The sequence below is a fragment of the Trichosurus vulpecula genome, chromosome 9, assembly GCF_011100635.1.
Source record: "Trichosurus vulpecula isolate mTriVul1 chromosome 9, mTriVul1.pri, whole genome shotgun sequence".
NCBI lineage: Eukaryota > Metazoa > Chordata > Mammalia > Diprotodontia > Phalangeridae > Trichosurus > Trichosurus vulpecula.
This window is the reverse complement of record NC_050581.1, coordinates 166,683,474-166,755,562: the sequence shown is the minus strand read 5'-3', so window position 1 is coordinate 166,755,562 and position 72,089 is coordinate 166,683,474.

Below are 72,089 nucleotides of genomic sequence, written 5' to 3'. Positions count from 1 at the left end.
TCATGTGACCCACAGCAACCAACCATTGTCAGTCTGTCTCTAGTCTAACCTATCTGTGGCTGGAAAAAATTCAATTTTGGCCCCTATCTGCTGCCAAGTGGTGCAGGTCTGATTTATTTTGAGCTGCATGTCCTTTGCTTCCTTAGTTTAAATCAAACGAGTTCTAACCACAAAGGAAAGAAACACTATGTAACGTAAGTAACATAAAGTAACACAACACAACTGTAAGTTAGATAAGCTAAAAACAAGACCACTTTTGGCTACTGATGCCTATTTTCTATCTAGAACGGAGATGAACAAGTCTTGCCAACACAGCAAACACTAGCTATGCTGCCTACAGTGATAAAGGCATGATATTTACTCCTTTCTAAGGAAGCTATTTATGTTGGTAAATGTTACTATAAACAGTGTTTATTTGAGAAGAGCATGAGAAAACCAACTGCCATGATTTGTTCATGCCACCTACAAAAAGGCAGTTATCTGGTGACGCTTTGTAACCTTTCTGTGCTCAATTTCTTTTTAGAGTAGATTATGTATGTGAGGTTTGTGTGTGTAGTCTTTTAAAATATATGTACATTATAGATGTAAACATTTATGCATATGTGTGCATGTGCACATTTGTATGTATGTATGTATATACATGTGTGTATACACACACACACATATATGTATATACATATGTGTGTATGTTGAGCTGGCTTGGGTGTCAGGAAAACTTGAGTAGAAGTCCCATGCTAATTGACTGACTGTAGACAAGTCCCATCCTCTAGGTGCACAGGGTAACCTCCTAAGAGGAGAAGATCTTCAGGAGGCAGATCTGTATCAGTACAAATGTTTTCCCATTGGTAGTTCCGTATGCCATCGAAATCCCCGGTTAGGTTATAGGTGTGTATAGGCATATATACAGGGCGTCCCAAAAGTTTTAGTGTGGTTTTAAGCTTTAGTAGCTTAAAACCATCTAAAGACTTTTGAGACATGCTGTATATGTATATAAACATAACGCATATATACAGTATATACATGTAATATGTACATGTGCTGATAAGTACATACCCATGCAGCAGTAGATAACATGCTGACCTTGGAATCAGGAGGACCTACCTGCTTTATAAATCTTCTCTCTCATACTTCCTAGTTGTTTGATCTTGGGTAAATCACTCAGTTGATCTATCTGAGTATCAGTCATGTGCCTTGGGGAAAGGAGTTCCCACACCTTGAGTTCCCTGTTGTGATTAAATCTATATCCACATGTGATGATGTGGATTTAAATATGCCTGTATTGAACAGCTTCCAAAGGGGTACATTTGACAATGCATCAGCCCGAATTCTTTTGAGTAGACAGCTTTAAAGCATTCTAGGGCTTTATGCAATCAGCATAACACTATCTGCAGACAAGAGGCCCAGGAGGATATATCACCATATATATACCCATAGTGGCTGCTATGAATATGCCAATGTATTCCCAGATTTGAATAACAGACTCTATTCATTGAAGATGAAACCAAGACATTCAAACACCAGAAAGCCAAATCCATCATAGTGATAAAGAAGTCTATACACATTACCAATGCAGGAGGCACCACCACCCTCAAGCCTTCTGTTCAACCAGGCCTCCCTACAAACAAGCTCCCCCAGGCAAATTCCTGCCTCTGCACACTCACGCTAGTTGGTCACTCTCAGCTCTGCCTCATTCTCACTTCCTGTTCTTTTTCCCTTTGGGCAAGCTCCTCCCCAGTGGGCTCCATGTGACTCAGGCTCCAAGTGACTCAGGCTGCACTACAGCTAAGAGCCAGGCCAGAGCTCAAAGTAGGTCCTATTCCACTAACATTCCATTAAGTACTTAATGTGTTACAGAAACTTAACTCCAAAAGAAAAAAAAACACCAAAAAAATCCCACTTTGCTTGCCGTTACAGAAGACTTGTCTATGGGAGTGCTGGACTTTTAGTCAGAAAGTGTGGGTTTTATTCTTGCTTTTCCTCAGCTGTGTGGACTTGGGAAAATCTCTTAACCATTCACTGCCTTATATTCCAAATTTATAAAATGAATGTTATAATACTTGCAAGGTTTACCTAACAGGGTTATTGTAAAGATTAAATAAAATTATCTATGTAAGAGATTTGGTAGCACAGAAGCTTTGCAGTGTCAACCATTATAATTAGTTATGATAACAACTATTATATGGTATTAAGTAGATGAAAACAAGAATATTAATTAGTAAACCTATTTCTGCCTTATAGTAGTAAGTAAAGCATGATTGTTTAAAAAATTTTTGAGAAGAATAGAGGATGATCGAAACACAAATTTTAGGAAGTTATTTCAAATAAAGTTCAAGTCAATATGAAATATAGACAAAGTCCATGCTACTTTTTTATTTTGCAAAATTCAGGCATAATTTATATCACCCCAAACAGATAAGACATGTTCTTTCCATACTATTTAACACAGGTAAGTGTATAACATAAAAGACCATCTGTCGGTCGGTCCCTCCTGGAAGATGGTAAGGGCAAAATCTTGCTTCTTTCAGAATTAATTTTATAATGAGATGTCTCTCAGAAACCTCAGGTGATTCAGTACAAAATAGGAAATTGTAGAGGGAATTCCCTATACAAATTAATAGGTTGATGTTAATAAGGAGATGTTCCAATTCCACCTTTACTGATTGCTAATACAATCATAACACAATAAAACAACATGAGAATATACGAAAGTAAACAATGGAAAAGGACAGAACTATTTATCTATCATTTGTCATATTAATGAGGAGGCAACAGGTAATAGGAAGATAGGGAAAACATTTGTTGTTATTTTGTAATGCTCATTCTCTTATAGAAATAATTGTACCTCTGAAAATTGATTCATAAAAAAAAAATTCACGTCACCTAGATTGTAAAACCAAGTTCAGTTATCCTCTTAGTGTTTGGAACTTACCCTAAAGTGAGAGAAGCCTCAGTTAAACTTCTTTGGTTTCAGGTAATGAGATTTACCAACTTTGGATATTTCTGGTGAATTACGTTCTTCACTTGTGGGAGGAGATATCTAATTCATGATACTCATCTCAGGGACTATATTAATAATTGATTCTCTCCATGGCAGATGTCAAACTGGAATTTGAATCAACAACACCTGTATTTGAATACTGCCTCAGACACTTGCTGGCTGTAGGATCCTGGCCAAGATATTTAAATTTGCTGGGCTCAAGTTTCCTCATCTGTTACATTAAGGACTTGATGGACCCTTGAGATCTTTTTCAGGTCTAAAACTATGTCTATGTCTATGAAGTTTTATGTGCTAATTGGAAGAAGAAATCCAAAAACAAATTCTTAGTTATGAAATACACATCAGATTACATGAAATGGACTAAAAAGAATAATGACTTTTATGTCCTAGACTGCAAAATTTGAAGCTATCTCTTACATGTGTTCATACATTTATAATAGTTACATCCTTCAAAACTTCAAAATACTTATGGTTCAGTGAATGTAGGTTTGTTTTCCACCAATACATATTACAACTTTACATCTTAGTAGACAGACTCGAGCAATTATTGTGACCTATAAACTTCTTCAACCCTCTGGCATTGGGCTTTTTGTCGGTGAGTGATATCAACCCTTAGAAGCCAGAGAATAAATTGGGATCATACTCAACACATTTGTAGCTTGTTATACCCTTCTAGAGCTTGTGCCCAGCATCACCTTCACTCTTCAGTTAAGCATCAGGATAGGATTTGAAAGAATATATCAATTAATTAGCATTTCTTAATCACCTACTGTATGTAGGGCGTTGTGCTGTGTTGTGAGAGAAATAAAAGGTTTGGATAAGAAATTGTCCCATTACTAATGGAGCTTACATAATGATAATTGCTAATTTTTCTATATTACTTTAAGGTATGCAAAGTCTTCCACATACGTTTTCTCATTTGGCCTTCACAACATTCTTGTGAAGGAAGTGTCATTAATATCTTCCATTTTACAGATGATGAAGACGAGACTGAGAAGGGTTAAGTTATTCATTGATGGTCATACGTTGAGAAAGCACCTGTCAGGATTTGTAATCCAGATCTTCTTGGGGGGTGCAGTCGATAGAATACCAGGCTTGGAGTCAGGAAGATCTGGATTCAAATTCAGCCTCAGGAACTTACTAACTCTGTGACCTTGGGCTGTTACCTAACTCCTATTTGCCTCAATTTTTTATCTGTAAAATGAGGACACAGTGGAAAAGGAAATGGCAAATAAATCTCGTATCTTTGCTAAGAAAACTTTATGGACAAAAGTCCATGGGATCAAGTAGAGTGGGGCATGACTGAACAACTGAACAACAACCATTTCCTGATTGCAAATGCAAGGATCTATCCACTATTTCACCTTAGTCTAAGAGAAGGATATGACATCAATGCATGCAGCTATGACACAAAATATTAGATGAGAATGATAGGAGAGTTAGAAAGCATGTTCTCGGATCCTTAAGGGAAGATTGTCATCAGCCATGGAGATTAGAAAGGATCATTGGAAGAACTGGCCTTTTAGTTGGGCTTTAAAAGAATGGAGATGAGAAGAGCAAACAGAGATGGAGAGGTGCACTCCAGGCATGGGCAACTTCTTGAGCAAAGATACATGCACAGGAAAATACCCAAATTTGGAAGCTACAAAGCAGATAATGGTTCAGCAAGGGTTGGAGATGAGTAGCAGTTGCAGGCATAGGAGCTGGTCTAAGAAAGTTTCTGAACTTGTGGTTTCTGAAATCATGAGAATTTCTAGTAGTACTCCATGTAACTAATTGTTCATCAAGTCCTTTTGATTGTATATCCATTATATTTCTTTCATTTGTCTCACATTATGACCACTCTAGTTCAAACCTGTATCACATCTTATCTGGACTATTGTAAAACCTTTGCAGTTTGTCTCTTTTCCTCAAGTTCCTTCCATGTGCAGTCCATTTTCCTCATAGCAGCCTATGAGATTTTATGAGAGCACAGATCTGAACATGTCAGTCCTCCAGTGAATAAATCTCAGCGGCTACCTATAACTCAAGCTGTCCTCTATAAAGTTCAACTCTCTATCAGTTACACTGTCACTTCCTTGAATTTTTAAAACTTGTTATCATATATATATATGCATATATATATACATACATACATATATACATATATATATATAAAGTATGCATTCATTCATGCCTGTATGTGTGCATGTATGAATGTTGATTAATATCTCACTCTTCCTAGGTTCTCATGGTAGCCCCATACCTATCCTTTCCACCTGAGTTAAGTACCACATACTTCATCAAAAAAGAGAGGCCTTTCACCATGAGCTATCTTTTTTTTTTTACTTTTTTCTTCATCTCATATCACTTAGAAGTCTTCTATAACCATCTATACTCCTTTGTGTTGGGTTCGATAACATGGCCGTTTTCCTTTCCAAGGCCAGCCCCTCTAGATGCATCCTTCATTCCAACTTTTTCCATCTTCTTCAGAAGATTACTCTCTTATCTTTAGTCTCTGTGTATCAGTTGTTCCTTTCATGATTCTCATGTCTCCCTACTTTTTAAAAACAAAAATTCTCACTTGATCCTTTTACCAAATTGCTACCTCCTGGTATCAATTATGCCCTTCTTGGCTGAATTCCTACATGCGTCTAGTCCTCCTTCCCTTTTTCAAACTTTTTTTTGTTATTGTCTACTTAAACCAGTTAAACCTTGGTTATCTTCCTTTCTTCCTTACTTTTACTTGCTTTTGTTGCCACTTGTCACTTCTAACTTCACAATCTTGTATCCCTTTTTTCTGCTCACACAACAACACACTCCCTCCTCACCTCTGCTCTTCACTTCCCCTGGATTCCTTCAAGACTAAGCTCAAATCCCAGTGTCAGCATGGGGCCTTTTTGTGTCTCTCTACTATTGGCTAATGCTTTTGTTCTGTGATTATTTTCTATGTACCTAGTTATTTACATTTTCCCCCATTAGAATGTGAGTTCCATGAGAACTTTGCATCACACAGTACCTGGCATATATAACTAATTCATAAATACATGTTGACTAACTGACTACCACCTATGCTTTTTGACATTCTTTTCACCTACATGAAGCTATTTCCCTCCCCTCCATGTTCATTTTTTTTTAATTCATGTGCCATTCTTTTGTGGAGTGTTTTTCAAAAAATCATTTACATTGATATCCTTATTTCCATTTCCATTTAGACTATTTTGAATTTGATTCTCCCATTTGTTGGCTATAAAATATATGTTCCATCTTTATGCTCTCTGTTTCTCGTGAAAGTCAGGGCTTCTCTCCCATCCTTGCAGAGATGGGGACTATGGATGTGGAACATTGAATATACTGTCAGATTTGATTGATATTTCAGTTTTGCTGAAATGCTGGTTTTCTCTTTTTTAAAAATCTATTCTTTTTGAATAAGGAGTGGCTTTCTGTATTGTATATAGGGAGGTATATGCTAGGGGATTAATCTGATATAACAACAAAATTCAGCAATACATTTAAAAAATAAAAGGTAGCACTTCTACAATGTAAAAGTTGTGATCTCTCCTCTCTCATCTCTAAATAGATGCATTTATAATTTTTCCATCTTCCTATTCCTTTACTTTTCTTAATTTATGTTTTATTTATCTGTATTTTTGTTGTACTATCTGTTTCGATGTTGAACTTCTGGAAACATCAATTCATAAAGTAGGTATGGTCTAGGAGCCTTGGGATCTTGGGGTCCATATCTGGGAAGGAATTAAGTTCAGGGAATCACAGTTCTTAATCTTAGAAGGTGATAAGTCCTCTGTTTTCCTCTTTATCTCAATTGGAATATCTTTTATTGGCATCCATTCCTTTCCTCTTCTAAGGTGAGACCAGCCTCCAATTCACCCCTTCTCCCCATTGAAATGCCTCCTTTCTATGGTCCATAACTTACTTTCCCAGAGACTCACATGCTTGTTAAAAAATTGAAGACATTTCTATTCACTTTCTCTCTGCTCATATCTGAGCTTCATGTGATTGCATTTCTAACTCTCCTCTCTTGCCTTCCTTTGATCCAGTCAAGTTACTTTCCATTCTATTATGCCCCACCCAAAAAAAAACCCACAATATTTTGGAGGTATAATAGAGAAAATATTCAAGACTTTCCCCTAACTGCTTGGCTTTTCCCCTTTTCACTGCTGTGGCAGGTGTACAAACACACACATACAATTGAACCCATTGTTATTGTGGGGTTGGGCAGGATGAATGTTTTCTATGTGCCCAACCACACAAAAGCAAAGAGTTCAAATGAATATGTGCATGGGCAGGGAGGTTGTGGAGGGTATTGGCAGAAAGTTGCCTAGAGAGAAAGGAGCCTAAAAATCTTGCTATTGTGAATCCTCTCCTAATAGAGTTTGCCCTTGGCAGTGATCTTAATGAAGTTCTTATTGAGTCAATTCTGTAAGGGACCCGTGGAGAGGAACAGCAGCTGTCACTTGAAATACCAGGCTACTAGAAATTGGCATTGAATATGACCAGTACACAGGAGAGAGGGGTGTGGTTAGTGAAAGTGTAAACTATAGCAAGTTTGGTCTTCTACTTACTGTTTTTCCATTGCAATTTCTTCTTTTCCTGTAGATAAAATTTTGCCAACTGGAAGTTTGGTCACCAGTGGCAGCTCCTTTTCTACTTGAAGGGGTTGCTGTCTGTTTTTTGTTCTCAAAGAGGATCTTGACATCAGGGAGGTGATGCCATGACGTGCAAGTGGAACTGGATTTGAGTGGGAGAGGGTTGTGCAAAGTCACCAATCTCACTGTCTCCTCCAGAACCTTGTGGGATTCAGTAGCCAGATATGGATCAAGAAACTGGAGATGACCCAAGATGCAGTGGGGGATATTGGCCTTTTAAAGCTAAGGTCTTTAATAGGTCTCAGTTTGACTGAGGCAGTGCCCATTTAGTGATTAAGGTTTCATAAGAAATGAGGCAAAGAATGGCCTTTAAAAGAAATACATCTGGGAGAGGAAGACCCTCAGGGTTTCCAGACAATTCATTCTGAGCCAATCAGTGCCCAAACAATGATCTTCCTTCCTCCTTTCCTCCCTCCCTCCCTCCCTTCCTTCCTTCCTTCCTTCCTTCCTTCCTTCCTTCCTTCCTTCCTTCCTCTCTCTCTATATAAGGTATCACACCTGACCTGCAGGTCCTCTGCCCAAAGAGAATGTAAATTTTAATCTCTGAAACTTTTGTTTTGTTTTTTTCTCTTAAAGACCAGACTTAACATCAAATCACTCTAGCTCTTACTGATTGGCCAAAAATAGGTCCCAATCCAAACTCTACTTGGTGATTGTTTGGGACCTAATTGGCTCAAAATGCATGTAAATAATAATTGTTTTTGAATTGGCCAGAAACCTTGAGGGTTTTCCCCTCCCAGGTCTATTTTTTTAAGAGGCCATTCTTTGCCTCGTTTCTTATTAAGCGTTAATCACTGAATGGGTACTGCCTCAGTCAGATTGAGATCTGTTAAAGACATTTGCTTGAAAAGGCCAAGGTCCACCACTGCATCCTGGGCCATCTCCAGTCGCCCTGATCCATATATGGCCACAGGACCCAGATGGCTCCAGAGAAGAAAGTGAGGCTGGTGACTTTGCATATCCAATTCACTTGTATGTCATGGCACCACCTCCCTGATCTGATGTCATGGTCCTCTTTGAGAACGAAGGACAAATAGCAGCAGCAGCAATAGCAGCAGACAAAACTTTAGTTATTAGAAAGTTAGCACATTTTTTCTTGGTTTGAGATTGTACGGGAGTTATATTTCAAATAACAGCTTCACTATTGGCACTACCAAGCATCAAATTTTAAAACCCATTTATATGTTGGAAATGTTCTGTGTTATGTATGGAATTTTTTTTCAGACTCAAAAGTTTCTTTTGCTCAAGGTTTTTTTTTTTTTTTGTTTTTTACCCAGTGGAGCGATATAGTGGAGAATGGTTGGAGTTTATCAAATTAGTTCTTAGAAAATACATATTTGCCTAGAGAAGATATTCTCAACCTTTTTCTGTGTCATGGACCTCAATGGCAATTTGATGAAGCCTACAGAGCCCTTTTCAGAATCATGTTTTAAAATCAAATATACAAAATTTTAAAGGAAACTAAAGGTTGGTGGAAATAAAGCTGTATTTTTTTCCCATCAGAGTTCACAGACAACCTGAATTCTTTCTATGAAGCTGAGGAACTCTGACCTACAATCTTGTGAATTTGACCACAAGGACTTTAACTTGAAAATGTAAGGGGAGTGAGAAAGTATCAAGCTAGAAAATAGAAATAACATAGAAAAAAATTTTCAGTAAGGAGGATGAATATTCATAGGAGAAAATGCCATAGAAGAGGGCCAACAGAAAGACTCTTGACTTCAGGTATTCCAACACACCTGTACCAAACAAGGGTGATAAGCTACGTGAACTGGAGAGCCTGGGGCAAGGAAGCGAATATAACCTGACAGCTATTACTTAAGACTTTGTTAGATAGGATTCCTAACTAGAATATAGCTATGAAAGTGTATACCTACAATTCGAACTGTTTCAGTAAGTAAGTTGTAAGTTATATTGTTTCATAGGAACAAATGTAAATTTCTAAACTAGGGTTCAAAAATCACCTTTACAAATATAGAATAGAGGAGATATGGTTAGCCAACTTTTCCTGCAGAAAAAGATCTGTGGTTTTTGGTGGACACTGCTGGCTGAAGGTGAGCGATATGGTATCCAAAAGAGCTAGTGCTTAGGGGCTAGAGGAAGGAAAATATCATTTTTCTCCATTATTTCCACCCCTGAAGTATTTTGTTCAATTCTGAGCAGCACCACATTTTAGGAAAGACATAGATGAGCTGGAGAGTTACATGAAGGATATGGGCAGGTTGATGAAAGGATTGGGAAACACACCAAATAACAATCAGTTGAAGGACCAGGGGTCGTTTAGTCTATAAAGGAGAAGACTTGCTGGAAGTGTCATAGGTCTCTTCAAGCATTTGGAGGGCTGTCATATGAAAGAAAGATGAGATTCATTCTGCTGGGGCCCAGAGGGAAGAATGAAAGGCAATGGGGGAAGGTGCAATAAGTCAGGTGTAGGCTTGATGTTGGGGTGTGTGCAGAAAGGAACTGTAAGTATTGGTGCTGTCCAAAAGTAAGATAGGCTGCCTCAGAAGGGATCTTGTCAGTGGAGATCTTTCAAACAGGGGCTAGGAGGTGATCATTTCTAGGGGGGTATCGTAGAAGAAATTTTTGTTCAGATTTGAATTTAAATAAATGGTCTCAGGGGTCCCTTCCTTCCCTTAGATTCTGTAAATACGTAATTCTATGTTTCTTTAATCCCTCTTACATTAAGTTTTTTATTATAGTCAGCCTGGGCCAAGGAATTTCTTAATTTATCTAAATGGGACAGTTGTCCATAAGTTTGAGGCAACAGTATTTTGGCTTAGTGGATAGAGGGCTGGACTTGGAATCAGGAAGATATGAGGCCAAATTCTGCCTCAGTCACTTCTAGTTTTATGACCCTGCACAAGTTAAGTAACTTTGTTTAGCCTTAGCTTCCATATTTGTAGAATAATAATAGTACCTACTAACTGGTTGTTTTGTGGATCATATGTGATAATATATGCATCATGCTATTATTATTATTATTAATTGAACTTATTTGTCATAGAACACTCTTAGGACATGTTAGGCCCTTGCCTGTTCAAACCTTTTATTTTGGCTATGAATTTTTACACTCAATTATCTTCATTTTTTTTTTTTTGGAATGGAAGTGGATAGTCCATAAGTACTTATTAAGCACCTACCACATGCCAGACACTGTGACAGTAGTTGGAGATATAAAGAAAATTTTAAAACATGGTCCTTGCCTTCTCTCCTCTCCTCTTCTCTCCTCACCTCACCTCTCCTCTCCTCTCCTCTTCTCTTCTTTTCTTTTTTGTAAATAGCATTTTATTTTTTCCCCAGTTACATACCAAAAACATTTTTAGCGTCAATTTCTGTAAGATTTTGAGTTCCAAATTTTTCTCCCTCACTCCTCTCCCCTCTTCTGAAAATGGTAGGCAATTTGATATAGTTTATAATGTGCCATCATGTAAAATATATTTCCATATTAGTCACAGTTGTGAAAGAAGAAAAATATCAAAAGGAAAAAAAAATACATGAGAAACAGTAATATAAATGAGAAAAAATATACTTCGATCTGCATTCAGAGTTTATCAGGTCTTTGTCTGGATATGGATAGCATTTTCCTTTGTGAGTCTTTGTACTTGTCTTGGATCATTGTGTTGCTGAGAATCGCCGAGTCATTCGTAGTTGATCATCACATAATGTTGCTGATACTTTGTACAATGTTTGGTTTTTTTTTTTTTTTTGGTTCTGATCATTTCACTTTGCATCACTTTGTACAAGTATTTCCACATTTTCCCATTACATTCACATACCACATCATGTTCAGCCATTCTCCAATTGATGGACATCCCCTCAATTTCCAATATTTTGCCACCGACACCACAGCTATAAGTATTTTTGCATATATAAATCCTTTGCCCCTTTGTATGATCTTGGTATACAGACCTAGTAGTGCTATTGATGGATCAAAGGGTATGCACAGTTTGTTTGCCCTTTGGGCATAGTTCCAAATTGCTATCCAGAACGGTTGGATCAGTTCACAACTCCATCAACAATGCATTAGTGTCCTAATTTTCACACATCCTCTCCAATATTTATCATTTTCTTTTTTTTTGTCATATTAGCCAATCTGATAGGTGTGAGGTGGTATCTCAGAGTTGTTTTAATTTGCATTTCTCTAATCAGTAGTGATTGAGAGCACTTCTTCATATACCTATAGATAGCTTTGATTTCTTTATCTGAAAACTGCTTGTTCATATCCTTAGACCACTTATCAATTGGAGAATGGCTTATATTCTTATAAATTTGAATCAGTTCTCTATGTATTTGAGAAACGAGGCTTTTATCAGTCACTTGCTGTAAAAATTGTTTCCCAGCTTTCTGCTTTTCTTCTAATCTTGGTTGCACTTGTTTTGTTTGCGCAAAAGCTTTTTAATTTAACATATTCAAAATTTTCTCTTTTATATTTCGTAATGCTCTTTCTTGTTTCGTTGTGAATTCTTCCCTTCCCCATAGGTCTGACAGGCAAATTATTCCTCTTCTAATTTGCTTATGATTTCACCCTGTATGTTTAAGTCATGCATCCATTTTAACCTTATCTTGGTACCCAGTGTGAGATGTTGGTCTATATGTAGTTGGCATCTTATTGTTTTCTAGTTTTCCCAGCAGTTTTTGTCAAATAGTGAGTTCTTATCCTGAGGTCTTTGGGTTTATCAAACACCCTCCCATCTTCCTCTTCACCGTAATAGGTCTTTTGTATCTCTTCATATGAAATGATTTAACCTAATTCTATCTCTCTCTTCCTTCTGCATACAAAGCACTCCTCTTTTTCACCCCTTAAATTTTTATGTCATTCTCTCAAATTCACCTTATATTCTGTCTATACATATTCCTTCTATCTGTACTGATAGTGATACAATTTTAAAGAATAGCAAATATCATCTTCCTGTAAACAGGTCTATTGAATCCCTTATGTTTTCTAATTCCCCCCCCCCTTTTTAACCTATTTATGCTTCTCTTGGGTCTTCTTGTTGGAGGTCAAATTTTTAGTTTAGTTCTGGTCTTCTCCTTATGAAAGTTTGAATCCTTCTATTTCATTGAATAGCCATTTTCTCTCTTGATGTACTATGCTTAATTTCACCAGGTAGGTGATTCTTGCTTATAGTCCTAGCTCCTTTTCCCTCCAGAATATCATGTTCCATGACCTCTGATCCTTTAATTTTGCAACTGCCAGGTGCTGTGTAATCATAATTGTGGCTCCCCAATTCTTGAATTGTTTTCTTCTGGCTACCTGTAGCATTTTTTCCTTCACCTGATAGTTCTGAAATTTGACTATAATGTTCCTTGGAGTTTTTATTTTGTGATCTCTTTCCTGAGGCAATCAGTGGATTCTTTCAATGCCCTCTGGTTCCAGGATAACAGGGCAGTTTCCCTTGATAATTTCTTGAAAGATGCTGTCTAGGCTCTCCTTTTTGAATATGCCTTTCAGGTAGTCCAATGATTCTGATATTGTCTCTCCTGGATCTATTTTCCAGGTCAGTTGTTTTTCCCATGAGGTATTTTACATTTTCTTCCATTTTTTCATTCTTTTGAATTTGTTTTGATTCTTGACGCCCCACAAAGTCATTAACTTCCACTTGCACAATTCTAACTTTTAATGTGTTGTTTTCTTCCATTAGCTTTTGTATTTTCTTTTCCATTTGACCAGTTTTACTCTTTAAGGAGTTGTTTTCTTTGGTGGGTCTTTGCATCTCCTTTTCCATTTGGCCAATTCTACTTTTTAAAGTAGTTTTCCAAGCTGTTGACTTTTTATTCATAATTCTCTTGAATCACTTTCATTTATTTTCTCCATTTTTCTTCTACCTCTCTATGATTTTAAGCTCCTTTTTGAGCTCTTCCTTTAGTTCATTCTGGACTTGAAATCATTTCCCATTTTTCTTTCGGGTTTTGCCTATAGGTATTTTGACATCATTGTCCTCTCTTGAGTTTGTGTCTTCCCTGTCACCATAATAACTTTCTATGGTCAGATTCTTTTTTTGTTGTTTTTTGCTCAACTTTTTTTTTGCCTTTTCCCTTTTTTAAAAATTTCAGTTCTGCTTCCAGGGTGGAAGGGGCACTGTCTCAGTTTTCTTGTTCCAATGGCTGCAGACCCTGGCTGTTTACCTGGTGCTCGACTCATATTGCCCTGAGGCCCCTCAGGGGACCCTTGTGTCTGGTGCTGTGCTGAGGGGGTGGAGTGTGGGGAGGGAGGGTGTGTCTGGTCCTGCTGGGGGCTGTAGGTGTCTGGCAGCTTACTTGGTGCTGAGCCAAGGTCCTAGTGGTAGTGTCTGGAATGTCATGAGGCCCAGTAGAGTGTCTCTGCATTTCCCTTACATATGTCCCTGGAGCACATGGTAGTCTAGCCTCTGGAAGCTGTCTGTTTGCCCAGGGCTACACTGAAACATGTGGTGGTTTGGCCACTGGAGGATGCTTGCATGCCTGAGGCTGTGCTGAAACATGTGAAGCTCTGACCTCTGGAGGATGCCTGTTTTCCTAGGGCTACCCTGAAGCACAAGGTGGTTCTCAGAGCTGGAGTTGGCTGCTTATGCTAAGGCATGTGGCGGATCCTGGTATTGGTGTGTTTCTGCCCAACCACGCTGTGGCTCAGGATCTCCCACTGGTTTGCTGAGGTGAGACTTACTGCTGGCTTGCTGGGATGCTTCATGTTCTGAACTGTGCTCCCCTTATACCTAAATAAGACAGACCTTTTTTGCCAATCTTCCAAGTTTCTTGGGCTAAAAGATTGCTTCACCCCATCTTTTTCCTGGTTCTGCCGTTCCAGGATTTGTTTGGGGGCACTAATATATGGTTATTTGGAGGTGAATATGGGAGAGATATAGTGATTTACTGCTTATTCCACCATCTTGGCTCCTGGAAGTCCCTTTATATTCCCTGCTCTCAAGGAGTTCACAATCTAATCACAATCTAATCTAATCTAACAACATTCAACCAATTATGTACAAACCAGATACAGTCAAGATAAGTTAAAGATAATCAACTGAAGGAAAGTACTACAACTAGGTGGGATCAAGAAAGGCTTCATGTAGAAGATGAGATTTTAGCTTAGACTTGAAGGAAGCCAGGAAAGCAGGGAGGCAGAGATAAGGAGGAAGAGCATTCTTGGCATGGGGGATAGCCAGTACAAAGACCCAGAGTCTGGTGATAGAGTGTCTTGTTTGAGGAACAGCAGAAGCCAGTGTCGCTGGATTACAGAGTAAAGAGCAAGGCATAAGAAGTCTGATATTTAGGGATGGGGCAGATTGTGAGTGGCTTTCAGTTCTGTTAAAGATTTTATATTTGATCCTAAAGGTAATAGGGAGTCATTGGAATTTATTCAACAAGGATATGACATGATTAGAGTTTCAATTTGGAAATATTATTTTGATAGTTGAGTGGAGGATGGCCTGCAATGGGCAGAAACTTGAAGCAGAAAGATTAACCAGCAGGTTATTGTAATAGTCCAATAATTAGGTAACAAGAGCCTGCTCTAAGGTGGTAGCGAAGTCATGAGAGAGAAGGCACATATGAAGAATGCGATGAAGGTAAAATCTACAAGATTTAGCAAGAGATTACCTATGGGGGATGAGAGAGAGTGAGGAATTGAGGATGTCATCTACATTGTGAGCCTGCTTGTGACAGGGAGGATAGTAGTGCCAGGACAGGCAACATAGGGCACTGGGAAGAACACTGGATTATTTGTGAACTTTAGTTCAAAGCCAGGAGGCAGTTAAATGGCACAGTGGATAGGGTGCTGGATTTGGAATCAGGAAGACTCATCTTCTTGAGTTCAAATCTGGCCTCAGACATTTACTAGCTTTGTGATCCTGGGCCAGTCACTTAACCCCATTCGACTCAATTTCATCATTTATAAAATGAACTAGAGAAGGAAATGGAAAGCCACTCCAGTATCTTTGTCAAAAAAATACCAGACATGACTATAATGACTGAACAACAATTCAAAGCCAAAGTCTGCTGTTTATTACCCCTACAACCTAGGAAAGTCTGCTCAGCTTCTTGTGTCTTGGCTTCCTCACATGTCATAAGAAAGGTTAAACATCCTTCTGCTTCTAAATCTGTGATCTTAGTATAGTAGATTCTGAGGTTATTCTCCAACCCCCACTTTCATTGACACATTGGAAACCAAGAAGGCGGCCATGGTTCGATAGGATCTGGAGCAGATGGTGAATTTTTTTCTTGTACTATAGCTCAAAATGCCTAACAGCATATTTTTCCCCAATGATGATCAATTGATATCTATTCCCCAGCCAAATCTAAATAGCTTTCAGCTAACTGCATTAATTAAGAGAATAAGTTCAGTTGGCACAAGATATTTCCCTCAAAAATTTATAGTGATCTTTCCCATAATTATATACACAATCTAGAGAAAGTGAGCTAAAGCTTAGGGCACATGTGGCAAAGGGTGGGTTGAGATAACTCAGAGCCCTTGGAAACTCTTCTGTTCTTGTCCATAAGCTGTAGAATCTTGGAGCTGCCTTTCCTCAATATATCAAGTTTGTCCTCAGCTCCCAGTGTAGACAGTTTCAATAGCCACTACTATTCAGATTACTCTTCCAAGATGACAATAAGAAATTCAACTCCTCTAACTCTCCAACATTCAATATAGTTCAGATGACCCTGTCCCTACATTATCATCCCATCTTCTATTCCAGCCAGATAAAAGGGTGCAATGTTTCATTGGATTGATAGCACAGCCCTCAATCACGAATATGACTTTTAAAACTTACTTTTCCCTTTGATTTAAAAGTTTTCTGGCCCTTTGTATAGAGGCCAATTTTGGGGGGTTATGGGAACTATGGAATTATGGGGACTACTGACCTTCACATTTGGCAGATTTTGTAAAACAACTAATAAGATACTGCTTTGAACTGAAAGGGGAAGGACCCTAGCATGTAATCTGATTAAAGCAGATAAATCTCCAAGGCACAAATCTTTGGATTTCACCTTTACTTACTCTTCTCACTTCATGTTGAAGGAGAATACAGAGACTTAACCTTTATTTCCTCTCACTCATTTCTTGTTGTCCACTTTGATATCGCAGGCCCTATTGGGCATAGGCCAGATATAAATTAGAAATCTTCCAAATTCTGTAAATGCTTAATCATAAGCCTTATCTATTTTGGATTACCATGAAAGGTTCTATTTTTATAACAGGACTTGTTTTTATAGATTTGCAGGACTCTCTCTTGCTAGTTCCCATTAAATACATCTGCCTTCCTCCTGCAGTAAACTTGTATCTTTATTTAGTAGGTTTCACTTTGAGCGGTGTTCTACCAATGAGTGCTCAGACTCTTCCAAGAATAGTAGCTTTTTAAAGGTTTCTGATATGATCGACTCATTAATACATGGTGAAGAATATGGGGAGAGAGAGCATTCCTAGGGAGCACTTAGATTGGTTAGCCTAAAGTGGTCTTGCTAAGGCAAGTCCCATTGACCTCAATCCTGCCTCAAGGAGAAATGGTGTTTGAATCACTAGGGCAAATTAGCAGTGTTTTTGCTTCAGGCGCTGGGGACCATTGGGGAAAATTTAATTCAGTTCTCTGTGAACCATTTTTGAAAAGCACCCTACTGTCTGCTATTTGAGTTACTGTGATTTTTTAGTATTAGTTCCTCTAGTAGTTCAAGAGTTTTATCAAAGGTTCTAATGGAAAATGTTTTCAGTGAGATTGGGAGAGCCACTTTCTCTAGTATCTGCTGATTTTTTTTTCATTTAAAAAGGCAGTATGATACAGTGGAATGAAGGCTGTATATAGAGTTGAAAAAGGGATTGGACTTGTCGTTTCTTTGGCATAGGGAATTCCCAAGCAAAGGAACTTCTTCTATCAATGCAGATTGGAACTTTTTCTGAAATTTGTTGACTTAGGTGGTTTCCTAGAATAATGAGAGGTTAAGAGACTTGCCCAAGGTCACATAGTCCATGTGATCAGAGGTAGGGATTGAAGCTAAGGGAGGCAGACTGAAAAGATGAGGGTTCAAGTCCTTTCTCTGATATTTATTAGGTCTGTGAACCTGAGTAAGTCATTTATCTTTTGCAAGCCCATTTCCTCTTCTTTATAAAAGGAATGGCATTTCTAGTAATAATGAAAGTCAGCATAGTGTAATATGCCTCAGAATTGGGATGCTTGTTGAACTAGAAAGAAGGATAAATCGTAGGACATACATTTGAATTCTGTGGCTCTGCCATTTACTATTTTCATGATTTGGGGTAAGGAGTCACTTTCCTCTGAGCCTCAGTTTCCTCATCTGTAAAATTAGAGGATTGGACTGGGTGACTTCAAAGGTTCTTTCCAGGTCTAGTTCCTCAATCATATCAATTTATGTTCTGAGCTCTAGTGTTCCTCTGACATATATCAACCATGTAACCCTGGCCAAGTCATTTAACTCCTCAGGATCCCAGACAACGCTTTAAGACTGCAAGCTGCAAAGCAGGTGCTGATCTGCATTGATAGAGGGAGTTTTCTTACTGGGAGGCCCCATAACAATGACGTCATTGGCCTGATCCGAAACAAAACAACACATAATGAAAAACAAACAAAACTGTAAAAATATGTCATAGGGCAGTTACTTGCATTAAATGAAATCAAATAATTATAGCCCTTATAGACTCTGATTTGATCAAATGAGCATTAGCAAATTGAATCTCCAGATTACACCTGGCTACTCTCCACTCCCCTCAACTCTCGGTTCTAGGTATAATTCTAAGAGTTATGGAGCTTTTGTTGTCTGCTCAAGCTCCTATTACAGTGTACGCTGTCCTCAACATCAATTGTCCTGTGACAGATATTCCTTCAATATCATCAGTATTATCTATTAGTGCCCCAGTATCGATAGAACCAATTGAGTTCTTTTTACTATAGATCGGCCAATTAACCAATATAGATTAATCAGAATTTACAAAAGGATATTTACTGAAAACATGGAGTAAGAACTAGTGGAAAAAACACTCCCCCTCCTCCAGTTTGGAACAGATTGTCCACTCTGGGTTCCAACTTGAAATTGTTGACCCAAAGCATTTGCCCCATTTGGTTCATTTTTGGACACTTTCCAGACATGATGTCCAGGCTGTTGGGTTGATCCATTACTTGTCTGGGTCAAACAGGTTGCTTCTTAGGGCTGAGGCAATTGTGGTTACTGAAAAACTGTTGGCTCGTCTGACCTTTCAAAACCCACAAGATCTTTCTGTTTCCCGGGCTCCTTCATCTAAATACAGAAGGAACAGATAAAACAAGGACTTAAGTACCATGTGTCCCATAAATGTCTCCCCACCAGGAAGTGCACAATATTTCCTGCCTTACTCACCAAGAGGGAAGAAGAAACTCATTTTGCCTCAGTTTGTACCTTTTTTATGCACTCTTAGTTCTGGCTCAGCAACCAATCAAAAGACTTTTCTTCGCCATGCATTAATTCCAAGGAAACACTAAAAGAGTTTCTGTGCAAGTTTTGAAATGGACAAAACTTCAGAAACAGGTCATCAAGCTTCCCATTTGGGTTGCTGGTGGACAGATCCTTTAGCACATACTTTTAGGGCCAGGCTGTCATCGACCAGGTCCCCTTTACAAAATAAAAAGTTTGTCAAAAACATTTTATTATCTATATCTATAGGTAAATACTTTATGCTACTACACATGCACATAAAAACACTTTATACTGTGTGTGTGTGTGTGTGTGTGTGTGTGTGTAATGGGGGCAGAAGGTGGGGTAAAATACAACTTTCAGTTATCATTATGGCTGGATCAGAGGAAAGTTTCTAAATCTTTTTTTCTCTATCATCAATGAGAGTCTGCTGTAGTTATTTTGCTTCATGAGGGCCAGAAAATGCAGGAACCTTTGACATGGTCTTTGGCATCTACTTTTCTATTTTGGGGAAAATAGCTTAAGCAATGTTAAAAAAAGACTTGTAGATGGGTCAGGATCCACAAATATCTCCTGGTTGTGAAGGTCTGTTTCCTCTCTTCGCATTTTCTCTTTAATTTAGAGCTTCTACTTCATGAAGAAAATACTATCTTTAGGTATTCTTTAGTGTGAGAGAATTTGACTTGCCTGACCACATGCACTAATCTGAATGAATAATACGGTTGATCCAGACTGTTTATTGATATAACATCCCTACCAGTGCCTCAGATATGTTAATGTCAATTTTACTTGTCTGCTTTGTAGCTGATGCAGGATAAGGGAGGAAAGGAAGATGTATGAATAAAATGCAAGGGCTTTTCAAGATGACTACTAGTATAAACTAAACTGACAATTGGAATGGAGCCAGCCAGCTGAGGCCCTCCAGCTGTTTTTCAATGGGACTATTTTAATAGGAAGGTCATGAACCCTTTTGGCATGAGTCAGATCCAGGTACAGCAAGTGAATGTAGTAAGACTGTCTGAGGATTAGGGACTGGGTATGAATCTTACTGGGAGTAGAAGTAGATTAGGGAACTGCCAAGAGTGGAGTTTCTGTAATGAGGTGAATGATTTCGAAACCTTGTAGATTATGTCTTCTATGGGTCAAGTGGGTCTCACAAGCCCTAGAGATTTTCAGACCCTCCCATCCATACCAGGGTGGTGGGCCAAATGAAGTGCACTTGGTTAAGAGACTAATTAAGAGTTGCCATTGTGTATGAGTGGATGAAGGGAAAAAGACCCTTATAAGTACTTCTGTTTTATTAGGCAAATAAAAAGTGATTGGGTCTATAAAGGTAAATTAGAATTCAAAGTAGAATATATTGAAATACATTGAAAGACCTAAGAGGACATTATGTAATAAATAGTTAAAAATAAAGAGATTTCCAACTACATAACAAATACTGATATACATATACATATATATGGTAAATATATTCATAAAGGAAAATGAACAGTATAAAGGAAAATTAATATAAGCAGAAAATTTCCAAAACTGAATTGGGAAATCCATATAATAATTAGATAAATCGTTAAAGGAATCAAGAAAGTACATATCTGCCTTATTTAATAAATTGGAAACACTAGAAATACATGGAGAGAACCAAATAGTAGAATCAAGGAATAAACATCCTTTTAAGATTATACAAGAAATACTCAAAAATGAGCACCAGCATATTAGATTATAGGGAAACTTTACATTAAGATAAGGCTTTATCTTAATTTTAGAACATAATTCAATAAAATTAATATTAAACATCAACAAAACTGAAGGTATATGGAGAAACATGGCCACGATTGTGAGGAAAGAAGATTCTAATGAGTTATGATTGGGTTAAAAACATCAGAAAACATTAAGAAAATTTAAAATGTAAATAACAATTATATTGCACATTAAAACCTATGAAATACAGACAAAGCATTTCTTTGAAGCAAAATTTTGCTCATGAAATCCTTTATCAATAGAAAGCAAAAGAACAAAATTAATTAAACCCCCATGTAATGACACTAGAGCAAGAATTAATCAATGTGCCAAAGTAGAGACAGTCACAGAGACAGAGAGAGAATTTTTAACACTAAGAGAAAAATAAAATAAGATAGAATGCAAAACAATAATTTTGTTAATAAATTTTATATATTTTGGGGGAAAATAATGCACATATACAAAATGATACATTAAGATGGAAATGCAAATGAAAAATAATTTAATTATATAAAATTATACACATTAAAGCACAAAATTTGATAACTTAAAGAAAACAGATAATTATTACATATATTTATATGTATGCACCCATACACACATATACATATATATACACATACATATACAAATATATATATACACACACGCGTATATATGCATATATAAATGATGTTTCTATATATGTATGCATGTATGTATGGTTTGTTGTTGTTCTGTCATTGCAGTCATGTCTGACTCTGTTTCCCCATCTGGGGTTTTCTTGGCAACAATACTGCACCAGTTTGTCATTTTCTTCTCTAGCTTATTTTACAGATGAGGAACTAAGGCAAACAGGGTGAAGTGACTTGCTCAGGGTCACATAGCTAGGAAGTGTCTGAGGCCAGATTTGAACTCAGAAAGATAAGTCTTCCTGACTGTAGGTATAGCACTACCATCCACTGTACCACCTAGCTGATGTATACGTATTTGTATATGTCTATTATATACACACACATACACACATACATACCCACATATGTATATGTATACATACACATATATTAATCCTATAGTAATTTTATATACATACTCATATGCGTATACATATACATACATATACACACATAAATTATACAATAGCAAATTAATGATTAAAACAGGTAAAGAGAAAGTAATAAAGCAGGTGATCAGTGAATAATCTTGCAAATAAACCACAAAACTCACTTGGTCCAGAATGTTGCAGAAGTGAATGAATTCTTTCAGAATTTCCAAACAATCCCTGGGAGCTTCGTGTGTGTGTGTGTGTGTGTGTGTGTGTGTGTGTGTGTGTGTGTGTGTATGCAGTCATAAATTTGAAAAGAGAAAGAATTTTTAAGATGATCTGGTTCAGGGGTGGGAAGCCTGTGGCCTGAGAGGGTAGCACTTGAGGACCTAGAGGGCTACATGTGGCCTTGAGGCTGCAGGTTCCCCACTCCTGATAGAGTTCAACCTCTCATTTTGCATTTGAGGAAACAAGTCCAGAGATGTTCTGCAACTTGTCCGAGATCACACAGATAGCAAGTAGCAGAATGAGGATCTGAACTCTGATCCCAAATATAGCGCTCTTAGCCCTGCATGAATATTACAACTGTCTATTAGTATCTATTTTCCTCAAAATTCTACTGAACTTCTACCTTCTCCATGAAAATTTTCTTCATCCTAGTGTCCCCTCCCTAAAGCAATTTATCTTGTATGTAATTTTTATATACTTATTTATATACCTGTTATCTTTCTAGATAAAATATGTAATTGGAAATGGGGTGGGGAGTTGTTCAGATTGTCCCTGGTCAATTGATTTTCCTTGAGCCCAGTTGATGAAATAACAGAAAGAGTAATAGGGAAAAAAAGTTGTTAGTGTCTTCACAGCATGCTAGTAAAGTTCTTAATGTTTTAAATTTTATTACCATTTTATGAGGTTTGGCATTTTTGTGATGCTCACTATTGGATACCTAGAAATTGGTTATGGTTTTGCTAGTCTTTAAAAGCTAACCTGTCTGTTGTGTACATTGCAGTCAGGAGAACATTGTGAAATATGACTCCTGGAAGAAGAGAAGAGAGCCAGCTATAAAAGGGAAGAAGAAAAAATAGCCCTTGAAAGAGGATCACTCTTTGAATTTTACCTTATACCTCTCTAACAAGTGATAACGATCGAAAAATGTATTTCTCTCTTTTCTCCTCTTCTTTCATGCCTCCCCATACCTACTTCAGCCATCAACCATGTTACATTGTAGTGGAGCCACTTACCCAGTAAAAGACAATACATTAACACTCCTTTTCCATTTTGTTAATGTATCTTTGTACAGATATGATTTTACCCTTAGGACTATTTTAGCTTCATCCCAGGAATTTTATAATGTTTTATTATTATATTTTTTCACATATTTATTTTTTCTTTGATTTTTTTTCTTTTGACCCACTCATTAATGTCAAAAAGGAGTCAAAGGGGCTCTGAGGAACATGACCCTTTGCAGCAGAGAAAAAAAGCCAGCTATGCATTCTGTAGGGTATTTGCTTGTGAAGAAGAGTGGGAAAGAAGGTAGGAAGGAAATTAACATTTATCAAGTACTTACTATGTGCCAGGCATTGTGGTAAATTCTTTGTTTTCTTGCTTGATAAATGTTGATTTCATTCCTACCTTCTTACCTGCTCTCCTCCATAGTTTGACTACTAGCTGCAGAGATGTTGTAACCAGCACAGTTGACATCATGGCTCTTGGTGTCTTCCTTTTTATTCCCATAAGCCCATTCCAATTCAAGGCAAGGAGTAAAATCCTGGACCTTGTCAAATTCTTGGTAAACTACCAGGAATAGACCCATAGTTCTATCCTCTTCCCTTCCTAAGACTTTCAAATACAATGTCTGTCTGGGGAAAGCTAAAAGAGAGGTTACTTCAAATTATTTATTTATTTATTATTTAACAAATTTACTTGGGATAAGTAGTTAGAAATATAGAAAGATGGATTTACATTCACATATCACATCTTATACCCTTTTAAGGGATAATTTAACAAAGAGAGAACAAAATTGAATAGCACACTTTTTTCAATTATACAGAGGAGATGACTTTGTTTCTATTAAGGAAATAGAAGAAATTATTAGAGACCTAATATATGTGCTTGATTACATTAAAATAGAAATCCTATGCAACAGTGCAATAAAATCAGAAGAAAAAGAAAAAAGAGATTGGGGAAATATTTATGACAAATACTAGAGAAATATAATGCTAAATTTACATTAGGAGTTGTTAAATTTTTTTTTTTGCCTATTACCTATGTTCACAACTACACATTAGAATCATCTTGCATATCCTGTCAGTTTCCAAGTCTTGTCAGTTTTTCTTCTATAATGTCTCATATATCTATCTCTTCTTTACCTATTGCCAAGATTCTGGTTCAGGCTCCCCTTTGGACTGTACATAATAATCTCTCGTCTATTCAATTTATCCTTCCTACAGCTTCCAAAATATCTTCCTAATGCATAGGTCTCACCATCACATTCCCCTGATTTAAATCTTCAATGGCTCTCTATTATGTCAAGCATAAAATAAAAATTTCTCAGTCTTACATTTAAGTCTGTCCAGAATCTAAATGAAACTTAGCTGTTCAACCTTATTTTCCATTATTCCTTTTAACAGCTGCTATCCTACAGACTTAGAATTCTGTCTTCTCATCTCATGCATTTGCACAAGATATCCACCAAGGCTGAGGTTGAGTTCTACTTATTTCCATTAAAAATATTCTTAGCCTCTTTCAAGTCTCAGTTCAGGTGACATCTCATAAGGGAGGACTTTCCTGAATTCTCCCCAGTTGTTATCACCCTTTCCCTTTTGAATTATCATGTATTACATACATGGGGTGTAGTGTATATTCAGGAAAGGCTATACCTCTGGTGCCAGGGCTGCTAAGCCATTTTCAGGGCTGCTTTTCACTTTCTGCTTCCACTTTTGGTCTTTACCTGATCCATTGAATTCTCACCAGTGGTTCTAGGGAGTTGTAGCATACATAGTAACCACACCCAGGTAAATCTTTTCAGCAGATAGGTTAAACCAGGTTGGGGTAACAGAGGGGTCTCAAGCCTTTTGGTGAATTGGAGGGGTATTTAAGCATATGAAGACTTCCTCTGTTGTAATGGGTGGATGAGGACAATTTGTTCCAGTGGCCATGAAGGCAGCTGAAGCAGGCACTGTGGAATGCTTAGAGCTTGGTTAGACATCAAAGCTGCCAAGATCATCCACTGCATCCAATGTCATCTTGACTTTGTCTTGTCACTGTACTTTGTTGACTCTCGAAGAGAAAGTGAGGCCAACGATTTCTCACAACTCTGCCCCACTAAAATCCAATTTATGTGTGAATCAAAAGACATCACCCATACCATTTTACCATTTTTACCTATCTCAAAGTTCTGTGGCAACAGGCAAGTGATGAAGCAGCAGGTTCAAATACACTGTTAGCTATAGTCACAATGCTGCACAGAGGCAACCTAGGCCATATGGGTATCTTCTCACCAGAAGCAACAGCAGAATTCAGTAGCCCCCTGGGTATCTGAGCAGCTTTTTAAGGATCACACTGTTTACTTCTTGGTGTGAGGAAGAGGCTAGGACAGGTACCCTAAAAATTTTCTTTTTTACCCAACCCTGGCCTGCTTACCAGGGTAGGCAGGGATCCCATCCTGTGATTGAAACACACATGCACACACACACACACACACACACACACACACAGAGACACGCACGTGCAAAGACCCCGGCTAAGATGATTTCACTTGCTATTGGTAAGTGGAATATGTTATGTTTATGAATAACATCACATCTAATAGGCCTGAAAGATAAAAAGCTCTTGTGAAAGAACTCATCAGGCATCCCATCCAAATACCATCCCTTAGAGAAAGAGGGTTGACAAATGAAGGCCAGCTTACCAAAGTTGAAGCTGGATATACATTTCTTTTGGAGTGGCTGTAGTGAAGGGGAGCTTTGTGAAGCTGGCATAGGTTTTGCAATCAAAACTAGCCTTGTTAACAAGCTTGTATGCTTACCAAAAAGAGTAAACAACAGGCTTGTGATAATGCCATTGCCGTTTGCAGGAAAGCACCATGCCACTGTCATCAGCGTGCATGTTCCCACTGTGATAAACCCTGATGAGGTTGAAGAAAAATTTTATGAAGACCTGGAGACCCTCATCATTAATATGCCAAAAGTGGTCAATTTTATGATTCGGGGTGATTTTATTGTAAGAATAGGCACAGATGGTTACCAGACATGGCAGGGGGTCCTTGTGAGGAATGGAGTTAGTGACAGCAACAGCAATGGTCACTTACTACTGCAGACTTGTGCATCTCATGACTTTCTTATCACCAGCACTGTCTTCTGTTTACCTAAATGCAATAAAACTTTGTGGATGCACCCTTACAGCAAACACTGGCATTTAATAGACTGTGTCATGTAAGAAGAGCCAGAAAGGATGTGAGCGTGATGAGGGCAATGTGTGGCACAGAATGCTGGACTCATCATAGCCTTAGCCTCTTCAAGCTAAATATTCACATTCAGCAAAAGCAGCAGCTCCAAGTCAAGATGACTACAAGAAGACTTAATGTCTTCTGATTAGAGCACTTCTTTCATCGCTAATTTGGAGAGAAAGCTAAGACAACACGTGGTTGGCAACAATTGTACAGAAGAGGAGTGGACAGCTTTTACAGACTATAGCACTGCGTTTATTCATCTGGGTCAGAACACTCAAACATCAAAATTGCTTTAATGAAAATGATGGGGAAATTCAGAAGAGACTAAATGAAAACTGAGAACTCCACAGGGTTTACCAGCAGGATGATTCATCCATCTCTGAGAAGATAGCTTTTAACTCTATCAAAAGTAAAGCGTGAACAAGGCTTAGAAAGACATAGGATTCTTGGCTCAGTAAGACGGCAGATGAAATTCAATTTTACCCTGATAGCAACAATCCAAAATGTTTTTATGATGCCCTGAAGGATATTTATGGGCCAGAAATTTATGCTGCATCTCAGCTACTCAGTTCCGATGATTGATTAGTGATAAGGACATGATACTAAAGAGATGAGCTAAACACTTCCATAGTATTCTCAATAGACTGTCATCAATCAATGCTCCACCCACTTTCCATATACCTCAGTTTGAATTCAATCACTCTCTAGCCAAACTTCCAACTGAAGAAGAAATTTTGAATGCCATTAGTATTTGTGTGGCAAACGCCAGGTGCTTGTTTTCTTCCTGCAGAGATTTCCAAGGCAAGGGATTCGCTGTTCACACAAAATTGTTATTCATCAGTGTCATACATCGGTTTCATGACAGCATGCTTTCCTGGCTCCTGGATAATGTAATGTTGGGGAGGCTTCTAAGGAAGATGTGGAGAAGAAGAGGTATTAGATTGCCTATACAACTGAAGGTCTACAGAGCTGTTATGCTGACTTCATTGTTTTATGCCTGTGAAACATGGACCATACCATACCAGCACCATGCCAGGAAACTTAATCACTCCCATTTGAATTATCTTAGGATGATTCTGAAGATCACCTGGCAAGATAAAGTACCAGACACTGTGGTCCTTTCTCAAGTTGAATTGTAAAGCATTCAAACTATGCAAAAGGGAGCACAACTCTGATGATGAGCTGGCCACATTGTTTGAATTCCAAAAGAAGGTATGTCTAAAAGACTATTTTATGGAGACCTCATGCAAGGAAAGCACTCATATGTTGGTCAGAAGGAGCAATACAAGGTCACTCTCAAGGTATTAGAAGAACTTTTGAATCAATTGCATGACATGGGAAATGTTGGCAAAAGGTTGCCCAGCATGGCTGCCCACATCAAAGAAGGTGCAAAACAGAATTGCAGTAACTCAAAAGAAACATGAGGTGCACAAATTTAGAGACATCTCCACTCCAAATGGTCATGTGAACTATTTGTGTCTGACTTCTAGAAGAGTGTTTTGAGCTCATCTGATCAGCCAAATTCAGAGACACTGTACCTTGTCTCCAACATTGTGATGTCATTTTGATTCTCTTCAAGAATGAAGGATGACAACCAACCATTTGCATATATGTGTATGTGATGTATCCTTCCAAAGAATGTGAGCTCCTTGAGGTTGAGGTTGGATTTTCATTTTTGTCAGTGTATTTTCAATCCTTAGCACATCTGACATCTATTAGAATCTATAGGCAATGTTTAAAATCATATAAACTATGCAGATATCCAACTTAACTGGTTGCAGAGGAATCTGTGTCCAATGGAAAGAAAAGACACCTCACTTATTCATATGAAAGTCAGATCATAGGAACATGGGTATAGAAATGGGAAATTTCTGACAGGCCATCTTTTCCAACACTCTCCCTTTACTTTATAAGTGAGGTAACTGAGGCTCAAGGAGGTTATGTGGCTTACCCTAGGTCATACAGGTAATATACAACAAGGATTTGCAATTTGAACAAAAATTCTATGGTTCCAGAGCCCAGGATTTTTCTAATGTATGAGGTTTGACATCATTCTTCAAAGTATAACCTGAGGTTTCCAGGAAAAAAATCTTTTTACTTCAAAGAAGCTTACATGAATGTTTTTAATCAAAATACTAAAGAGCTCTTAGGTATCATTTTCTCACATTAAACACATATTAGTTGGTTCAAAACGATGAATTTCCAAAACTATTACAGTTGAAACAATATCTAGGTGGGATAAAATTTAAAGTTATATTTTTTCTCTAATGTGTTTTTAGTTAATCATAGGATCACAGGATCAAATATTTAGAGGTAGAAAGGACCTTAGAGTTCATATAATGCAATTCCCTCATCTTAGAGATGAGGAATGTTACAGATTAGACTGTAGAGGTAAAGTGACTCAGACTCATATGACATTCAAGAAATACTTGCTAATAAATGATAAAAATTATGTAGAGATTGAAAAAAGATGTGTTTTTAATGAAATAGGAAAGTTTTTTATTTCTTAGTATCTTTGTATTCATCTCTCATTTGGTCAAAGAAAAGCATCTGATGGACTAATTCCTACTAAGGTGCTGATGTGTCTATGTTAATCTCCACAGGAGCATTTGTATTTTTCAAAGAATATTAATGGTAGTGAAAATGTTTTAATTCAAAAGGAAATTTCTAATGGTAGAATTTTGGAGCATGTTTCAAAATGGATGTGAAAACTGATTTTGAATAGCTGTCACTTGAAAAGCAGTTCAGCACCTTGGGGAGAGAAATGGGATCGAGTCTAAGGATCTGAATCTTAGTTCTTGCTATTTGTGTGGCACTGGGAAAGTCATTTAACTTCACTAGGTCAGAGTTCCTATTTTTTAAATGAATGATTTAGATTAAATGTTCTCTCAGGATCCTTCTAGTTCTAAACTCTGTAATCTAATGACCTCTCCTGTTAATGAAAGCAATTCTGATAGTCTCTGCCTGTTTCATTAAAGCAATACTTTTCTGAGAAGAGATTTGGGGGATATACATGAACTCCTTTTGCCTTCCCAGGACAAAATTTGAGATCTGTTAGAAATTGTCAACAGTATGCTTGGTTGGCTGATTCCTAATGCATAAACAAGAGAGAGAGAGATAAGACTAGCAAGTTCACAGACTCTGGGGATCTTAACAACTAAATCCTTCAAAAAAAATTTCTATAAATTGAGAATAATCAACCCTTAAAGATATAAACTATACAAGTTTCCTATATATAAGATATAATTAGAGTACTGTGTATTGGAAAGAGCCAGGAGATCTATGTTCAAAAACTCCCTTAGTTATTTAATGTCTATGTGACCTTAGATAACTCACTTAAGTGTCTTGGGCCTCAGTTTCCTAATATGTAAATAGAGGGAGTTAGACTAGAAGGTCTCTAAGTTTCACTCTAACCAATCAGAAATCTATTGCAACAAATGATGAAAGGGACAGGTTCAGAGAATTCTGGAAGACTATGTAAACTGATGCAAAGTGAAGAGAGTGGAATCAGGGCAAGAATTTGTGCAATACCAGCAACATTGTAATGAAAAACAGTTTTAAAAGGCTTTAGACCTATGTGTAATGCAGCAACAAATTATGATTCTAGAGGATCAGTGAAGAGCCATGCTACTCATATCTGGTCTCAGGGTGAAAAATGAGGCATACGGTTTTGGATATGGCCAATGCAGAAATTTGTTTTCTTTTACTACATGTGTGTGTGTTGTGTGGATTCTCTTATTTTGCTTTTCCTTTAAAAATATGAAGGGGGGGGAGTTGGAAAGGAGTGGGAATTAGTGAAAGGATTGCAAAAAAGAATATGAAAATGAAAAGAGGGACATCAAGGGATTTAAAGAGTAAAATATAACAGGAGATGCAATAGAATCATAATGGTTTTGAAATTTATGTGTTAAATTTACTATACAGGTAAAAGCAAAGGCAAACTATAAGAATGGTTATCTTTTTTGTCCTCATTTTGGCAAAAAACTGTGCTTTTATTGCTTTGAGGAGCTCCTGATGTACAAACCAATTCACTCCATTAGTGCAGCTAAATAGCTTATTTATAATTTACAGTTTTAAAAATATGCCCAAAGAACTAAGAGATTGAATGTCTTGTCCAATGTTAAATAGCCAGTATGTTTTAGACCAGGTCAAACCTAGTCTATATGAATGAGTAGCTGTCCTATTTAACCACTATGCCGTTCTATTGCTCCTTCTGGTATGACAACACACTTGATAAACTTACTTCTTTATAATACATCAAAATTCATAATATTATCAAATCTTTAAAATTTTAAGAACATTTTAAATGTGTCAATGAACAAATATTCATAATAACAAAGCAACCATAGAATGAAAAATTTTCAAAATATAAAGAGGTGAGAGAAGAAATAAAAATTATGTTGGGATAGGATAAAATATCTATCGTTACCATCATTTGTTTTTTGCTTCTGAAGTCTTCCCAAAGATGTTTTCAGTGAGTCCTCAGCAAAGGAGCTCATGTCCCATTACTTTTATTCAATTACAAGTGTATTTTTATATATTTGTGGAAAATTGTGCAGAATATTTATAGAAGGATAATGGTTGTTTTAAAGTATTATTTTTTTAAATATGTCACAGGAACTTTCTTCCTGAAATTTCTCCTTAATGCAAGGAGAGTGACTTGTGTCAGGACAGTTTCTGTCTGAGCTCCAAGGAAAGAGATGATTCTGAGATTAGTAATAGTGCTAATAATAAAAATAATGATAGTTGAAATTCATTTGGCATGTTATGGTTCGCGTTACTTACATTACCTCATTTAAACTTCACAAAATCATGTGAGATAGATGCAAATATTATCCCCATTTTACATAGAAAAAGAATGGGGTTGAGAGGTTATGTTACATGCCCCACAGGTCATACAGGTTCTAAAACAGAGGTCTTTAGAATTCAAAATACAGCACTCATTCTAGGGAAAGATGTACTTCCCTTGTATCAATAGCTGACCTAGGGGTTATTTCACCCTCTCTAGCTCTAATTCCTTGTGGACATTTTTGACTGCATATTTTGGTTACCAGATCTTTTGTTGATATATGGGAGTGAATGAAAATGAGGATTTTGCAGGCTGAGAACCTGGATGAGTTGGAGAATGGTGTTGCTCTCCAGAGTAATAGGGAAATTCAGAAGAGGGAAAGGTTTGGGGAGGAGTAGTAAAGGTCAAGAGTTCTGTTAGGGTTGTGTTGAGTTTGAGATACCTGATGGACATTCTTATGGAGATATCCAAAAGGCACCCAGTTAAGGGAAGGTTTTTCCTTCTAGACTAAGTGAATTCCTTAGGAATGCACTCACAGATAACTTACTGGGAAATATTTCATAGTGTTTACATTGTATTGAATTGTTCTCTGTCTGTGTAAAATACGTGGAAAACTTTGGGAAAAAATACTGTATACACAACGAAAGAGTATGGCTTTGCATATAGGAAGCCTTTGGTTCAATTATTTTCCCTGTTATATACATACTAGTGATCTGATCATGGGAAGTCATGACATCTCTAAGCCTCTGCTTCTTTTAAGTTAGAGAAAAATTTTCTCCATTCCTGGAAAGAGTTCTCATCCACCCAACCACAAATCCTTTGTTATTTATACATGTTCATATATAAATGTCTATTATTATTATTGATAATGTATTAAAACATGATAATTAATAACATAGTTTCCTAGTTGCCCCACCAAAATGTAAGCTCCTTAGGGCATCACCCACATCTTTCATTTTCACTGAGCAATTCCACCTAAGGGTAGCATAGTGTCTGTGCCAGAGACACAATAAACCCTTATTTGAGGTTATTTTGAATGAATCGTCTATAAAATATTTTGTATTACAAAACTATCTTGATTGAAATGGAAACATTCTCTAACTGGAATTGGGAAAATCTCCAACAGGCTTATGTGATTTGTTGTTCTGATTTTACCGGGCTGTGGTTAGGCCTGGAGGCTTTGGAGTTTTCTATTTTGCAACTTGGGCTCATAACATGCCTTCTTACAAGTCCTCTGCTAGTTGACACAGCATTTTCAAGTTATATATGTGAAAAATAATTCAACACCAAATGATACATGGAAATTTTCTTTACACTGGGATCCCCAAAGTGATTATTTGAATAAAACATTTAACTGCCAGTAAGTTTGCTTCCCCTTCATAACCAGAGGTTGGTTTCTTTATAACCTGAACTTTATTGATTGAATTTGCATTTTAATCTAAAAATTCATTTGGAAAAACAAGCAGTAAAGACAGACAAATACAGCAACTATAGATAAGGAAAAGGAAAAGTAATAAAGTTCAGAGGGCCCACAGAATAAATTAACTAGCACAAGCAGGACAGATAAACTTTCAAGTCAAAGTGTGTAATCACAAGGTTTTCTGTAATCTTGAACAGAAAAAGATAACCATAGCATCATAAACCAATGAAAGACTATTTCTGCTTTGTCACCATTCTCAATTCAGATTATGCTTGTATGTGAACACTGCCAACTGAAATGAAAAATGTTTAGTCAATAAACCCAACTTCTTTGTTGTATGGTTGTTTTGAAGTATTATTGGTTTTTTTTTAATATGTCACAGGAACTTTCTTCCTGAAATGCCCCTCCCAAACCATCAAACCATTCCTTGTAGAAAAAAATAAAACTGTCTTTCCAATTAACCTGACCTTGTAGGCACAGCTACATGTAGCAGGGTATGACACATTCTGTGTCTGTAGTCTTCCACCCGTATAGTGAGGGGAGAGCCATTTGTTTCCACATTAGCTCTTCTGGACAAATATTATTCTTTTTGTTTGAATTTTATTGTCATTGTGGACATTGTTCTTCAGGTCCTTCTGATTTTCCTCTGCATGAGTTCACCCAAGTATTCTCATGTTTGCTTGAATTCATGTCATTTATGGAGAAATGATTTTCCATTATATTAGTGTACCATGATTTTTTTTCAGCCAATTCCCAATGGATGATTTTGTTTCCCATTCTTTGCTGCAATAAAATGTGCTGCTATTATTATCTTGGTATATATGCCTCTTTTTAACCTTCTTCAGATATGTGCCCAGCAGTAGGGTCTCTCATCTAAAGAGTATTAATAATTAGTGAATTTTCCCACATATGTTAGTAAGCACACAATTCTACTTTGTTTTCTGGAGCGGTTGAAATTAATTCACAGCACCATCAAAAGTGTATCTTGTTGATTGTCTTCCCAGTGCCATTGAAACATGAATTATTTCCATCTTCAATCATCTTTGCCACTCTCAGGGTTATGAGGTAAAATGTTAGATTTATATTATTTTGTATGTCTCTCATTCTTGGAGAGTGGGAACAATTTTTCAAATAGTTGTTTATAGCTTCCTTATATGTGTATCAATTTCTTGTATGATTTGGTTATCAGACTTTTTTCAGGGACATATGCTGCAAATATTTGTGTTTTCTATTCTTTCTCTTACTAATATAGGGATATTGATTTTTGAGGGCCATTTTAAATGTATTGTTTAACTGAATCTTTGTATTTTACCTTTTATAAACACTTGTATTCCTTGTTGGGCTGTGAATAGTCCCCTTAACCATGATTATAACAGGTGCCTCAATATATTTTCTTCTAATTTTTGTTTTAATTTCCCAAATGACATGACCACTTGAAGCTCATGCCCTGCCTCTGATAAAGCCTGGCTATATGATCACAGGCAAGTAACTTAACTGTACATTACAAACCAGTTGCTGATTTGCATTGGTGGAGATGGTTTTCACTGAGAGTTTCCAGTGCTAAACAGATTATAGTTTAGTTTTCCATCCCCCACCACTCTGTGACTCCCAGTTCAAAATTACTTGCCTTAAGAAATGACCTCTCAGAGTCCCTCACTTTCAGCAACAAAAGTTTTCATACAGTATCCTGGGATCAATGAATTTATGCATTTCAGCATGTCAAAAATAGAAACAAAATAAGCAACATTTTAATCTTAATGTCAGAATTAGGTTAAGAAAAAATACAATTCTGTCAAAAGTACTGAATGCCAGCATTTTTCAAAACTCTCCTTGCTCTAGCATGCCCTATAAATGTGGATTTTCTATGCCCAAATCTCATCTCTCCTGGACTTGTTAAGCTCCAACAGAAAGGATTACACATTCCTGCTGAACAAATTACATCTTCTTTTATGTGCAATTCTAGGAACTGATTTCCCAAATCTTGTTTCCCCCCAATGGAAACAGGAAAGAGTAAGTAAAAAAATCTTCCAAAATCGAGGTCTTATTTCAAGATGAGTCACAGCATAGTACAATGGTTGGCTGGCTGATCTTGGACTCAGCAAGACTTGGGTTAAAGCTCTATGTATGAGACATACTGGCTTTGTGACCATGGACAAGTCACTTACCCTTTTTTATTTTTCTTCTTGGCATCTTTAAAAATTATTTATTTTTAGTTTTCAACCTTCATTTCCACAAGATTGTGAGTTCCAAATTTTCTTCCCATCTCTCTCCTATCCCCCCCCAAGATGGCATGCATGCTGATTTCCCCTTCCCCTAGTCTGCCCTCCCTTCTATCACCCCCCTCATTATTCCCTCCCCCCTTACTTTCTTGTAGGGAAAGATAGATTTCTATACCCTATTGCCTGTATATCTTATTTCCTAGTTGCATGTAAAAACAATTTTTAACATTTGTTTTTAAAACTTTAAGTTCCATATTCTCTCCCTTTTTCCCTGCCCACCCACACTCATTGAGAAAGCAAGCAATTCAACATAGGTTATACGTGTGTAGTTATGTGAAACATTTCCATAATAGTCACATTGAGAAGGTTTAACTGTATTTCCCTCCATCCCATCCCTCCCCCCTGACTTATTCTATTCTCTCCTTTGACCATGTCCCTTTTCAAAAGTGTTTGCTTCTGACTACCTGCTCCCTCAGTGCCCCACCCCCATTCTCTTCCCCTCTACTTTCCTGTAGGGTAAGATACCCAAATGAGTGTGTATGTTATTCCCTCTTTAAGTCAAATCTGATGAGAGTAAGGTTGACTCATTCCCTTTCCTCTCCCCCTTTCCCACTCCATCGTGACAGCTTTTTCTTGCCTCTTTTGTTTGAGATAATTTACCCTCTTCTATCTCTCCCTTTCTCCTCCTCCCAATGTATTCCTTTCTCACTCCTTAATTTTATTTTATTTTTTTAGATATCATCCCTTCATATTCAACTCACCATGTGCTCTCTGTATATACATATATCTATATTCCCTTCAACTAACCTAATACTGAGAAAGGTCTCATGAGTTACGAATATTATCTTTCCATGTAGGAATGTAAACAGTTCAACCTTAGTAAGGCCTTTATGATTTCTCTTTCTTGTTTACCTTTTCATGCTTCTCTTGATTCTTGTATTTGAAAGTCAAATTTTCTGTACAGCTCTGGTCTTTTCATCAAGAATGTTTGCAAGTCTTCTATTTCATTAAATGTCGATTTCCCCCCCTGAAGTATTATATTCAGTTTTGCTGGGTAGGCGATTCTTGGTTTTAATCCTAGCTCCTCGGACCTCTGGAATATCATATTCTAAGCCATTTCATCCCTTAATGTAGAAGCTGCTAGATCTTATGTTATCCTGATTGTGTTTCCACAATACTCAAATGGTTTTTTTCTGGCTGCTTGTATTATTTTCTCCTTGACCTGGTGTTGCAACAGTTCAGCTAGCAACTGTTGTGGCGGTAAAAGACCAATACAAGCCCAACAATAACAATGCTGCCAGCACAGTTTCTTTTGATCTGCTTTACTAAGGAAAGCAACGTTAAGGGGTTAACAATCTTATTTCAATCCAACATACAAATATCACTCACTTAGTTCAGGGGAAGAAGCCAGCACCCTGAACTTCAGAGAAAATACAAATAAATGACAAACATACATTATAAACAGACCAAATACCATTCATAGTTACCAAGAAACCAACATCTGAGTTCAGGAGCCTGGGAGCTCTTAACAATGGCTGGCCCAGAGTCATGGGCCACTCCTCCGTTGGCTCAGAGCCCCAAGCAAATAGTTCTGTTCTCTGTTTTAATACAGTCTTTGGATGTCATCAAATGTCATCTGAGCCATCAGAACTTAGGTGCTTACTATTGGCTCTGGTCTTAGCAACTCCCCTTAGGGCTCCGAGGGCTTCACACCCACATCAGCTTGCACTTAGTAGATAGGGGTTTGGGCCTGGGGCTTTGCACCTAGTAAGGCTCAATCAAAGACACTTAATTAATCATTCTAAAACAGTAAGAAAGTCCCACCTTAGTTAACAATGCATCTGGGAACTCTGGAATTTGGCTACAATATTGTTAGAAGTTTTCCTTTTGGGATCTTTGTCAAGAGGTGATTGGTGTATTCTTTCAATTTCTATTTTACCACCTGGTTCTAGAATACAAGGACAATTTTCCTTAATAATTTCTTGAAAGATGATATCTAGGCTCTTTTTTTGATCATGGCTTTCAGGTAGTCCAATAATTTTAAAACTATCTCTCTAGATCTATTTTCTAGGTCAGCGGTTTTTCCAATGAGATATTTCACATTGTCTTCTATTTTTTTATTTTTTTGGTTCTGTTTTATAATGTCTTGATTTCTCATAAAGTCTTTAGCATCCATTTGCTCCACTTTAATTTTTAAGGAATTATTTTCTTCAGTGAACTTTTGGACCTCCTTTTCCATTTGGCCAATTCTATTTTTTAAGACATTCTTCTCGGCATTGGCTTTTTGGACCTCTTTTGCCATTTGGGTTAGTTTATTTTTTTAAGGTGTTATTTTCTTTCATTATTTTTTGGGTCTCCTTTAGCAAGCTGTTGACTCATTTTTCATGATTTTCTTGCATCGCTCTCATTTCTTTTCCCAATTTTTCCTCTACTTCTCTTACTTGATTTTCAAACTCCTTTTTGAGCTCTTCCATGCCCTGCAACCAATTCATATTTTTTAGAGGCTTTGGATGTAGCTTTGACTTTGTTTTCTTCTTCTGGTTGTATGTTTTGATCTTCTTTGTCACCAAAGTAAGATTCTATAGTCTGATTATTTTATGCTGTTTGCTCATTTTCCCAGCCAATCATTTGACATTTGAGCTCACTGTCAAGGCAGGACTCTGCCTCCAGAGTAGAGAGTGCTCTGTCCCAAGTTTCAGGGACTTTGCACAACTGTTGTCAGATATGCCTCTGGGCACCTGCAAATTTTCAGTTCTTCTAAGGTGGTATGATCAAAGGAGAAGTGTTTATGTCTCTCCTGGCCTGTGCTCTGGTCTGTGAGTGACCACAAGCACATTTTTCTGCCTTGGAAATGTGAAGAGGACTCCCTCTCCACAGCTTCCATAAGCTCTGCCACACCACCTCTTCTCCTCACCCCAGGACTACTACCCAGGACCGTGACCCAGGTCCAAGCAAGGCAAAGGAAGAGAATCCTGCTTCAGCACCAGCAAAGAGATCCTGGCAATCCCCCTCTGATCAGCCACTTGATGCTCCCACCATCTGTGGGTCTAGAGCTCTGGAAGCAGCCTCTGCTGCTACTGCCACTGCTGTTGCTGCTACCTCCATCACCCCAGGGCTGGGACTAGACAGTGCTCTTCTCTCTCCCAGGTCCAACAAAGTTTCCCTACTGACCTGCTATGTTGTCTTTGAAGTTTGTGGGTTGAGAAGTCTGGAAACTGCCACAGCTGCCAGGATTTCAATCCTCTGAGGCCTGCTCTGGCCCAGTCTGAGCCAGCTCGGTCCACACTGCACTGTGCTCTGCTCCCAGCCTGTCAGCCTTCCAGGTGGTCTTCAGCTGGAGATTTGTTTCACTCTATCATTTTGTGGATTCTGTAGCTCTAGAATTTGTTTAGAGTCATTTTATAGGTATTTGGAGGGGCTTGGGGGAGAACTCAAGGAAGTCCCTGCTTTGTCACTCTTTTAACTGATCAAATATCTCTCTAAGACTATGTTGCAGAAAACAAGCAGAAAACACAGATGGAAATAAAACTGCTGACATGCATATATGGGGGGGATGTTTCTATGAGAGGACTGCCTGAAATTACAACTCTAGACTGAATATACATACGTGTATATATTCATACATATATACATATAAACATGTACATACATGCATACATATATGCATATACAAGATGAATTAGTACAAATACATTTTAAAAATAACATTTTGCCCATATTACATCTAAAAATGCTAAGCATATCATGCTCAAGTAGAGAGATCTGACAATTTCTATCATTGTCATTATGAAGAATATTTTTAAAAAAACATAAGGTTGGTTTTTGGGGGGGAGTATTTGACTACAATATTAGATGTTTCCTAATATAATTCTTCCTTTTTGGTCAAGAAGTTTGATTTATTTTAGCGAATAGATATATTTTTTTTAAGTTACTGACCCAAGGTTTTTTTTTTGTTGTTGTTCCAAATGTGTTTGCTTAACAGTTGAGGTAAAAAAAGTGAGGGCAAACACTTTGGAGGCATTCAACGGAGTGGAAATATTTAATACATAATTACTGAAATTGGCTATTTCCAAATATTGTTCTATTCAGTCATTCATAAATCATATTCTTAATTCCAAAGGGTATAGCAGAAAAAAATGAAGTCCAGAGTTTAAAGTTAATCTTGTTTATCTTAATGTTCCTTCTAGATCAGAAATTTTTAAGTTTTTTGGTCATGCCCTTTATTTTGACTACTATTTAACAATCTGGTGAAAACTACGAATCTCTTCGGTACTTTTAAACATACAAAATTAAATATGTAGTATTATAAAGAAAATAAATTACATTTAGATAATTTTAAATTTTTTTTTGTTTTAAGTTCACAGAGCAAAGATTAAGTCCCTCCTTGCTAAACAGTAGCTATTATCTCTACTGTCTCATCATATGGGAAGGCCTCTTTCTGCAGTTCATAGTTTATATATGTATCTGTATATGTGTGTATAATTTGTGTATTATGTATGTATACGTATATATGTAACACATACTAACACATGTACACATGCACATCATATAGATACACACATATATCTATATATGTGTATATACACACATGTAAGTATGTGTGTATATATAGAGTATGTATTTTATATATATATATATATATAAATATATGTAAGTATATATGTATATATAAATACAGAGGCAGCTAGTGCTTCTATGGATAGAGTATTGGGCCTGGAATTGGAAATACTTCGGTTCAAATCCAGCATCAGGCACTTGCTGTGTGATCCTGGGCAAGGCACTTAACTTCTGTTTGTCTGCAGAAGGAAATGGCAAACTACTCCAGTATCTTTGCCAAGAAAACCTCATTTGGAGTTATGAAGAGTCAGACATGACTCAGAAACAAAAATAATACACAAATACATACATATATGTGTCTATGTCATAGGAAAAACATGATTCTGAAAAGCAAAATAAAATCATCGAAAGGGGAAGATACAATCTACCTGGATTTCTTCAAGTTTTATTTTCATTACAATGATTAAATGAGGATACTTCATCATAGTAAAATATATCCCCTTTTAGCCATTATAAAGGTGAAGATAGGTGGGGTGTAGAAATATGGCATATATAATGAGAAAAGCACACAGGATGAAATTGGAATTATGGAATTAAACTGACTATACTCAGTTTCCCACAGTTTTCTCACAGAAGGCACTGAGCACAAAGTAATGGCAGATTTGGCATCTCTTCTTCCCACCATGCAGAAGTTATGCTGTGAAAACAGCAGTTTCTTCCTATAGCAGAATTAAAAACATACATTACCCAAGCATGTTTTGAAATAACAGGACTTTTCTCACAAAAGACCACTCTATCTTATGACTGTTAATGGAAGATGTGACAATAAGCACAGAATAATAAGATCTTAGAGGTATAAAGTACTTAAGAGACCACACAATGCAACCTCAAACTCAAATGTGAATCTTTTCAAAAAGTCAGCAAGCACTTACTAAGTATTTGCTATGTGTCAGGTACTGTGCTAAACACTAGAAACTCAAATCGAAACAAAAATAAAGAATCTTCTTGCCTTGATGAGCTTACATTCTAACAGGGGATGATGACATATAAAAGGAGGTAGAAGGGAGAAGTACACACAAAGGACATGATGGATAAATAAAGCTGGAGAGTCAGGAGCGGTTTCTGGAGAGGAATAAAAATTAACATGCTTGTCCTGCCCATTTCCTTAAAATTGTTAAGGTCTGGGAGGACCTTAACAATTAGAGGAAGGAGACTCAAGGACACAGGGGTCTTCCAGGCTGAGAAGGTCACAGGACAGAGGGGATTTTCTAGGATGTGCAGGTTGCTTGGAAATGGAGAGGATAGAAGTGTGGAGAGTTAGAAGCAGAATCCAGATAGCGATGAATCAATGGACAACCCAGCTTCCTATGATCAAGTAAGGTCACCAAGGATACATTAAGTGCCGCTTATGGCAAAACCAAAAATAGTCCCTGCCCTCAAAGAGCATACATTCTAGTATTTTTTTTTAAAGTTCACAGATCCCAGGTTAAGAGCAACTGAGAATATAAGGAAAACTGAACCTAGAAACAAAAGTGACCAAGTTACAAAAATCCTGCCACTGGTACTTATTAGCTGCCTAACCCTGGGGCAGCTAGTTAACTTCTCAGATCATACATTGTTAGGTGGGAAAATGAGGAAAAATAATATATTCTAGTACCCTTATTAAGGTAACCTTATTAAGGGTTGTTCTTAGTATCAAAGGAGATAGTATAAGTTGTATGTGGTGCAATCTTAAAATACTATGTAAATATCAATACTTATTGTTGTGTCTAATAATGATGCCAATCTCTGAAAGAAACAGGGGTTAATATTATCTATGATCTATTGTGTGTGTTGATCCCAATTATACCTTTTTTTTCGTATTAGCCATGTTACAGAAGAAAACACCCTCAAAAGCCAAGAAAAATAAATTAAAAAAAGTATGATTCAATCAGAGCTCAGAGTACATCATTTCCCTCTCTGGAGGTGGATAGCATTTTTCATCATGGGCCCTATGGAAATGTCTTGGATCATTGTCTTGATCAGAGTAGCTAAGTTTTTCACAAATTATTATCCTTATATTGTTTCTCTTACTGTGTACGATGTTCGATTGGTTTTGCTCACTTCAATTTGCATCAATCTATATATCTTTCCAGGATTTCCTGAAACTATCCTGTTTATCATTTCTTATATTGCAATAGTATTCCATCAAAATCATATGCCACAACTTGTTCAGCCATTCCTTAATTGATGGGCCTCCCCTCAATTTCTAATTCTTTGCCACCACAAAAAGAGCTGCTAGAAATATTTTTGTATAAATATGTCCATTTTTTTTCTTTGATCACTTGTTGGGATATGCACAGTTTCATAGCCCCTCAAACTTAGTTTCAAATTGTTCTCTAGAATAGTTGAACTAGTTCAAAACTTCACCAGAAGAGAATTTGTTCCCCAATTTCCTTATCCCCATCCCTATCTGGTATTTTCCTTTTGGTCATGTTAGCCAATTTGATAGGCATGAGGTGGTGTCTCAGAGTTAATTCAATTTGTATTTAATGAGTAGTAATTTAGAGCTTTTTCATTTGATTATTCTTCTGAAACCTGTCTGTTAATATTTTTGACCATTTATCAATTGGGGAATGGCTCTTATTTTTATAAGTTTGGCTCAGTTCCTCACACATTTAAGAAACAAGGCCTTGATAAGAGATACTGGTTCTAAATTTTCTCTCCAATTTCCTATTTTCCTTGTAATTTTGGCTGTACTTGTTTTGATTGTGCAAAACAATGTAATCAAAATTACTCATTTTACTTGCCATGATTCCTGTCTCATGTCATAATAAGCTCTTCCCTTATCTATAAATCTGACAGGTACACTTCTTCTATGCTCACTAAATTTACTTAAGATATCAACCTTCAAGTCTAAATCATTTATTTACCTTGACTTTATTTAGAAATATTGTGTGAGATGTTGGTCTATGCCTAGTTTCTGCCAAATTGCTTTCCATTTTTCCAAGCAATTTTTGTCAAATATTGAATTCTTGCCCCAAAAGCTTTCATCTTTGGGTTTATCAAATGCTAGGTTACTATTGTGTATCTATTTTGTTCCACTTATCCACAATGCTATTTCTTAGCCAGTAGCAGACTTTTGTCTATTATTTATTTGTACTATTATTTGAAATCCAATAGTGCTAGACTACTTTCCTTTAGATTTTTTTTTTATTGATTGCCTTGATATCATTGTCCTCTTTTCTTCTGGAATAATTTCATCATCATTATTAATATTATTATTTTATCTTTAAAAAATAATTCCCTGGCAGTTTGATTGGTATGGCACTGAATAAACAAATAAACTTATGTACAAATGTATTTTTTTCTATTGTCTTAGCCTATGCAGGAATGTATATCTCCAGTTATTAAGACATTCCTTTATGTGTGTGAAATGGGTTTTGTAATTATGTTAATGTAACCATTGGGTTTGTCTTGGCAGGTAGATTCCCAAATATTTTTATAATGTCTTCAGTTATATTAATTTGAATTTCTCTTTCAGTCTCTTCCTATTCAGTTTTGTTGGTAATATCGAAATTTGGTAATTAATGTGGGATTCTTTTAGATCCTATAATTTTGTCAAAGTTGCTACCTATTTCAATTAATGTTTAGTCTATTCTTTAGGTTCCTCTAAATATACTATTATATCATCTCAAAAAGCAATAGCATTCTTTTCTCATTACCTGTACTAATTGCTTCAATTTCTTTTTCTTGCCTTATTTTTCTTGCTAGTATTTCTGGTACTATATAGTACTATATTGAACAAGAGTGGTGGTAATGGACATCCTTGTTTCAACCCCGATTTTATTGGGAATTCTTCTAGCTTATCCACATTATAGATACTGTTTTCTTTTTAGGGAAATCTTATCATTTTAAGAAGGGTATTAGACATAATATTGGGATTAATTTTCTCTGAACTGTTTGGTAGAATTATTTTGTAAATCCGTCTGGTCATGGATGTTTTTAAGGAGGATATTTATGGCTTGTTCAATTTCTCTTTTTAAGGTAGTTATTTAAATATTCTATTTCCTCTTTTGTCAATCTAGGCAATTTATATTTTTGTAAATATTCATCCATTTAACATAGATTGTCAGTTTTACTATCATATAATTGGGCAAATTAGCTCCTAATAATTGCTTTAATTTCATTTTTATTGTTAATGCACTCACTCTTTTCTTTTTTTTATAATAATGATTTGGTTTTCTTCTTTTAAAAATCAAACTAATGTTTTTTTTTTCTAATTTGTATGAAAGCAGCTTCAATTTTTTTTTAGTTCAGTGTTTTATTTAGCTTTTAACTGATTTTTAAAAGTTTTATTTAGTTCAATGACTTTTACATTTTATTAATATGTCCTTTGATTTTCAGGATTTCCATTCTGGTGTTTAATTGAGAGTATTTTTTTTTAAATTCCAGGTTTTTTTTAATTGCATGCCCAATTCACTGATCTACTATTTCTCCCTTCTACTGATGTGCAGATTTAGAAATGAGATTCTTCTTTTAACTACTGCTTTGGCTACATCCCACATTTTTAATGTCTCATTTTTGTAATTTTCTTTAATAAAATTATTGATTTTTTCCTATGATGTGTTCTTTGACCCACACATTCTTTAGTATCAGATTATTTAGTTTCCACTTAATTTTTATTCTTTGCTTCCATGGCCCTTTATTGAATGTAATTATTATTATTATTAGGTCTGAAAAAGATGCACTTAATGTTTCTTTTTTCTTTGCATTTGTTTGTGAAGTTTTTGTGCTCTACTCCATGGTCAATATTTGTGTAGGTGCCATGTATAGCACCTCCCTCTCCCCCAAAAAGTATATTGCTTTGTATTCCTATTCATTTTTCTGCAGAGGCCTATCATATCTAACTTTTCTAAAATTCTATTCCTCTCCTTATTTATTTTATGGTTAAACTTATTTAGTTGTGACAGGGAAAATTTGAGGACTCCTCTAGAATTGTTTTACTACATATTTCTTTTATTAACTCACTTAACTTTTTAAAAAAATTGGGGTGCTATACCATTTGGTGCACATATGTTTAGCATGATATTAATTCACTGTTTATGGTGACTTTTAGCAAGATATAATTTATCACTTATCTCTTTTGATTAGGTCTACTTTTGCTTTTGCTTCATCTGAGATTATGATTGCTACCTCTGCCTTTTTTCCTAATCTGAAGCATTATAGTCTCTGCTCTAGCCCCTTATTTTAACTCTATGTGTGTTTCTGTTTCAAGTGAGTTTCTTTTAAACAATATAGCATTGGATTGTGGTTTCTATTCCATTTTGAGATCTGCTTCCATTTTATGGATGAATTTATCCCATTCACATTCACAGTTATGATTACTAACTGTAGATTTCCCTCTTTCCTATTTTCTTCTATTTATCTTTCTTTCTTTTTATCCCTCCTCTAAAGTCCATTTTACTTCTTACCACTGCCTTCCTTATCCACACTCCCTTTTGTCACCTATTCTTTCTCTTATTCCTCCTCCTACTTTCCTGTAGGGTAAGAGAAATTTATATATCCAATTGATTGTGTGTGTTTGTCTAAATCTATGTCTATGTATACTTCTATGTATATCTATATTTCCTCTTCTTTGAACCAATTTAGATGAAAGTTTGCTTCAGGTGTTGTCTATCCCCCTCCATTTTCCCCTCCAATATAAAAGCTCTTTCTTACATGTCTTTTTTATATGAAATAATATTCCCAGTCTTTCTCTCCCTTCTCTCTTCTGTCAATGCATTCCTCCTTCTTGCTCATTCATTTTTTAATACCATCCCAACAAATTTGATTCACTCCCATGGTCTCAATGCAGAATCCTTCCAACTGTCCTAATAATGATAAAGGTCTTAGGGTGTATCATGTTTCATCTTCCCATTTGGAATGTCCACAGATCAACTTTATTGAGTCCATTGTGACATCTCTTTCATGCTTGTCTTTTTATGCTTCTCTTGAATCTTTTATTTGAAAGTCCAATTTTCTATTCAGCTCTGGTCTTTTCATCAGGAATTTTTGAAAATCCTTTATTTAGTTGAATATCTATATTTTTTTCTTGAAGGATTATACTCAGTTTTGCTGTGTAGGTTATTCTTTGTTGTCATACTAACTCCTTTGCTTTCAAGTTTATAATATTCCAAGTGCTACATTTCTATAACATGGTTGCTGCTAAATCTTGTATACTTCCTATTGTGGATCCTTAACATTTAACAGTTTCATTCTAGCTAATTGAAGTGCTTTTTCTTTAATGTAAGAGCTCTGAAATTTGACTATAATATTCCTGTGAGTTTTAATCTGGAGGTCCCTTTCAGGTGGTGATTGGTGTATTCTTTCAATGTCTAAAACCTCTGAATCTAGCAGTTTTCCTTAAATATGATGTCTAGGCTCTTTCTTTGATCATGGCTTATTCTTAAATTATCTTTCTTCAGTCTATTTTCCAGGACAATTGTTTTTCTGATGAGAGATTTCAAATTTTCTTTTTTTTCATTCTCTTGATTTTATTTTATTGTTTCTTGATGTCTCATGGAGTCATTGGATGCCACTTGATCAATTTTAATTTTTAAGGAAAACTTTTCTTCAATGAACTTTTATGCTTCTTCTTTTGATTTGGCCAATTCTCTTTTTTTGTTTTAAATTATTTTCTTCCAATTACACATACAAACATTTTAAACATCATTCTTTAAAGTTTTATGTTAAAAATTCTATCCTTACATCTTTCCTCTCCTCCCTCTCTGAAGTGTTAAGCAATCTTTTATAGGTTACATATGTGGTATCATGTAAAACATTTCCACATTTGTCATTTTATCCAAGAAGTCTTGAAAAACCCTGTCTTTTTTCCAAAGACCTTGGGATTTCCTGCTGTACTACTGAACATATTAGCTATTCCTCTAAACTCTGTATCTCATCAAGGTTCTTTGGTATTTATGAGACTGTATTTCTACATTAGTATTAAGGTCTTTGTTGTTCAGTTTCAATCATGTCTGACTCTTTGTGAACCCTTTTGGGGTTTTCTTGGCAAAGACACTGGACTAGTTTACCATTTCCTTTTCCAGTTCCTTTTACAGACTGAGGCAAACAGGGTTAAATGACTTGCCCAAGATCACACAGTTAGCAAAGGTCTGAGTCTGGATTTGAACTCAGTCCTGACTTCCTGACTTCAGGCCTGTTGCTCTATCCATGACACTTAAGTAAATATTATTTTTTTTTACCCATACTTTGCATAGTGATACATTGACATGTGTGAACAGAGTGTTGTTTCTGTTCTTCCCAAGTTTTTTCTCATATGAACGATGGAAAATGAATATAGCCACAGGTATTATTTTTCATATTTTATCATCTTTTGCATTCCATATTAGAATATAGGCTCCCAGAGGGCAAGGGCTTTTAAAACTTTTGGTGTTTGTATCCCTAGCACCTAGGACAGTGCCCCAACACATAGTGGACACTTCATAAATGAGTATCATATGAGATAATATCTGTAAATACTTAGCACTATGCCTGGCACATAGTAAGTACTTTGTAAATATTTATTTACTTCACCTTATAAATGCTTGTTGATTGATTGCTATAGGGGGCCTGTGGATTAACAGTTATCTATTATTTCGCTCTGCTCTAGTTACCTTTTAAATGCCTCTTGTATCCAAGCAAAGTCTTTCATCTCCTTCCCAATTCAATTTATTTTGATTCAAGAAATATGTTTAAGGTATGTACTATATTTTATGAATGCATGACTACATTCCTGGCTGAGAGCAACTAGCACCTTTATCTTAAACTCCAGTGCAGAGAGCTAGCTCATTGTCTAACAAACACCTTCTTTGTTGCCAGCCACTTACTTTATCCTCATTTTTAAATGTTCTACTTTGAATTGGCAATAGTTGCAAAAGCCTCCCCTGTGCCCCAAAACTCCTAGTTTCCTGCCTAGCATTTCACAATATCTAAAGCTTCAATAGGTTGGTGTATGCTATGGACTGTAGTGAATGGAATGTTGGAATGGGAGTTGAGAAGAACTGGGTTGAAAGACACCATAGACACTTAGGGCTTGTGCAAATCACTTAACCTGCATCTTTTTTCTTCTCTCTAAAATGATGAGGTTGGTTGCTAACATCACTTTCCACTCTAAATCTCTGATAATTCATAAGACCCTGGTATCACTCACACTATTTGATACCCTAAAAATGGGTCATCTGATATTAAAAAAAAAACAAAAACAGAACTATGGAAAGGTAATTCAGCCCATCCTAAATCCATGTTCCAGGAAGAAAACATATCTCCCAACTGTCCATATTGGGTCACATGACTGTCTTCATATTCTTCAGTAGGGATTTGCTGCCATTTATGGATTCTATCTTTCTTTGGAAAATATTATTTATCAGGAGTTTGAGATAGTTTTTGTGAAGTTCAGTTCTCATATTTCAAATACTTCTCTGTTATATTCATGTGACCTTTAGATACTGCTTTGAATTTCTCTCTGGCCCCTCAGAGCTTTTTTGTCTTGTTTTCTTCTTAAATAATTTCTCTCCTTTTTAGGAAGGCTTCTTCATCTTTCCTAAGCCTCAGAGTAGAAATGCATCTCTTACATATTGTCTCCTGTACTACAAAATAGATTCATCGTCATCATTGTTGTCATAATGGCAAGAATGATATTAGGATTTTACACAGTAATTGAACCTTGCAAAGAACTTTGTATGTGTTATATTTGATCTTTAAAACAACTCTGTGATGTCAATTCTGTCATTATCTCCATTTTATACATGAGTAAGTGGACTGAGAGTTTATTACCCAGAGCTAGTGTCAGATGCAGTATTTAAACTGGTCTTGACTCCAAGGCCAATGCTCTATTCACTCTATTCATTAATGCAGGAACTCAGTTTTTTTGCCTTTCCTTTTAACACCAGCCCTTAGTACAGTGCCTGGGAAATAGAAAATACTACATAAATGCTCATTAACTTGACTTGTTGAGTAGAAAAGACTTGCTTACATTTAATACACTCACAGACATTGACTCTCCCACAAGAAATACACCTAGCATGAACCCTGCTGTCACTTAAAATATTATTTCATTTTGTTACCTCCTGAATATCAAATCCATGATTCTTGGTGGCTTTTGACATCTGCTAAATCCCAGAACACTATTCTGACTTCCCATTTATGTGGCTTCTTCCTAGTTGATTATAGTAGCCTTTTCTGGACATTCTTAATCCCAACCTGAAGTGAACTTGGATATATAGATATATAGATAGACAGATAGATAGATAGATAGACAGATAGATAGATATAGATATAGATATATTTAACTCCTTCAGCTTTTTTGATCCTCATAAAGATCCATTTAATGTCAGAAAATACTGATAAGCATTTGTAGAAGCCATTTCATTCTTTCATCAGCCAAGATCAACCCTAATTCAGTTAAATACATTTTCTATCCTTTTTAATAATTTCTGTCAACATACGTCCTTGCCACGGGATGTAGAAATCCATCTTTTCCAGAGATCCAGGGGTTGCTTTTGGCCTAGATCATGCTTGGAAATTTTATTTTCTTTCTAGATATACTATCAATAATTTTTTCTTTTAAGAATTCTGTCCTCTCCTAATTAGCATATTCTCTTTATCTACAATGTTTTATATAGATCTCATTTAAAAGGCCTGTTCCTGTTGGACCCTGTGGTCTTATCTTTATCACAAAGCAAACCAATTAAAAGATCCTGATCCAAGAAAAATTTTTGAGCACCTGCTATGTGCATAGCACCATGCTGGGTACTGGGAGACATACGAGTGTCAATAAGCCAACACCTTTACTCCTACTCCTAATCCTACAATTTAGAACTTAGCCTTTATATAACCTCTTAATGTTTTGTTATTTTTTTAAACTAATGTTGTTGTATTTAACAATTACTCCAGGAAATAGGTGCTATTATTCCCATTTTACAGGAGAAATTGAGGGTGAGAGAGACTAAATTAATGTAGGATCATATCTCTAATACGTGCTTGAGGCAGGTTTTGAACTCTGGTCTTCATGACTCAGCACTCAATTGATTAGATCATCCTATTTTTGCATGGGAAAAAAGACCCAGGCACAGATACAAATTCATTTATTCCATCATTCAACAAAATTTATTAAGGAGTACTGAGTTCAAATAATTGTGCTAGGCACTTGGAATACAATAATGAATATATCTAATACTCATCTTTTTCTCAACTAACTTGTGACTCTGTCCTCCCTATCTAGACTGATACATTACTCTCCTTCACTCACTCTTCGTTGCAGACACACTAATCTACTTATATTCCATATTCGTGACATTTCACTTTCCATCTCTGTCTCCCACCCCTAGAATGTTCTTTCTCCTCACCACCTGTTCTTGGAACCCCTAAATTCCTTTATTTGCCAACTCCTAACAAGGCCATTCCTGATTTCCTGTTGTCAGTGTCCCCGGGAGTTAATTTCTATCTATTATGTATATTTTATGCCTAATAATGATTCTCATTTTGTTTCCAAGTGCTGTCCCACTCCTCAAAAACCTATGCTTCTTGAACGTAGAGATTCTTGTATGTTTATTTTGGGGCCATGCACCCTTTGAACAGGTACTTAAAATAGTGGGCGCTTAAATTCTCATTGCAATAAATTGAAGAGTATGTAGACACAAAAGTTAAGGGTCTAGTACCCATAGCTGTTACATAAAAATTTCAGGAACTCGTATGCCCCTATTTCCTATGTCCTACAATTATGTTAAAGTGGGTTAAAATATGTGGATTTAGATCTGATGCACACAAATAGCTGAAGGCTCTTTTGTATGATTTATGGCAGCAGTGTAGGATTTATTTCTGTTTGTCAGACATTTTTTTCAGCTAAGTTTCAGAGATTTATTATACCCAATCAGGTATGTTCCAGTTCCAGCCATATAATCTAGTGACTTCATTGTTTTTGATAAGCTCTGAATAGGATGAAGTCAGTTTACAAAATTCTCTAAATTCATCTTTTTCATTTAATCTGCTCAGAGGGTGATTTTAGATCATTCAATAAGAAATAGTTTAGACTGCTGCAGTTTTTCAAAACTTATCCCCCTCTAAAATGTTCAATTTCCTTTCCACTCAATTCTCAGAAAAAATACCATGGATAATTCTGCTATATAAAGAATATATTTTTCTGACATTGTAATATTATATTATTATTATATTATATATTATATTATATATATATTATAAATAATGTATCTACATTTCTAGAATTATATATTTTTTCAGTCTTTTTAGAAGGCAACATCGTGTGCAATTTTCATTTTGTTTTTATTTGCTTTTCCTTCTTTTACATCTACAAGTTATTCACAGTTGAATTAAAATAAAAATTTTAAAAACCTATTATTTCATTGATTTGAGAACTCCCTCCATTGTGGCATATGTAACTTATAATTAAAAGAGTCACCATCACCAAAAGCTCAGAGAATTTGAAGTACTTGATGATGGTCACAAGGTTCATAAATGCCCCAGGTAATCTTTGAATTCAGGACATCCTTACTCAAATGCAACACTTTATATGCTTTCTCATGCTTTTAACAAAAGGAAACATGTTTAATACTGATTTAAAATTATTTTTATTATATTTGCAAAATTTAGAATAGTTTTAGGTAAAAGTAAATTAAAAGACAAAAATCAAAGGGTGTACAAAAATGCTTGGGGAATTGGGACAAAAACAAGAAGGTTAATGCTAGTCATTTCAGAGAACACATTATTTGGAAAATGTTACAATTAGTGTTTAAAAAATGCTAATAGTGTTACTTTTCAAAATAGTTCACACTAACCAGATAAACAATTCTCAAAACAAAGGAATTTTAATAGCAGCCTATAGAAAGATCTGTTAGGAAAATTTAGGGTTTTGCCTGTCTTTAAAAAAAAAATTCACATTCATTAAAAAAAAATAACAACTTGGTTTCCAAATTCTTTCCCTCCCTCCTGTATCTCTTCCAAGGACTATGAAGGCAAGCAATATTATAGATTCGAAGTCGTGAAAAATATGTTTTTATTTTAGCTGTGTTACAAAACAAAACCACAAAAAGCAAGAAACATAAGAAAGTGGAAAAAAAAGTGTGCTACAATCTGCACTCATAATTTATCAGTACTCTCTCTGGAGATGGATAGCATTTTTCATTGATTCTTTTTGGAACTGTTTTGGATCATTGTCTTAATTAGGGAAGCTAAGTCTTCCACAGCTGATCATCCTTATAGTGTTGGTATTACTGTGTACAGTGTTCTCCTGGTTTTGCTCACTTCATTTCCATCAGTTTGTATAAGTCTTCCCAAGTTTTTCTGAAGCCATCCTGCTCATCATTTACTGTAGCACAACAGGATTTCATCACAATCATATATCATAACTAGTTCAGCCATTTTCCAGTTGATAGTCATCCCCTCAATTTCCAGTTCTTTGCCATCAAGAAAAGAGCTGCTATAAATATTTTATACACATAGGTACTTTTCCCTTTTCTATGGTCTCTTTGGGATACAGACCTAATAATGGTCTTTTTGGGTCAAAGGGTATGCACAATTTTATAGCCTTTTGGGTATGGTTCCAAATTATTCTATAGAGTGGTTGGAGCAGTTCATGACTTCACCAATATTGCAATGGTGTTTCTATCTTTCCACATGCCCTCCATCATTTATATGTTTTTTTTTCTGTCATGTTAGCCAATCCTATAGGTGTTAGGTAGTATTTCAGAGTTGTTTTTGTTTGCATTTCTCTAATCAGTAGTAATTTAGATAATTTTTTTCCAAGTGATCATTGTTAGCTTTGATTTCTTCTGAAAATAGCCTATTTATATCTATTGGCCATTTTTCAACTTGGGACTGCTCCCTCCCCCCATTTTTATAAATTTGTCTCACTTTCCTATATATTTTTGCAATGAAGTCTTTATTATAGAAAAGCTGTAAAATCATTTCCCAGTTGCCTGCTTTCCTTCTAATTTTGGTTGCATTGGTTTTATTTGTGCAAAACTTAAATTTCATGTAATAAATGTTATTCAGTAAACTTCACTTGATTCTTTCAATCTGTTATTTGGTTGCAAATACTTCCTTTACACGCAGATCTGACAGGTAAAATTTTCCATGCTCCCTTAGTTTGCTCGTGATACATTTTCATGACTAAATCATATACCCATTTTGACATTATCTTGTTATACAATGTGAGATTTTGGTCTGTGCCTAATTTCTGCCAATTTAGTTTCCAACTTTCCCAGAAACTTTGGTCAAATGGTGAGTTCTTGATCCTAAAGCTTAGACCATTAGGTTTATCAAATATTAGATTACTATAGTCATTCATTACTATGTATTGTGTGCCTGTTCTATTCCACTGACCCATCAATCTATTTCTCAGCTAGTACCAGCTTATTTTCATGCATACCACTATGTAATATAGTTTGAAATCAGGCACTGCTAGGCCACCTTCCTTCACATTTTCTTTTCACTGATTACCTTAATATTTTTGAACTTTTGTTCTTCCAGATGAAATTTATTATTTTTATAGTTCTATGAAATAATTCCTTCCCAGTTTGGTTGTTATGACATGGAACAAGTCAATTAATTTGAGCAGGATTGTCTTTTTTATTATATTATCTTGATCTGAACATCAGTAATAGATATTTCTCCAATTATTTAAATCTGTACTTGTTTGAAAAGTGTTTTCTAATTGTGTTCATATACTAAATGGGTTTGTCTCAGCAGGTAGACTGTTGAGTGTTTTACATCATCTGCAGTTATTTTAGAAGGAATCTTTTTCTATCTGTTTCTGCTGGGCATTATTGATAATGATGATGATTTATGCGGGATTCTTTTGCATTCTGTAACTTTCCTAAGTTGTTAACTATTTTAATTAGGTTTTTTCCTTAAAAAAAGTTGATTCTCTAGGATTCTGTAAATATACCATCATATCATCTGCAAAGAGTGATAATTTTGTATCCTCATTGCCTATTTTTTAAAAAAAATTTCTTTCATTTTTGTTCCTTGGCTTATTGCTTAGATAGCATTTCCAATACAATATTGAATAATAGTGGTAGTAATGGATAGCCTTGCTCCAACCCTGATCTTATTGGGGAGGATTTAAGTTTATCCCTATTACAAATAATGTTACTCATTCTTTTAGACAGATGCATTGATTCCGATGCTTTCTAGGGTTTTTAAAATAGGATAGGTGTTGTATTTTTTCAAAAGCTTTTTCTGCACCTTTTGATATATTCATATAATTTTTGTTGTTTTTGTTATTGATATGGTCAGTTACATTTGTAGTTTTCCTAGTAGTGAAACAGCTCTGCATTCCTATTATAACTCACGCATCATGGTGTGCGAAATTTGTGATATATTGCTGTAATCTTCTTGCCAATATTTCATTTAAAAATTGGCATTAATATACATTATAGAAATTGGCCCTATCACATTTTTTTCTCTGTTTTTGCTCTCCATGGTTTAGGTATCAAAATCATATTTGTGTCATAAGAGGAATTTGGTAGGACTCTTCCTTTACCTATTTTTTCCCCAATATTTTATATAATATTGGGATTAATTGTTTCTTAAATGTTTGCTAGAATTCACTTTTGCTCTATCCCCTTATTTTAACCCTGTGTGTCTCTATTTCAACTGTATATCTTGTAAACAACTTACTGTTGTATTCTAGTTTCTAATCTATTCTCCTATCCCCTTCCATTTTATGGGTGAGTTCATCCCATCCCATTCCCACTTTGTTTACTAACTGCCTTTTCCTTCATCTTATTTTCTTCTGTTTGTTCTCTCTGTTTAGCTTCTCTCACCTCAAAAAATCTGTATTGCTTCTGACCACTGTCTCCCTTAATCTGCCCTCCCTTTTATCGCCAACCTTTTTCTCTTCTACTCTTCCTCTTCTACTTCCCTGTTGGGCAAGATAGATTTCAACACCCAACTGAGTTTTTATGTCTCTATCTATATCTATCCTTCTAATTTTGAACCAATTCAGATGAAAGTGAGGTTCAACAGTTGCCCACTGCTCCCCCATAATTTTACCCTTGTGTATCTCTTTCATGTAAGAAAAGTTTCCCCCATCCTTCTTCTCTCTTCCCCCTACTCCCAGGACATGCTTTTTTTCTCAGCCATCCATTTGTGAGTGTGTGTGTGTGTGTGTGTGTGTGTGTGTGTGTGTGTGTGAGAGAGAGAGAGAGAGAGAGAGAGAGAGATAAAACACTCCCATATAAAAGACTCACAACTATGCCTTCTGTTTATGTAGAATCCTTCTAACTGCCCTTAAAATGTTAAAGCTTTTAGCAGTTATATTCGTCTTCTTTTCATATAGAAATACAGTTTAACCTTATTAATTTCCTTATGATTTCTCTTTCATGTTTATCTTTTTATGGTATTCTTTAGTTTTGTATTTGGAAGTCAAGTTTTTTATTCTGTTTTGGTCTTTTTACCATGACTTCTTGAAAATCTTCTATTTCCTTAAATGTTCCTCCACCCCACTCCCACCCCTATGTTAGGAAGGCAAGATTCACGAACTTGAGAATGACCATGGACATGCCTGAATAGTTCGGAATCATGAAGTATAAGAAATTCTCTAGTTAGAAGGCAGAGGAAGTATTATGTTTATTTAGACATGAGAGAATCCAATCCCAAGACCAGTAATTCCAATTCCATATAGTAGCAATAATATTCCAAAGCCAGAAAGCCCACTCCAATGTAGCAACAAGGAAATTGTAACACAATATTATAGCAAGGAGCCAAGTCATCCTGTAACCTTCCCTCCTGCTAGGGCTTTCCTGTAAACAATCACTCACGAATCCTAACTCTCCACTCAGCACTCTCTTCTGCAGCTCAGTAGACTCCGAGTTCCTGCTCCTTCTCCTTGGGCTGAATTCCAATTCCCATAGCTCTCACTGCCTCAATGTCCTCTTGATGTCTGCCTCTGAATCCTGCCACTCTCAGTTCTGCTGCTCTTAGTTCTGCTCCCCTTCAATTCTGCTTCTCTCACACTCTGGGCTTTCCTTTTATACAGTCCTGGCAGGCATCCGATTGACTAGAACTCAGTGCACATGCCATTGGCTCCTGTCTTAGCAATTCCCCATAGGGGCCCTGAGGGCTGCATGCCCACATTGGCTTAACTAGCAAAAGGGTGTGGGCCTGGGGCCTCACATCTAGTTAGTGAAAGGGTGTGGGCCTGCCTCTAATCAGGCCCCCCTTTGTTGGCCCCACCTGAGATCTATTCAATGGGCAGGAAAGATCTTTCACTTTTTGATTAGCCTTATAACCCCCAAGGATCATATTCCATTTTGCCAGACAGGTTGTTCTTGGTTGTGGTGCTTGCTTCTTTGCCCTCCGAACTATCATATTTCAAACCCTTCACTTCTTCAACATGATATCTGTTATTTCTTTTGGCTCTGGAGTGTAATTTCATAATATTTGAATAGTTTCTTTCTGACTAATTGAAGTATTTTCTCTTTGACCTGGGAGCTCTGAAATTTGGTGATGATATTCCTGGGAGTTTTCATTCATCTCTTTCAGGTGGTGATTGGTGGATTTTTCAATTTCTATTTTACCCTCTAGTTAGAGGATTTTGGGGGCAATTTTCCTTTTTGGTTTCTTGAAATATGATGTATAGTCTATTTTGATCATGACTTTCAGGCAGTCCAATAATTCTTTAAGTAACATTCCTTGCTCTATTTTCTAGGTCAGTTTTTTTTTTTTGATGAGATAGTTCACATTTTCTCATACTTTTCATCTTTTGATTTTGTTTTTTTGTTTCTTTATAGCTCCCAAAGTCATTAGCTTCCACTTGCTCAATCCTCATTTTTAAGGAATTATGTTTTTTTTTTTAGGGAATTTTTGTACCGTTCTTTCCATTTGGCTAATTTTGATTTTTTCAGGAGTTCTTTTCCTCAGTAAATTTTCATGTCTCTTTTACCATTTGCCCAAATCTGTTTTTTTTAAGGTGTTATTTTTCAAGTTTTTTTTGTGCTTCTTTTACTAAGCTGCTAATTCTCTTCCTAATTTTCTTGAATCAATCTCATTTCTTTTTTCACTTTTATCACTCATCTCTTTCTTTACCTATTTGAGGAATTCCTGTTGGGCTTATATCCAATAAACATTTCTCTTTGAGGCTTTGTCTATAGTTGTTTCCACACTTTTAGCCTCTTTTGTGTTTGTGTTTTGATCTTCTGTTTTACCATAGGTACTTTTCTTTTAATCATCAGGTACATTTTGTTGTTGTTGTTGCTTTCTCATCTTCCCATATTATTTATTGATTTTGAACTATATGTTAAAATGGGGCTCTGTTTCCATGTTCAGAGTTGTAGGGCACTCTCACAAGCTTCAGGCTTGTCTCATTGCTGTTTTCAGAACTAGTTCTGGTGGGTTTAGAAATTTTTAGTGTCTTTAAGGTAGTATGATCCAGGGAGAAATTTGATTACTACTCCCTTGTGACCAGAAATTTCTCCTCAGGGCCTCTACTCTCTTGTGACTGAAAGCGACACAACTTCTCTGGGTCTTTGCTCCCTTGGGAAAGCAAACTCTCATCTCCACCCTAGAACTCTGGCCTGAAAGTCAGAATAGGCAATGTAGTTGGCAAATAGTGCCCTGTCTTCATCTCACATTTAGCGCAGACATCCTTTTAATCTCTATATAACTAGTTGTCTGATCCCCTTACCATTTCTGATTTCAGAGATCCTCAAGCTGCTACTGCTCCTGCTGCCTACACATGGCCCCATATTACCCAGTATCCCAGTGTCACAGACATTTCTTTCTGATCTCCTAAGTTGTCTTAGTCTAAAAAACGTTTCATCCATCAGAGAGCTCACACTGGAGAGAAGCCCTTTAAATGTAATTAGTGTGGAAAGGCTTTAACAGATGTTCAGTTCTTAATGTACATAAGAGAGTCCATACTGAAGAAAAGCGATATGAATATAATGAATGTGGCAAAATCTTCTGTCGGAGCTCCACACACACATACACATGTGTATTTGTGTGTATATACATATACATACATGCATATATACTATGTGTGTATATACATATATAATATATATAAAATCTCTTCCAAGTTCAACCTAATTCTATTTTCTTATATTTAGATTTTCTTCAGGTTCTTTGACAAAATGTTTTATTAATGCTGAATATACAAAGAAATGTAAAACATGGTTCCTATCCTCAAAAAACCTAATGGGGGAAACAATATGTGAAGACTTATATACATGGGGGAACTATGTAAAGAATTACATACGTATACAATATATGGAGGACAATTCAGAGATAATCTTAGAGGGAAGGCAACGAGCATTAAAGGGAATAAAGAAAGCATTCTTGCTGAAGGGAAAATTTGAGCTGAATCTTGAAGGAGGTGAGAGAAGACAGAAGGTAGAAGTAAAGATGACAACCATTCCAGGAATGGGAGAGTGCTAGCCAAAAGGCTTGGAGTGAGGTGATTGAATGTTGTATGAGTGAGAACAGCAAATGGGCCAGTGTTGCTAGGAGGGGACATATGGAGGGAACTAAAAAAAGAGACAGAAAAATAGGAAGGGGCCAGGTTATAAATTACTTTAAAATCTAAAGAGAGGATTTTATGTTTGATCTTGGTGTTAATAGGGAGTTGCTAATGTTTATTGAGTAGGAGGATAATGTGGTGATTCTCATGATGTAGGAAAATCACTTTGGCAGCTGAGTGGACAGAAGTGGCAACTGGTCTGAGGTAAAGAGATGAACAAAATAGCTACTGCTTGTTATATTAATGGGAATGGGAGGATCTTTCCCATCCAATAATGCCTATGTGACCTGCTTTGAAGCCCCTGAGTCACATGGAAGCCTGAGTCACATGAGCCTGTGGATGGAGGAGCTTGCTGAATTGGTGGAATAGGAGGTGGGGCAGAGCAGGAAGTGAGTGGGGGAGACAGAGCAATCAGAGCTGGGAGAGAGAGAGCAGGCAGAGCAGCCAATGTGAGTGAGAGACAGAGTGATTTTGCTTAAGGGAGCTTGTTTGTGGGGAGGCCCGGTGGAGGGAAGGCTTGCAGATGGTGGTGCTCTCTGTGCTGGTAATGTGTATAGACTTCTTTATTACTATGATGGATTTGGCTTTCTTGTATTTGAATAAATGTCTTGATTTTGTCTTCCATGAAAAGAGTGTGTTATATGTTGTGATTCAAACCTGTAAATATGCCAGCATGTTGATAGCAGCCGTTGTGGGTATCACGTTAGTGATACACTGCTCTAGTTAAGGCAGTAAAGAGGGTCAGCACAAAGGTGGTGGTTATGTGAATGGAGAGGACGGAACATATATATGTGACCTTGTAAAGTTAGAAATGACAAGATTTGGCAACAGACTGGATATATGAGGTGAGAGCTGGTGAGTTCAGGATGATGTCAAGGAGGTGAGCCTGGCTGATTCAGAAGATGATGGTACCCTTAATAAGAACAGGACATTTTGAAATGTAAAGGTTGTTTCTTTTTCCTGGGGGTGGAGTGGGGTGGAGAGAAAAAATTCAGTTTTGGACATATGGAGTTTGAGATGTTTATGGGGCATCCAACCTGAGATATCTAGAGGATTTGCTGATCTCAGACTGGAGATCAGGAGAGAGGCTAGGCCTGCATTGGTGATACGAGAATCATATCCAAAGATATGCTTATTGAACTCTTGAGAGCTGATGAGTAAGGTAGGATGGAAGGAAAAAAGAAAGAGATCTCTGGTTGAACTTTGGGGGACACCCACACTAGTCAGTGAATTGACATAGAGGCACACCTAGTAAAGGAGACTTTGAATTAAAATGCTTGTATTTATCATTTACTCATATAAAAGCAACTGGATCCTTGGTTTGTGCATTTGAAAGGATGTGACTGTTTCTCCTCTCCAGGTTCTGCTCAATTCACCTACCCAGAAGCAATTATTAGTTGGCAGAATAGAAAGGCTAAAAGTTACATGTGGGAGGGATAGTAGGACAATTTCAAGAATAAGGAAATGAGGAAGTCATAGATTGCAAGGAAGTTAACTACAATGCAAAAAGTGATTTCATTTTTCTTTTGAGATACCTACCTGATTGCATTACTCATCAAACTCCTGTATGAGCTTGCATAGATTTTTATACAATGTGGATTAGCTTATGTTTCTTTGATATCTTGAAAAGTCTCAACCAACCTTTTTTCTTCTCTTAAACATATAATTTCTTCATACAAAGGACTTGGGTTCAAATCCCAATTCTAGATGGCACAAGAGATAGCTCTCTGGGTCTGGAGTCAGGAAGACTCATCTTCCTGAGTTCAAATCTGACCTCGGACACTTATAAGCTGTGTGACCCTGGGCAAGTGACTTCATCCTGTTTGCCTCAGTTTCCTTATCTGGAAAATGAGCTGGAGAAAGAAATAACAAACCACTCCAGTACCTTTGCCAAGAAAACCCTAAAAAGGGTCACAAATATCAGACCTGACTGAAAAATGATTAAACAACAACATGGACTCAAGAGGACCTGAGACGAAATCTTGTTTGACGCTTAGGAGCTCTGTCACCCCGGGCAAGTTACTTCACAATTCAACTTCAGTTTCTTCATCTATAACATGTAGATAATAACAGCTCCTATCTCACAGGATTTTTGTGGGATCAAATGAAATAAAATACATTGCAAACCATGAAGTGCTATATAAATCCTAGTTATTACTATTATTAATTTTCTATAATAAGTTGGTTGGAATTGAAGATCCCTAAGATACTTCCTAGCTCTGAATCTATAGTCCGGTTAGAACACAGACTATATATACACTGATGAATATCCTCATACTTTTGTTTTCTCTGATTGGGGCTGAGACGAACTTAAAATGTTGATGCAGAACAAATTCATGACTATCTTTTTTATATGTTTATTGTCTAAGAAGGTCTGCAGATGCATTATAGATCACATCAGAATATTTTTTACCTGCTACTGGACCAAAATGGAAAGGGGCTGTTAACTGAGAGATGAGAAAGTAATAGTGAGCCTTTGGAATTCACACAATTTGAAATTTCCAAAATTCATTCTTTGTGACTTTTAGAAACACATAGAATTTAACCTAATTGGTTCATTAGGAGAAATAAATGATGTTAACTTTCCATTCTTTTTTCTTTTTTTAATTCAGACATATTGTTACCTCATCAATTATTCCATGCATCGACCCTTTTAGAATATCATAAATAATTATGCAAAACTGATTTCAGTTCATACCAAGTTCAAATGCAATCCCCATTTATTAATTCTTAGCTTTCCTCCCTGGAGCCAGGAGTCAAACCTTATTATTTGATATGAATAATGGCACCTTTTGGATTCTAATGACATTCAGATAGACAAGTAACTATTCTGAAGGAGGAAGATTTATTTTGAAACATGCAACCAAGTTGAAACTGACATCAGATAGTTTAAAATACATATTTAGCCTCCTTTCATGCTGAAAAAAAGCTGAATGTATTTCCTTCTTATATATAGTCAGAGCAATACTTGAGAAGCTCAGGTTGTATGCAAATCACCCACTGCACCAGTATTGTACACTTTCAGGAGAATTTTAAACTATTTATCCTTAGCCTCTGTCTTGGTTCCATTTGAAATAGTATTTGAACACTTCAGCTGCGAAGATATAGTCTCTCAAACAAGTGTCAAGCATTTTAAAGTGCTCCTACTCAGTTTTCATTGTAAATTTCCTATACAGCGCAACTGACGAATTCTGCTGGTTTGACTTCCTTTCCATAGCTACAAGTTAGTCCAGTCTAGTGAGTAATTGGGAATGTATCATGAGATATTTGGGTTTGATTTCTGGTCCCATAACATGATCAAGGGTAAAGAATGTAATTTTTCTCAGCTTTCTTCAGAATCCCCATCTCAAAATCGAGATAAAGTCACTTGCTATCTGTAACACTGTTGAACAATTGCTGAGAGGCAAACATCAACATATTTATAGCAGCAGTTTTTGTAGCAGGAAAGAACTGGAAATAAAGCATTTGCCAATCTATTGAGAATATGGTTTAGCTAAACAAACAGTGGTACCAGAATATGCTGGAATATCACTATGCCGTGAAGCATGAAGAATGCCAGGAGGCCCAGGAAGACGTATCAATTGATGTAATAAGGGAGGGAATGGAGTAAGCATTTATAAAACATCTATTATGTGCTGGGCACTTGTGCTAAGTACTTTTTTTTTACAATATTGTCTCCTTTGATCTTCACAATAAACCTGCAATAATAGGTTCTATTATTTTCTCCATTTTACAATCGAGGACACTTGCTGGGGCATACACAGCTCTAAGTGTCTGAGGACACTTGAACCCAGGTTTTTCATCCCCTACGCCCAGCACTCTATCCACTGTACCACCAGGAAAACAGCATCCACAATGACTGAAATGATATAAAGTGAAAGAAGAACGGCAGCAGCAACAAAAGTTGAAATCAGTTACTGCCGAGTTATAATGATCAGGCTTGTAAGTAGAGATATGAGACTTCCCCTCCCCTTCCCCTCCTCCCCTCCCCCCCTCCCCTTCTCCTCCTTCTCCTCCTCCTCTCCTTCTCCTTCTCCTTCTCCTTCTCCTTCTCCTACTCCTGCTGCTGCTGTTGTTGCTGCTTCTTCTGCTTCTTCTCCTCTCTCCTCCCTCCTCTCTCCTCCCTGTTCCCTCCTCTCTCCTTTCTCTTCCCTCCTCCCTCTTCTGTCCTCTCTCCCTTCCTTTCCTTTTTCAGAAGTGAGCTATTATGGATGTGGAATATTGCAGATGCTGTTTGATTTGAGCAATGTATTGGTTAATCTGTTGAACTGTTTCCCCCACCCCCTTCTCTTATTTGTTATGAGGAATTGCTCTAAGGATGAGGGGAGAGTGGGATATGTTGAGAAAAGAAAGGCCAAGAAAAACATTTTCTTAAATGAAAGACTATTGAGAGGTATTAGGCTATGCTTTCATCATTTCCCTAACTAAAAGAACTATTTGATAAACACAGGAGCTGTTTGACGTAATCTTGCCTTCTCTAGTAGATTGCAGACTCCTTAAGGGAAGAAAAACTTGTGTGGTTGACTTTGTATGCCTGCTGCCTAGGACAGTGCCTGCTATGGAGCAGGCACCTAAATGTTTGTTGAATTTTCTCAAATTATATTAATAAATATTCGAGGGAATAGAAAGAGATGTGTTCTGTGTGGAAAGGTCTTTTACTGGTATGAGTACATGTATTTGTCTCACAGTAATGGTCACTGATGTATGCAAAATCACACAACTCAGAGGTGGAAGGGGTCTCAGTAGCCATCTAATCTGACTGGTATCTGAAAAGAATTCCTCTCCAAAAGTTTATCCAGCGTCTTCTTGAAATCTTTCGATGAAGTGGGATCTTCTGAAAGAATCACCTGATAGATTAGTTTATAGTTGACATCCAGAGTTAACTTTTACTTCCAAGCCAAGGGACTATACCATATCTGTTGTCTCTCTCATTACAATGTGAGCTACTTGAGAGCTAAACAGTTAATTTATTTAATCTTGGTTGACCTCTTCTAAATTTTCTCCAGTGCACCAACGTCTTCTCTAAAATATAATGCCCAAATGATATTACAATGTTACAAGGAAAGTTAAAATTCTCCTTCCTTCCTTCCTTCCTTCCTCTTTTCCTCCTCTTCCTCTTCCTCTTCTTTTCTCTTCTTCCTCTTCTTCTTCCTCTTCTTCTTCCTCTTCTTCTTCCTCTTCTTCTTCCTCTTCTTCTTCCTCTTCTTCTTCCTCTTCTTCTTCCTCTTCTTCTTCCTCTTCTTCTTCTTCTTCTTCTTCTTCTCTTCCTCTTCCTCTTCCTCTTCTGCTCCTCCTCCTCCATCTTGTTGTTATTGTTGTTGCTCATCTCTTCTTCATGTTGTCACTGTCACTGTTCTTTTCCTCTCCTCCTCCTCTTCCTGTTTTTTAAATCACATGAAAAAGAATCCTGGTAAGGGATAATTTGGGGCAAACCTTTTTTGTCTACCATATCCTAGTCTCTAATCACCACACTTTTCAAATCATATACAAATGAAGAAGAAAAGCTGGCAGCTGTAAAGCACAAATCACCAATAATTAGAATAGTTGTGCCATGACAGATCAATTTTGTTTGAAGCTGGCTCCCATAAACACTTTCACAAGCAGGTTCATTTTTAGCTGTATCCAAGTGGCACTCAGACAGGTGCAAGATTTCTGCCAGCTTTTGAAAGCTGTCACAGAATGGATCTTCCATTTGGATTCTTATCAGTGAACTTCCATTGATTATAAAACAAGAGGCCTGAACCCATCTGTTGCAATTAGGTAAGGCAGGTTTGATCCAAATAAAAGATTGATTCCTCTGAAAGATCATCAGTAAAGTTGAATTCCATGGCAGCTGAAGATTTATACCTTTCAGTGACATTATTTTAGTCTTGTGGAAGCCAGCTATTTCCTTTGTTAAGATGCAGGTGATTACTTTTAATCCCCCTCCCATTTTAAAACATTGCTAAAAGGTAATTTATAGAAATGACTAAATTTCCATCATCAACTCAGGCATAATTTCATAGTTTTAAACATATTTGGTATATACCTATGATATAGATAGGGTCCTAAAAATTTAGTAAAGTTTTAAGCTTTAAATCCTTAAAATTGCACTAAGACTTTGGAGACGCCCCATATTTTAAATAATATCTTTTGAATTTTGGAGAGAAGACATGAGGTAATGAATTTACCATTTGGAATATCTCTGACATTTACTCTCTGTGTGACTATATGTCTTTTTTGTCTCCCCTTGCATTTATGGATTATTTCTTTTATTGTATTTGTTTCCCCAGGGCCTTATAAAATGCCCAAGATAAAATAGCTTCTTAATAAATGCTTGTTGATTGATTTGTTTACATGGAAAAATCATTCTGTGCCTCAATTTTCTCATCTGTTAAAAAAGTGGGAATCTAGGTACTTGCCTTCATGGGTTGTAGTGAGGCTAAAGGGGGATAATGTATATAAATTTATTTCTAGACTTTAAATTACTTTAGAAATGACAGTTATAATAATTAGAAAATGAATTAAGTCCAGTCTTTAGTGTTAGTTTTGACTTAAGAGGTCAGTTCTTTCCCCCTTCCTTTGTCATATCACTGATGGGAAATAGTATAAAGGAATGAACGCTACTTTGAATGAGAAGTCATCGATTTAAACATGAATTTTATATTAGCTAAGTCCCTTCTTAACCACTGTAAGAATGAGACCTATGAAAGTAGGAGTGTAATATCTGCCCTACATCACAGGGTTGTTGTGAGGATCATCATCATCATCATCATTACCACCATTACTTCTACTACCATCACCACCATCAGCATCATCGTCATCATTATTACCACCACCACCATCATCACCATCATCATCATCATCATTGTCATTGTCCTTGTCATTATCATCAATAGCAGCCCCATTTCCATCATGGTCATTATTATGATCAGCATTGATGTCATCAAAAATATTTATTAAGTTTCCAGCTGTATGTGGCAGTAGCCATAGACCCTCTCAAAGATGTTCTGTCATGGAGCAGTGTGGGCTGACAGACTTGTTCCTTTCTCATTCATTACTGGAATGATATTTTTGACTAAGGAAATTTCAGTTGTTAAAATTTGGCTTCCTACCCAGAATACTGATATCATTACATGTTTTGAATTCTTACTTTGAGAATCATAAATCAAAGGTATTGAGCAAAGTCAAATATATAAATATCATTCTGCTAATACAATCAAGCATTATGTAATTTATACCTGAAGTAACATCTCTTTTTTAAAAAAGGAAATTAAGAACATGACCATTGTAGTTCTAATTGAATGCCATTGTTTATTAGAAGCATCAATCTTTCTTATTAAATTGGTTAGCAGCCATTTTATTTGCTCTTATTCAAACATATTTATCAAAATCTCATTTCATAATTGAGGAAGTGAAATTATTCAAGAAAAGAAGCATTTATTAGGTACTTACTACAAGCCAGGAATCATCAGTATATTAAAAACTGGTATGGACTAGTGTTTAGCATCTATTGTCTAGCATATCTAGGGAATTAGATGTTCTGAAAAATTAAGTTACCCAGTTAACAAGATGTTAACTCTTCAAGTACCCAAACTTTTAAAATATTAACGGTTTTAATGGAAATATTTCTTAAATGCATTATTCAGTTTCACTTCTATAAACCCAAAACATTGGATATATTTCCATCACTTCTCCAATAAATCATTTTAAATATTAGTTGCTGTACATAAAGCATTTGGTGATGTCTTGAGGGCTATTGAAATGAATTGATCTGCTGATTCAGAGTACCTGGGTTTTTGTCCTTCTTCCTTCTTCACAGAAATCTCTTTCCAAATGTAAATTCTCCCTGTTTTCAGTGAGTTTGCTTTTTATTCTTTCCACAAACATCACTAATATCTGCTTACGCATATATTGGATGCCATCTCTCTCAATTGTTCTCCACTTTCTCTTCCTTTTTCCTTCTTTTCGCTTCTTTCCCTTTGTTTTTTTTCTTTCCTAGTCCTTTTTGGCACTTGACTTTGATAGTTATCGCCAAACAAAGGTTGTACTTTTTTCAAGTTAGTGTTTTGACTAATCATGGCTTGATCTCTGTAAGCGCTGCTCTAAACAAAGAGATATAGGATTTAGAGGTAGAAAGGACCTTACAGATCACCCAGGCCAAGTGTCTCATTTCACAAATGATCATAGTTGACACCTAGAGAGGTTAAATTAATTCCTCATCATTACCTACACAATAACTAGCTGAGTAGGGAGTTAAGTTGAGGTGTTACTGATCTTAACCCCACTGCTTTTTTTCCTCCATGCCATGATGGCTTTGCTAATTTTAAATTAATTTAAATAATTTTGTCACTGTTCAGCTGGGTGGAATTCTGTCTCTGCTTATCTCTATCTCTATGTCTTTTTCTGTCAATCTCTTTGTCTCTGTTTCTCTCTGTTTTGCTTATTTTGATATTTTTCTGAACTTTTGTGTATACCAAATAGGAGTGTTGAACAAGCAGTATGTTACTTTAAGTAGAATGAAAAATTTTGGACCCATATTTCATTAATGTAACAAGCTCTGTGTCTCATATACTTTTGAAAAAAAATTCACATGACATTAGGCTGCATAACATTATTTCCTGACAAGAACTGAATACCTCTGCCCTAGCTTGTCCCGGGGACTGTGGCAGATGTATCAACAAGGTGCCTGTGATTCTTTTAAAAGAGCTTATAAATAGAATCAAAGGAAATCTATAAAAAGAAATATTTTTAATCATTTTAGCTGATGCTAATTGTAGCATGAGATCAGGAGGAATATGACAACAGCATGCTTATGAAATTGCTCAACCTTAAGTGCATGGAAATATGTTTCTATATAATTATCAGATCTCTGGCAGTACAATCTGCTTCAGTCTGGGCCACCCAAATAGCCACATGGAGCCTGAACCTTGAAAGTTTTATTTTTCCTCCTAGTCTCTAATATAACAAATGATCATGTTTCACGCTAATTCAGAATCTAACTAAGCACTACAGTGCAACCATGTCCATATGCCTCTTGGTTAAACATAATTAGCTGGGTTTCTAATTCCTACCTTTTGTTCCTGCTTAGGTACATTTTTTCAGAAATGCAGTGATTTTCAGAATTTCTTTTCTGTCTATATTTAGGAAGATACAACAGGCCTTTAGAAGATGCGGGGACTCAGCTGTCTATCCTACGCTGCTGCCTCTCTCATCCATCTACCAACTCATTTATTAACCAGTTATTGCAGTTTCTGAGAAAGGAAATGGTCCACCAAAGCTGTTTTTACTCCTCTTCACACTCCTCCAGGAAAGTGTTTCTTTAAAGCATAGATGGAACTTGTGATTGTGGAAAGAAAATACAGATGTTAATGGGAGAAAACAAAAGTAGAGATCACAACCTTAAGTGAGAGTTTATAGTATGCAGCTGCATAATGGGAAAAGAATATGCAACTTTCTATATGAAGATTTTTTTTCCCTAATCTCCTCAGCTCTTATAGCACTCCCCTACCCAAACTGCTATGTATATTTTACATATTTATGTATATCCATATGTGTAAAAATTGCTTTCCATGAGGAAACATAAACTTATTCATGGTGGGGAGGAACTTTTTTTCTTCCTTTTTACCTTTGTAAACTTAACACCTAATACAGTGCCTAGCACATAACTGATGCTTAATGAATGCTTTTTATTATTTGATTTTTGTAAGAACATTTTGATTCAAACTATCTTCAACCATTGATTGGGACTAGATCTGTGATTTCCATGATCTAGGGAACTCTCAGGTGAGGAAACTCCCTTTACCAGTGCATGTTGGCACCTTCTTAAAAATTGTAATTTTAGGCAGTTACCTAGGCTTCTGAGAAATTAGGCGACTTGGCTAGGAAGTCACATAGTGAGTATGTGTGAGAAGTGAGAATGAGTTAGGTAATTCAAGGGCAGATTGCTAGACCTGGAGTCTAGAAGAGATGACTCAAATCTAGCCTTAAGCACTTGCTAGCTTTATGATCTAGGGCAAGTTACTTAACCTGAGGCAACTTGTTCTCAGTTTCCTCATCTGTAAAATAGGTATAATAATAACACCTAACTGCCAGAGTTTTTGTGAAGATCAAATGAAATAATATTTGTAAAGTGTTTTACAAACCTGAAAGTACTATATAAACCCTAGCCATGAATATCATTAGTAATCCTGGGCTTCCTTGTTTAAAGTAAAGATCTCTATGCACTAAGCAACACTTCCTCTTTAATCTTTGAATATTAGTTTTAACCAACAGATAACACTTAAGTTGTGAAAAAGAATGATGTTGAATGACAATAATGAAATTTAGTTCTAATTTGATGCTACTGCAAAAAAATGCTGCTGTGATGACTTTGTCTACATTGGGCCTTTATTTTTGTCTTTGTCCTTTAATATTCAACAATGGGTTCTTTGGGTCAGAGGTCATAAATTCCAAATAGTGTTCCAGAATAGTTGGATCACTTTACAGCTTTACTGACAGTGCATTTGTTTGATGGTTTTCCTACCCTCCTCCCCACAGAGTTATTATTCCATCTTTTATTACATTTGAAAATTTCCTAGGTCGTCACTAAAGCATGAGGATTTCTCTTATTATCAGCAAGGTGGAGAAATCTTTCATAGTGGTGTTGAAAGTTTTCAAATTCTCTTTTGAATGCCGTCTATGTCTTTTGATCAGTTGGGGAAATGGATGTTACTTTTATTACATATGAGTTCATTCTCTATATATTCTGGATATTAGACTTCTGTCAGAGATGTCTGAGGCCAGGGTTTATTTGCCAGTTTTGTGGTATGGTGCAAGTCAGTGTGGATCCCAAGTAAAGAAATCTACTATACACCTTTACTCTTACAGTTCCCACATACTCCTAATGCAAATAAAAGTACAGACATAGATAGACAGAGAATTAATTAAATAATTGCAATGAGTCAGGCACTATGCTTAGCACATATGTACTAAGCTCAAATACCTGCAAATCAAAGACTCCATCTGACCTCAACGAGCTTAAAGTCAAATAGGAAAAGAACACCTATAAGGGAGAAGAGGTTTATGGGAAGGAGATGAAATCTAGAGAGTAAACTTATTCTGGGGGAAGTGAGCATGGCTGCGGGCCCTCTTAAATGTTGGTCTGAACTAGGGCCTCAGTGATTAGCAGAAAAGGCTGGAGAGCAGCTGTATCTTCAGGGTGAGAAAGTGACTGGGAGGAAAGTGACGTATAGAGATTGAATTACGGATGGAGTGAAGTGAGCAAGGCTGAGACCCCTCAAATAGTAAATTCTCATGTTCTTTATTATTAATTAGTTTTTATTATAAACTAAACAGAAGCTATTGTGTGCTTTTTAAAAATTTTTAACAAATAGGTTTAAAACTCTTTGAAACTATTCATTTGGAAAACTTTTAAACAGCTTGGGAAATTCTGTTTTCAAGTTGTTATTTAAAAAATGCATAGCTAGTAATATTTTTACATGACATAATATTCAGCAATAAAATTGTATTTTGAAATATAGAGTATCATAACGTTAGACCGTCATTAGCTAATAATCTCAAGACACATTATACAATTAGCTCAAGGTCCATCATTAATTATAATAGGGGCAAATTCACATTACAAATAATCTTCTTGATAATTTGAATTTTTCCCCTGACATCTTGCCAAGAATGGTTAAGCAGTTCCTTTGTAAAGTTCAAGCCGTATATATAATATGATGAAATCCACATTTGCAGGCTTGTATAAATTGTCATATACTGAAAGAGCCTGAAAACCAATGGAGGAGTGATGGCAGCATTATCAACCCTTTGGATTTTGTAGATCCTGTTCTTCCCACTGAACATTTCACATACCATACTTGGCGTGATATATGGATTGGCTAAGAAAGTCATTGAAAATCAATATATTCAATGTTTATAACTTCTTTTTAGCTAAATATGTATTAATGTAGTTTCTCCTACCTTCTTCCCAATGTACAATCCCTGATCAATGTGTAGACCACTTCGGAGATGACTGGTCCATACTTCTGTTTATCATATTTATTTCTTTTCTTAGACCTTCGATTTTTTTTTCTTGTTTATTTCCTACTGCATATATTCTTTTAAATATTTCACTTCCATTTTTAACAACTTTGGATTTCCTTGCTATTATTATTCTGTCTCTGGAGAATTCATAGTAATCATTATATTGATCTTTTTTTAATGTGAGTGCATGAGTCTGAGGGTGATTGTGGCGGTGCTGCACATTCCTTTTAAGTATAATTGTTTACTGTGTTGGAATCTTTTCTGGAATGCTTTCTCATTTTTCAATGTGTCTTTCCAAGCCTCAAGGATGTTTTATTCACTTTGGAGGTGAGCTTTTGCTTAGTTTTCTTATTTTTCTCTTTTTCCCTTTTAGTTCTTTTCTTCTATTTATTTGCCTCAGGCTTCTGTCTCACTTGAACTCTTGCTATTCCAAGTGAGAAGAAGAATTCTAAGAGTAAAAAGGGCTAGCTTGATTGGAGCCTGGACTTCTACCACCTTTTAGATGGGAGGAAAAGCATCATTGCCATTTTCTGGGATGGCTGAGGAGAACTATAGTTTCCTGTCTAGGAGGGAGGCTTGTAAGTCAAAGACATCATTTCAACTGAGAAGGTTATAGGCATAGTAGATGGTACAAAGAGTATGGTTAGGGAATTGTACCCTTTTCACTAGTAGGCTTAAAGCACTATTTTTCTTCCTGGAGGGGAAAGACTTACTAACCACTGCATTTCTCATAGATGTTGGATAAAGTATTATGTGGTCATAAAGACAGAAAAAATACTGAAGATCAGCCGGAATGTAACATGCCCAGAAGTGAGTTGTTGAGCCTCACCATGGGAGGGAATAGCTGGAACTGACTCTTGGTGAAGAACAGCAGCAGGGGCTTTCTCCAGCAGGAAGCAGCTCTATCCATAGCTTTGCAATGTAGAAAGTATCTATTGTTTGCATCATCACATGTGCCTTTGCTACACATATTTTCTTGTTAGATTTTCCACACATGATGGCTAAAATAAGTTGTCTACTGATACATATGCATATGTATATGTGTGTGTGTGTGTGTGTGTGAGAGAGAGAGAGAGAGAGAGAGAGAGAGAGAGAGAGAGAGAGAGAGAGAGAGAGAGAGAGAGAGTGGCAGAGAGAAAGTACTGGTGGAAGGGTGAGCTAGTGGTTTATTGTGATAGTAGTATTCTCTTGCTAATTTTTCACCCTCTTATACAATGAATTTGTTGGGAATGAATTTGGTGCTCTCTGATAAGTAAAAGAAAGCACATGGAAGAACACATGGCACCTAGAATAGGCCATTTGAACTATGGTGTGGATATATTTCTAAACTACATTGTAATTAGAACATATATGTACAAAGGAGAAGTCCAAACAGACCTCTGAGAAAATGGGGAATGGAGAAATTTCTTTTGGAAAAAGAGAAGAATATGCTAAACTATATCCTGTTAAGTATAAATAAACTATGTGGGTTAGAGTAGTTGGATAAGATTTCATGGATGAGATGAGATTTCAACTGGTAGGATTTGTTTAAGTAAAAGGGAAGAAGGAAAGATATGCCATTTGGGTGAGCAAAAACATAAAATTATGAATAAGCACAGCATGTGTGGGAGGAGAGTAAAGAGATCTCTTGAATGAATCATATGATATGTATTGCATAATGGTAGGCAATATGGTTAGAGAGGTAGCATAATTTAAGGTGAAATTATGAAAGGCCTTGCAAACCAGGAAGAAGAGATTGGATTAAATATGGATGACATTTGGAGAATCTTGCATAAGAGTTGGGGATGTTGATTTTTATTTTTATTTTTAATTTAATTTGGTAGAGTATATATGATGGATTGGAAAGGGAAAGAAAATAGAGGCAGTGAGAACAGCTAGAAAGCTGTTATTATAGTGATAACACAGAAAATAATAGTCTGATCTTGAGAATTGGCAATAGTGAATGTGCAAACGCAACATTTAAGTAATGTTTAGAAAGTAGAAATTGTAGGGATTAGTGACATTACACATAGAAGATACACAATTATGAAGAATAAAAAGATAACTACAACTTCCCCAAAGTGCAAGAAGGGGGTATCACTCATAGAAAGATGGTGCCTCAGACAGGAATCAGTAGGTTTTAGGGCTAAGCTGCTCAATTCAGTTTTTTAGATCTAGAATTTGAAGTGAGAGGAAGTCATGTAACACAAGATGTCCTATAGTCCTATTTTCACGAATACACACACATATGCATGCATATGCATATGTGTGTGTGTATGTACACACATGTGCAGATATATTTTATAATATGTAATATCCTCTGTAAGACATACACACACACACAGTCACCTTTCCTGATATTTCTCTAATATTCTATTTAGGATAC